Source organism: Sciurus vulgaris (assembly GCF_902686455.1).
Source record: "Sciurus vulgaris genome assembly, chromosome: 12".
NCBI classification, from domain to species: Eukaryota; Metazoa; Chordata; class Mammalia; order Rodentia; family Sciuridae; genus Sciurus; species Sciurus vulgaris.
The window spans coordinates 111,989,391-112,053,889 of record NC_136473.1 but is presented as its reverse complement, the minus strand read 5'-3'; the positions used below and the strand labels follow the sequence as shown (position 1 = coordinate 112,053,889).

General features: G+C 55.8%; 2 protein-coding genes and 2 long non-coding RNA genes across 6 annotated transcripts; 3 read left to right on the top strand and 1 right to left on the bottom strand.

The window, feature by feature from the left end:
- Nucleotides 1-9,166: 9,166 nt before the first annotated feature.
- GPA33 (glycoprotein A33) lies at nucleotides 9,167-34,952 on the bottom strand. The gene is made up of 7 exons (XM_079106596.1): nucleotides 34,769-34,952; nucleotides 24,093-24,247; nucleotides 20,080-20,296; nucleotides 16,205-16,360; nucleotides 11,804-11,923; nucleotides 11,063-11,195; nucleotides 9,167-10,656 (listed from the first exon to the last, which is right to left on the bottom strand). The coding sequence occupies exons 1-7, from the start codon at nucleotides 34,809-34,811 to the stop codon at nucleotides 10,521-10,523; spliced, it is 960 nt and encodes a 319-aa protein (XP_078962722.1). The 5' UTR covers nucleotides 34,812-34,952; the 3' UTR covers nucleotides 9,167-10,520.
- Nucleotides 15,064-18,937, top strand: LOC306641484. Of its 2 annotated transcripts, XR_013758167.1 has the most exons (4): nucleotides 15,064-15,537; nucleotides 15,688-15,787; nucleotides 16,996-17,554; nucleotides 17,814-18,937. It is a non-coding gene; the product is annotated as an uncharacterized lncRNA (long non-coding RNA). The 2 variants fall into 2 exon arrangements; XR_013758168.1 differs by having other exon boundaries at nucleotides 16,996-18,937.
- LOC306641485 lies at nucleotides 20,567-24,085 on the top strand. The gene is made up of 3 exons (XR_013758169.1): nucleotides 20,567-21,165; nucleotides 21,975-22,061; nucleotides 22,200-24,085. It is a non-coding gene; the product is annotated as an uncharacterized lncRNA (long non-coding RNA).
- A 1,574-nt stretch (nucleotides 34,953-36,526) lies between the features above and the next one.
- Nucleotides 36,527-63,497, top strand: STYXL2 (serine/threonine/tyrosine interacting like 2). Of its 2 annotated transcripts, XM_079106978.1 has the most exons (7): nucleotides 36,527-36,625; nucleotides 37,290-37,422; nucleotides 38,020-38,144; nucleotides 53,455-53,549; nucleotides 55,282-55,513; nucleotides 57,061-57,278; nucleotides 60,685-63,497. In XM_079106978.1, the coding sequence occupies exons 3-7, from the start codon at nucleotides 38,035-38,037 to the stop codon at nucleotides 63,492-63,494; spliced, it is 3,465 nt and encodes a 1,154-aa protein (XP_078963104.1). In that variant the 5' UTR covers nucleotides 36,527-36,625; nucleotides 37,290-37,422; nucleotides 38,020-38,034; the 3' UTR covers nucleotides 63,495-63,497. The 2 variants fall into 2 exon arrangements, with proteins under 2 accessions (XP_078963104.1, XP_078963103.1); XM_079106977.1 differs by lacking the exon at nucleotides 37,290-37,422 and having other exon boundaries at nucleotides 36,535-36,625.
- The last annotated feature ends 1,002 nt before the right edge of the window (nucleotides 63,498-64,499 follow it).

The window sequence follows — 64,499 nt, the reverse complement described above, 5'->3', positions numbered from 1 at the left end:
GAGGGTCGTGGAAGGCCGCCTCCTGGGTAGGCCTGCCGACGGGACCTCCCGTCGGGAGACTCCCCGCTGACTCGGGTGGAAGGCGGGGTGGCACTGGCGGGCTTGCTGAGTGCTGGAAAGCCAAGCACACTTCAAGTGCCCGTGGGCTCTGCTCCAGCGGCAGAGGCCGCCCCACCTCCTCCTGAGGACCCTCGGGGTGTCCTCAGAAGGCCCGGCCACTTCCTGGCCTCCCCTTGCTGCCCGAGGCCCACGCCTGCCACAGGCAGGCTCCAGGGCTGCTCCCCGCGGTCACGGTCCTCATGACCTCGAGCTTCCTAGCAACCATTGTAAGAGGAAAACACAAGTCACGCGTGCTTTGTGGTGTCCTTACACAGAAACTATGCACATGACGAATGCGTTGCTCATGAGTAACGTGACCTTCCTAGCAGGAGGACTTGAGAGAAGATTCTCTGGTGGAGTCAACAAATGTGAGCTGTGTCCTCAACATCCTGACAATAAACACAAAAGGGACAATACTGTTTTTAACAACTTCGTACAACAGCATCCAGTGGGATAAAAGAATCCCAGTGTCAAGACGCACGAACCACGTGTACGGCTCTGCACAGGTGGCCTGAGATGGGCTGAGGTCACTGGGTCACCACCTTTGTACGATTCTCTATTGTTTCTTTCGGTTGGTATCTTGGAACATATTGTTCAGCAGTGAATCCAAAGTTAGAACTGTCGGGGCTTCTGGGGTGCAGAGACTCTCTGTTGAGGTCAAGGTCAGATGCGCTGGCTTCGCGGCCAGCTGAGGGGAGGCCCCACTGGCTTCCTATCTGAGGCTGCAATGCCTCTTGTACACTTGCCTGTGCAGAGGCCGCCCGGCCTGGCTCTGCATGGAGCTCGCTAGAGGGCCACCAGTGAGAAGAAGCCACCTGAGGAGGGGACGCGGCAGCAGGTGGAGTCTGGGTGGAGGGCCAGAGGAGATAGAGAGGGGCATCCTCAGCCCTGGCCCCTGGTTGACCTGGAGGACTCCAGCCAGGAAGCGCAGTGGGGCCCTTTGCCCTTCCCCAGTTGCCCCGGCCATGTCGCATCCGTTCAGCCACCATGAGAAACGAGGGGCTGTGGAGGCCCACGGCCTCTGGAACTGGCTGCAGCACTGAGGCCTCAGCAGAGAAAATAACCAGAGAGGCCAGACTGGGCTGCTGCTGTACCCTGGAGACCCGACTGACAGGAGTCCTACAGAGGCCCCTGGGGCCTGGGCTCCTGGAGTCGGGGCCACTCGGAGGCTTGGCCTGGGACCAGAGCCTGGGCCAACACATGTGGTACCTAGGCCTCCTTCACTGGGACCTAACTTCAGTGCAGCCAGGAAGCACCGGTCAGCGCTCGGCCTGTGCACTGTGCAAGCACGCGCTGCAGTCTCTTTTCCTCTGGAGGATGCCACCCACCCACCAGGGGCACCGGGAAGCACAGGGAAGTGGAGCCCAGAAACAACCCTGTAAAAGGCAGTTACAAGGAACCCAGTTTTACAGATCTTAAATTGGCTTTTGCTGGCAGTTCTAGAATCTGGCAGCAACTCAGAAGATACCACTCTACCACGGGTGCAGGCTGTATTTATAGCCAGAGAGAGGACGCTACCACAGCAAACAGAAGTACCAGGCAGACACCTTTGCCTTATTTGAATGTGGCCTGGACAGAGGACACCTGCGCTCAACCGGCCAACGCTGGCCGTTCTGATTGGCCAAGACTGGCAGATTCCGAGTTGCTGGGCTTGCAGTGTGTTCTCTTCCGACTGAGGCTGAAGCTCCTCATGAAGAATGGGCCACATTTGGCTTTACAGCCCTTCCCCAGTAGAATCTGCACGGATGTCGTTGGCAGGCAAACACTGCAGCTGCTCACCCTCCAGTGGGACAACCCGAGGACCTGTCTCCTCAGCTTCCCAGAGTGGGTCTGGGCCCTCCTTGCCCACAGCGACAGCCAGTTCAGGAGCGCAGGCTTTTTGGACTCACTCCCCACTCTCTTGCTCCATCTTTTCTGCCTGCTGATACCACCTCCTTGGGCACCCGTCCCAGAGGAGCCCAGCCTAAGCCAGCCCATCCCAAGCTCAGTGGGTCAGAAATGGGGCAAGGACCTCTCCCACAGAGACCGGGAAGGAATGAGGTAATAGGAAATAACAAAGTATCGTGAGCCGCTGCTGGAGGAGGCTCAGGCATCTTGTCTCCAGCCTCTCACACTGGACAAAGTCAGGTCCCCCACCCCTGAGCTTCCTCGCCCCAATAGAGGCCTCAGGCAGGGGCACCAAAGGACCAGAGATTTTACAGGCCTTGTCCATGTTCTACCAGATCTTCTCTAGCCTCTCAGAGGAGCCCTGTGAGGTTCTTGTACCGAGCTCTGTTCTCCCGAGAGGAAAAACAGTGCGTATTTTATATACATACCATACATATACAATAATACATCTCATATAGTCCATACTACCATGTAATGTATAATACAAATCGTTAAAATGTTTGATATATAGTATATATGTGTGCTTAATACCTAGTATACATAATATATAGCATGTGTAACATATATAATATATAGTATATATATGAGTAATATTACATGGAAACAAACCCTCCATTTAAAAGAAAGAAATCATCAGAATGGATTTTAAAAGGAAACTCCATTTTAAATATAATATTTAAAATAATGAAATAAATTATTTTACTAAAATAATTCTAAAAGACATGAAGAAAATAAGCAAGGTTGTTATATTAATATTAGCCAATATAAACTTTGAGACAGCATTAACACTGATAAATAACAGCATTTCTTCCTACTGACAAAAAGGTTAAGTAGGAAGACAATCATTTTAAATGTGTGTGGTTAATAACAGAACTTCAAAATAAGCAAAACAGATGAAAAATCTAAAAACTAATTCCATTCATAATAGTATCAAAAAATCTAACAAATTTTAAATTTAACGAAATAACTGCATATCCTCTTACTGTAAATTACAAAATATCTGAAATTAGAGACCTAAATAATAAGAGAAATATACCTTGCTCATAATTGGAAGACTCAGATGTTAAGATGCCAATTTCTCCAACTTAATCTGTTAATTAAATGTAATACTAATCAAAATTACAAACATTTATTTTATAAACTTAAAATTAATTTTCAAATTCATGTAGAAAAGCGAGGGATCTAGAATAGTCAAAACAACCTTGAAGAAGAACTAAGTTAGAGGATTCTAGCTGATTTCAAGACTTACTATAGACAAGTGACCACAGCAGTGCAAGACTGGTGTGAGAATAGACAAATAGCTCGATGGAAAAGCATACAGTCCAGAAACACAGCCACGTGGACGGTGGGTTGGTTTTTGGGTTTTTGGGGTTTTTTTTTTTTTTTTTTTGGCAACAATACAGTAATGGTTAATTTGAGTTGTCAACTTGATTGGATTAAGAGATGATGATTAAGAGGCCTCTGGGCGTGTCCACGGGGGCGTGTCTAGGAATGATTGGCATGTGGGATAGGAACTGAAGTGGAGCCCCTCCCTAAGCGTGGGCAGCACCGCCCAATAGGATGGTGGCTTGGATGGAATAAAGGCTGGAAGATCAAGGAAGCAGATGCAGACGCAAGCTCGGCTCTTCTTGAACGGGTTCTTGATCGCTGCTTCCATCATCTGAGGATATCGGACTCTCGCTTCTTCACTCTTCCCAAGCGGACTCTGCCAGTGATTCTCCAGGGAGTTTCCAGAAGCCTTGGTCCTGGACTAGGGTAGCACTGTTGATCCTTCTTGTTCTGGAGCTTCCGCCTCTTGGACTGTGCAGCTGCTGGTTCCTCCAGCTCTCCAGCCGCAGACGGCTATTGTGGACTATCCAGGTTCTGGTCGTGTAAGCCCATCCAATAAATCCCCTTGTCATAATCACACTTCCTGTTGATGCTGTTCCTCTGGAGAGCCCTGATCAATACAGGTACCAAGGTTAGCCAAGGGGTGCGGGGAGAAAAGGCTTTTCTACGAAGGTGCTGGAACAGTTGGATCTACATAGAATTAAAAAATAGCACCAACCCTTAAGTTGAACCCCTTGCACCCAATCTTCAGTCCAAGGAAAGCCAGCCGTCTAAACGTGAAGCAGAAGCCACGTGGCTCCTAGAAGAGAAGTAGGGGTCCTTCCTCTAGTGGAAGTCAGAGCACCCTTAGCCTGGCCCACACAGCAGAGAGCCAGGGCAAGAAGGAGACCCTGGCCACCCAGCGGAACTGACTCGGTGTGTACATAAGCCAAGGAAAGGAGACCCAAGGCAGACGGAGCCAGTGGTGTGTTGGGGTGGAACCAAAGGCACGGCTGGGAGCTGATCATACAGAGGAATGTAGAAGTAAGTACAGAGATGGGAGTCGAGCGCCTCGGGCACTAGGTCTTTCCACTGCCCAGAGGGCCCGAGCCGCGGTGAGCACGCCTCCCTCTCAGACCGTGGCTTCTGCAGTCCACCTTCCACTACCCGAGGCTGATGGCTGATGTCGGGATGGGACAAAACGGGACACAAGGAGCCTAGAGAGGGGTGGCAGGAAGTGAGGAAGTGTGCGAGGAATAGGAAGGACCCCTCAGCGGTCAGAGAAGCCAGCTGGAAAGGGCTCCCACTCCAGCTCGGGGACAACTCGAGGATCAGAGTAATAGTAGCCATGGGTTAGAACCTGGCCGAAACTCGCGTCCTAAGAAGGTTTCATAGATCCACGAGTAAATGAAAGGTTGGGTGAGAACCGAGGGCTGTAGGAGTTCTCTAAGATCCTCCAGTACTTAGGATCTGCAGTGGGAAATGAGTAGCTTTGGCATGGAGAAGACTTGCAGACCCCACCTTAATCCAGGGGTCCAAAGTCACTGTCCCCAGTAACAGGAAACAAGAAATCCCGCAGACCCTGTGCGGCACGACCGCTGTGAGGAGAACAGCTTCGCCTCTGTGATGGTCTTGTCAGAGCCTGGGCTAATCAAGAGAAAGCGTCAAATGTCTCAGGTCGAGAGACGTTTTACCAAATACCTGGCTGTGTTCAGCAGGGTCAAAGTCACAGAGATCCAGGAAAGACACAGACTCGAGGCATGGAGTGGTTCTAAGCTAGACCTTCCTGCTCTCGTCGACATTGCTGAGAGACTGGTGGACAACCCCCAGGTGGGCTGGCAGCGGGGTGCCCGTGGGTTTTCATGGCTATGTAGTTGCACAGGAGAAATGCACACCCGAGCATTTGGGCGCGGTGGAGCATTATGTCAGCAGCTTACCCTCAAACAGGTAGGAAAGAGTTCGTATTATATTTATACATTTTTTTTTAAGTTTGAGGTTGTTTCAAGAAAAATAAGGGAAAGGGAAAGTGTAGGGGAGGGTGCCCACACAATCACCACCCCCCTGCACCTGTCCAACAGCCTCCCAGACTCCTGTGTGCACCTGTCAGGACAGACACCTGAGGCCTAACCCCCCTTCTCTGGAACTGGAAAACACTGCTTGTTCTTCAGGTGCTCAAAATAGGATGTGAGTGTTTCTGAAGGCCTTTTTTGGAACTTAGACTGCTTTAGTGACTTTTTAATGCATTTAGAAGGTGGGACCAGCCCTCCTCTCCCTCCCATAGGTGCACAGGTGGGGCAGGTGGGGCTGGAGAGCACCTGATAAACAGCACCCTCAGGGCTGCAGCGGAGAGCAGACGCCGGGTGCTTCATCCGCACCCTTCTCCCTCCTCTTCTTCCTTTTCTTCCCTGCTTTGCCGGCTGGTGAGCCCACAGAGGGTGTGGCCCGGCTCGCTGTCCACTGGCTTCCCTTGGCTTTAGCCAGGGGAGGTGGGAGGAGGACTGGCGTGGGGCTCTGCCATTCCAGGGGTGGGTGCTGCGGCCTTGGCAACGGCTCCCTCTCCTGTTGGAACTGCCTCCTGGGCCTCCCGCCTCCAGGCTGCACCCCTGGAACGGCTCCCTCGGCCTGGGGGGCAGTCCTGGTTTTCCCAGCCCAGGAATGTTTTCAGAACCCCCTTTCTCACAGTGAGAAACAAAGGCTAAGCCCTATGATGGCTTTTAGAAAAACGCTGCACGTTCCAACAGAGCCTTCCTTTCCTGAGAGCAGTGGGGCCGGAAGCTGTCAGCCTGCCTCATGGTCAGCTGTGGGTGGAGGAGCCAGGAAGCCACAGGAGAGGGGGTGCCTTCCACAGCTGCCTTGCCTCCCCGCGAGGGAGGCCCTGCCTGACTCCCGGCTCCGTCTGGGCCATGAAGAGGAGCAGAGGCCACCGGGTCTCCTGCTCACCTGAGGCTTCAAGGTCACCTTGTGGTCTTGCCACCTTTCTTTTCCCTCGGCCTGAGACCAGTGCCGTGTGGGAGTTAGGGTGATCTTCAGCCTGGGCCACAGAATGAGGAAGACCCAGAGCACAGCTGCGCCAACCCAGAGGTGCTACCCGAGCAAGAAAGAAGCCACCGGGAGTGTGTGAGGTCCCCACAGCATGACCTGGAACAAAGGCCTTTCCCTCGGTTACAAAAGAAGTTACGATAGAAAAGGGCCACACTCGACCACCTTTTAAACAGACGGACCCCTGGGCCACACCCGCCTTTCCCCACGACAGCAAGAGCAGGACCTGCCCACTCACTGGTAAGTAAGCTCAAGGCCAGAGACGAGCAGATGGCTAAAATTCAACGTGAAAGAAGTCTGCTTCTGGAAGACCCGTCTGCTCTAAATGGGACGCACCGTCTGGGTCACTTTCACCGCGGATGAGTCAGCGTCTTCAGCAGTGAGCGTCAGCTGGAGGCCGGTGGACTGAGAGCCGGGTGCGAATGGTCCATCAGCACCACTGCGTTTCCCCAGGATCAACAGCATCTTAACGTGATCTGGTGACAGACCCATTCATTTCTTCGGTCCCATTAGTTTCTCGTTTTGATGTAGCTGCCTCTAGTCTTAATTTTCCTGTGATTCCTATTATTTTTAGAGTGCGATTTTTGAAGAATGGAAAGGTTTTCGGAAACACATATGTGGTGTTGCCCTGGAATGTCTATTATAATGGTTCACAAGTGCCATGTACAACTTTAAAATGAAAACCCTGGCTGGGTCTCCACTCACACTTCCCCTGAGGACCCTGCCCATGGCTCAGGGCCAGAGGAAGTGTGAGCTAGTGGGAGGAGCTAGGGCTTGGGGCAGAGCCAGCCTCCCCCACCCGGCCACCTGCTGACTGATGAGGCCATTTCCTGAGCCTGGGGCCTCAGCTCTGAGGGGCAGGGTGGGTGGAGCTGAAACATGGCGGCTGTGGCCCATGGCTTTTCCTCCTGAGCAGCCTGTGTTGCCCTGCCCTGCCCTGTGGCTAGTGCTTGCCCAAGCAGAACGGACATGGTACCTCTGTAGCAGTTTAAGGAAGCTGCTGTGCTTCTGCCCTTGCACGCATGCTCCGCTGGCTGCTGGCAGATGGTCTCCAGCCCTGGGACATGTGAGACCCTATGGAGACAGGGGGGGACCTGAGTCTGGCTCCGAACCTGCTGGGCAGGTGAGAAAGGAACTGCTGTTCGACATCAGCCATCACACATATTCAGTCCGTGTTTTGTAGCAGTTTAGTTAATTAAGACAGAAATGCACTCAACAACACGGGAACCAGGGGTATGAGCTTGTCCTTGTGGAGATAAGCTTTCAAATCAGCACATCCTGGATCACAACAGAGATTTCAGTACCCTCTTAAGAAGACCTAACTGACCTCACTGGAGCTGGAGAAAATTTTGGAGTATGAATGGGAAAGAAGGGGGTAGCCAGGGTGGGCATGGTTGACTGAGGAGGTGCAGAAAAACAAGACAGGAAAAAGGTCCATCACAGACAGAAACCAGGGCCAGGGCTTTCTGGAAACAAGCCTGAGAACAGGTGATCTCACTACGCACACTCAGCAGCCAAGGGTCCCCAAGGAGGCTCCTCCCACAGGACCACACTTCCCAACAGAACCACTTCTGATGCCAGGGCCCAACCCAGAACAGCCAGAGGTGAAAACTAGCCTGGCAAACGCAGGCCCTGGGCTCATCCCTAGCTCCACCCAAATTCAAACAAAAGTTAGAGCATCGGGGATGGGGCTAAGGCCAGAGAATCTTCCAGAATCTGGCTATGCTACCACAGAGGATAAGGTTTCCTTGAAGGTAACCAACCTGTCCTGTTCTGATTCCATGACCAGTCAGCTGCTGAGGGCACAGTGCCCCTGGGTGAGAAGGGCCTGGGTTGGGTGGACAGAAAGAATCATCTGCTGGATGGATGTGAGCCGCAAGCTGACAGCTACATATGACCTTGTGGGGACCTCTCTATGCAGCCCAGGGCCTTCCTTAGGTGATACGTGCCCAGCTAACATTGTCATATGCCTTAATATATGAAACTGCAAGGAAGGACTATGTGACAACTGTCTCAAGAGCCAAATAAGAGCCAGTTGGGTTGCCCGTGACACTCTTCTGCAACACCCTGAGTCTCTGAACTGTCAGTGGTAACCATGAATCGGGAGCACATGCCTGTCAGCCCAAGGAGACCATATTGAGAGTAATTTTGACTGTATGAGAACCTACAGTGATCACTGAAATAAGTTCAGCAGGAAACTGTGGTGTTACTAACTGAGAGTGATATTAGACACCAAGTAACATTCTTCTGCTTTAAACCTCCATTGCGTTGAGGTATAGCCTGAAAGTTGCCTCCTCTTTGAAGCAACCCAGAATCCCTTGGGCTGCTTTCTGCCTCACCATGTCCCTGTGGCCCCTTCTCTCCCTCAGGTAATGGTGTTGCTGGGTCTGCTTTCTCCACTAGACCCTGGCTCCTTCAAAAAGGTGTCCTGGGGGCCACAGGGCCAGGCACATGGTAGGTGCCCACAAAATGTCTGCTGTTGAACTGACGTGATGGGTTCTGATTTCCCAGGTTCTCTTCCTTACACCTGGGATCAGGCAGGCAAGACTCAGAGCCCTCGGAGGGCAGAGAACAGTCAGGATGAACCAGAGAGGGAGTGGCCTGTCCCCCTGCCCCCCACCCCCAGAGCTTACAGAGGAACGTGCACCACCGGGGCTGGCCAGCACCTCACGGAAGCTGGAGGCCAGGAGGTGTCTGGGGAGGGACACTGTGACCCCAGCTCCCAGCTTACAGGCCTGGGTGGAGATGGGTGTGTGGGTCACCACAGTGCTGCGAGTCCAGGTGGGGCAGGAGGGTGTGTGGGCACCAAGAGGGAGGACCTTAAAAGCCTCAGGGGAGGGTCAGCGTCAGAGCCGGGAGCAGCTGTGAAGCTGAGCTGTCTGGGGAAACAGGTGCAGAGGCAGGCACCATCTCGGCAGCATGCAGGATGATGGTCGCCCCTGCTCTCAGGAGGGGCACAATTGGGCCCCCAGCAGGAGTGTCCCTATGTCCCCTGGAAGTGGGCACCCGGCACCCAGGCCTGCCAGGTTTTCCTGACACCACACGCTCCTGGGAGACGCCCCAACACCACTCTGTTCCGTCCGCAGCCAACACAGAGCGGGACCCTCCTCGAGGACTCTCGACTCCATCGGCTAACCTCTCCTGAGAAGAGGCTGCAGGAGTGGATGCAGACCCTGCTGAATGCATCAAGGATGCAGCCAAGAATTTAACAAAACATAATTCACGTGTAAGAAAGTCACAAAGGGACGACAGAGTTATGCATTTGCTGTTCTGGTCATCCAGATAAGACATCCATATTTGTTTAGTAGTAAACTGAGTTTGGATTATAACAGCCACTGGGCAGCGAGACAGGCAGCCAGGCAGGGCAGTGGGCTGGGAGGGCCGAGGCTGAGGCATTGGCAGGAGCTGCATGTGGGCTGGGAGGCAGACGTGGACTCACCGCTCCCGGGAGCCACCAAGGGAGGAGCCACCAAGACATAGGCCCCTGTACCAACTGTGAGCTTGTGTGTGTTCATTTTAGATCAGTCAGTCAACTTGCCAACAAGTGGGCGGGGGAGTCATCCCTGGGCACATGGTGCCATCAGGCCAGAGAGGGAAGTGCACCCTTCCAAAGCAGGTTCTGAGTTAAGCTGCAGGGGCTCCAGGGAGGGGCAGTGTGTGAGGCCTGGGCCGCCGTCCACACTCCTACTCCGGTGCAACAGGAGGCAGACGTGCAGCCCCAGCTGAGGATGGGGTAGCTGGAGGCCGATGGCCCGGTTGGTGTGAGGCCCGGGCAAGCAGTGGGCTGTGGAGCCAAGTAAATGGAGTCCTTCATGTGCACATTTATTTTTTCATTCTTTCAGCAAAAATGTGCCAAGTGCAACCCTGTGCCAGATGCTCCCCTAGGTGCTGGGCACCCTTGCAGGGCCGGCCCACAGGAGCTCTGCCAGCCTCAGTGGGTGGAGGCTGCGGTCTGGTCCAGGTCTAGGGGCAGACCCTGAACTAGGTGTGGCAGTGAGCAGGGTCACTTTTTAGGGTTGGTCACAGGGGATTCCTTCTGCCAGGCCTGCTGGGCCCCCACAGCAGGCCTTGGGAGGAAGCACTTCCACGCTGCCTGGGCTGGAGGATAGAGACGGGCCTGGAGAGACGGCGGCCAGGAAGCAGGAGGCTGTGCCTGACCCTTCCTGCACCCCAGTTAAGGCAGCACATCACTGGCCAGCATGGTCAGGGGACTCGCGCCCTGAGCTCCTCTGGTCTTCACGCCTGGGATCGTCGTCTTCATCTTCCCTGTCTCTGGAAAGCTCTCTCCGTTGCTCTGGTGGCTCCTGGTAAGCCGCCCGGTTCCTGCAAGGCAATGAGGACAGAGGGGAAAAGCTCACCCTCACGTGGCCCCCAGGGAAGCTGGGCCTGGTGCAGACTACAGGAAGGGCAGCCTTCACACCGCCCCCTGCACTGCACGCCGTGCAGGGACCCTGCACAGGAGGGCCAGGCTGAGGGAGGGCAGGACAGTCCACAGACGTGTTCCACTCCTGATCTCAGGTGCCAGGGAGCAGCACGGGTCCTGCCCAGGCCCGGCCCCAGCCAGCCCACAGGGGAAGCCCTGGGACCGCAGGGCACACCGTGGTGGGCAGGTTACTCCTCTCTCAGTTGCAAAATCGGGGTGACAAAGCAGTCGCTGCCCCAGGGGTGGCGCACGTGTCTGTGAGGAGTGGGGTGCCCAGGCCCTCCGCGGCTGCTGCCACACACTCACGGCCTCGGGTCCTCCTTGTCCACCTCTTCGCCCTTCCCCCGGCAGCAGCAGCAGTACACGATGATGCCAATGATGATGAGGGCGGCCACCACGCCTCCAGCGATGCCCGCATACAGCGCCACGTTCATGGAGGCTGCAAAGGACAGCAGCTCGCCTCTCCAGCCCCCGACTCAGGCCCCGGGGGCAGTGGGCCGTGCAGGATGCTGGAGCAGGTCCCTGCCCGCATCTGGGCTCAGTGGGCAGCACTACCGGCTTTTAGCGACACCCCTCAAAAGGTATAAGGTATAGTCTCCAGGACTGGGATCAGTCGCCGGGGACACTCCTCCGGTTAGAGAAGGGACCGGCAGCCCCCTGTGCCTCAACACCCTGGGCCACCCAGCTCTGGGACCTCAGGTGTCAGCCCCACCAGCTCCTAGCTCAGGCCAGAGCTGGACATGGTGTTCTGCCCCAAAAGGATGGGCCCAGGCTGTGGCAGCCGGCTCTGGGCACAACCCCATGCTCACTGAGTGGCCCAGGGGGCAGCAGGACTTGGGGTCTCCCGAAGTCAGTCCCAGGCTCCACTTCCAAGGAACCGGAGGAACTGGACTGGCCCCAGCAAGGCGAGGGCATGCCTGGGGCAGGAGGCATCTTGCCCAGGTCCCCAAGCTGCCCTGCAAGTGAGTGGCCCTGAGGGGCCCCCAGTCACCTCCTCGGGGCTCGTCTGAGGGGCCCACGCCAGCCATCCCTCCCCGCCGCGCTAACCGGGTCTGACAGCCAGGGTGATGTTGCAGGCCTCCGTCCCCACCTCGTTGCTGGAGGTGCAGATGTAGTAGCCCGACATGTCCGTGGAGATGTTCTTCAGAAGGATGGTCTGGCCTGAGACTGAGGGACACAGCGGGGTGAGGCGGGCGCAGGCTGGGAGCACCAGGGGCCAGGCAGGCAGCTGCCCTCGCTCAACGCGGGGAATCTCAGCCCCCACAGCCCAAGCCCCAGCCCATGGTGGGCGGCTCGTTAGCCCTGCCTCTTGAGAGGGCTCATGGCTCCCGTGGGCCTGTTTCTCCATCTGTGGTCAGAGCTGGTCGCACCTGCCCCAGCTCGTGGGCGTGCCTGAGGGGCTGCTGGTGAATGCGGCTGGTGTGTACCCAGGCCTCGGGGAGCAACGGGTGGACGGCCTCGTGGCCACCCACACGACCTTCAGACACAGAACCCGGCTCGGGAGACCAAGCACTGACTGCTGGGTTTCTGCCACGGAGGGTGTGCACTCGTGCTGTGCGTGTGTGATGTGGCATGGGTGTGTGGATGTGTGGCGTGTGTGTGTGTGTATGTGTGTGGCATTGGGCAGGCTCTGGCTGGAGCCGGGGGCGCCTCTGGCCTCTGCTGGGAAGCAGGAGGAAACCCACCCTCGGCGCAGGGAGCGCCAGCAGCTCCGAGTTCTCCGCGCCCAGGAGAGCTTCATGCACAGACATGCGCCAGGGTCCCCTCAACATTGCGCTGTGCTCCTCAGAGGAGCTGGGGATCGGCCTCCTTGCTGACTGAGAGCCAGCCTCCACACCCTGCTGTCACGCTCCCTCCTAGGCCTTCCTCCTGCCCCTGCTGTTTCAGAGGCCGCCCCTCGTCTTCAAGTCTAGCTCTTCTCCTGGTGACAGGTGACTGTCTGGCCTGGCCATCCTGCTGGCTTAATCTCTTGCCCCTTCCCCAGGGAGAAGCCCTGCCTGGCTCCCTCCAGTCTCTCTCCAAAGTGTCTCCAGCAGACTTTCCTGGTCCGAATGCGCCACGCAGGGCATGGAACCCTCCATGTGCTCTCAGCCCTCCAAGCGACCTTGTGTGGAGGGTGGGAAAATTAAGAAATGGCAAGGCAGGGACAAAAATCCTGTTTTCAGTCTAGAACAGCCCAGAGCACTCACGACCGTCCTTTAGAAGTCCACATTATAAAAGTGACGCATGCCCTTATGGGAATGTGCATGTGACACAAAGCCCTCACTCCAGCTGGACCCCTCTGGAGGCTGCAGGCTGACCACAGCTGCGAAGCAGCCAAGAGGCCCCCTGTGCTCTTAGCCTGTTCAGTCTACAGAGGAGGGGACAGGACAAAATCCCAACGGTGGTGTTGGGGCTCAGAGCCAGAGGGTTAACCTGGTCAGAGGCAGCCTCTGCGGGGGGCGAGCACAACAGAGCCCCATGATCTCAACACCTAGGAACATCAGCACATGGTTTGGGGTTATTTTCATTTAATCTTTTCACAAATGCAGTCCTTTCTTCTAATTCCTCCCTGGAAACCCAGCCAACTGCTCTCTAGATTCTCTCAGAAGCTGCCCTTTCTGTCCTGGAATCCCACCCGCGTCTTCTGGAATACTCTTCTGGTCCTGGCAAGGGGGTCTGTGACCAAAGCAAGCGTGGCCGTCTGAGTGAGGGTAAATGCGCTCTTTGAGGGCACAGCTCTCCACGTTCCCACACGTGGCCAGCGCTGGGAACCTGACACGGGTCTGTGGCACTGGTGGTCCCGTTTTCTAAGTGAACTGGATCTTGTTAAGAGGCATCTTGGAGGAGGTGCTCCCAGACCCTGGGGGTGCCTGGGAGACCGGAGGCTTCACCAGTGGGGTCAGCACCGTCTTCCCCAGCTCCTTGCCACAGACTGGACCCCACAGCAGCTCTGCAAAGAGCTGGGCACTGAGTCTGGCTTTGTGAATGATCTGGGCTCCAAGACCCCCTTTTAAAGGGACTATCGGTTCTGAAATCCAGGGGATACCCTGTTTCTGCTGCAGTGGTGACACCTTGTGGCTAAGGGGTGCACAAGGGGCAGCCACTGCCTCCCGCCTTCACCTGGTTGCTGCTGTGAGAAGTCGCCCTCCCAGAAGCCCTGGGCTCCCCTCCCTGTCCTCCACAACCTCTTTCCCCAGATTGTCCGGCCTCCAGGATTACCCCTCCCTCCTTCCTTGATATTCGAATTCCTATTCCTTCCAGCCTGTGACTGGGACAGGTTATGGCGTGTGTTCAGAGGTCCCGTGGGCGATGGCCTCTAAGCCTCCTCATAGCCTCCCAGGAAGGTGATATGTGGACCCTCCTGGTTCTGCTGCTTTCCAGATGATGGTACCACGGCTGAGAGGCTGTGGAGAAACAGGCCCCAAGCTCTGTTCTGTCCGCTGCTAGCGGCTCCACTGAGTGCTAACTCAGGAGCCATCTCCACGCCGGACACTCTGCCTTTGAATGCAGGTCGAAGGGGCCATGCCACCACCGTGGCTGCAGCGTTGTAAAAGTCAGAAGAGGTTTTGGGCCGACACATGGAAGAGGAAGTGACAGGCTTCTAGATCCAAGGCAGGTGGGCGCCAGGCTTGAGAGCCTCTCCTCGGCCCCTGGACGTCCTCCACAGTCTCCGGCCACCCCCAGGTCCCGGTTCTGACTGAGCGAATCTGACGCAGGCAGGATGAAGGGGACAGGCAGTCTCCCTTCACCTCTGGCCTTGCGCTCAGGGCCTCCCGGTGGATCGCCCCAGAACTGAGCTTTGGCTCCTGACCACCGAAAAGTCCTCTCCCAGGGAGCCAGAGCTGGGACCAGGTGCCATTGCGAAGCTACCAGAGGGGTGCGGAGGCCCATGGAGCAGAGGCCAGCCTCCTGGTCTGGCACAGGCCCTTTGTGGTCTCTCATGGTGTCTTTTCCTATCGACTGTGCCTCTCGTCATGGCTGCCCCCACATGCACTGGCCCTGTGCCTCACTGGATGGCACCGTCCCCAGGGCAGTGTCCCCCACCGCAAGGACACCTGGGGTGAGCTGAGCCCTCAGTGCCTACCAGGCAAGGCTCAGGGTCTTGCCTCCACTTTGACTCAACCTCCGCAACCTTGTGGAGTGAAAAAGGCCCATTTCAAGGACGTACGAACTAGGACCCAGAGGCCGAGTGACCTGTCAAGGTCAGATGGCTGTGGAGCAGAAGAGCCAGGACGCAGGCCCACGCCCTACAGCCAACCAATGCCCCTCCTGGGGAGCGTCGTGATCCCTGAGGGCATCTGCTGTGGGACACCACTGCGTGTCCGGAAGGAAACATCCCTGTGACCTTCAGTTCTGGATCCTGGGACGCGTGGCTGCAAGAAAGGTCGGGCACAACCAGAGTCCATGGCAGACCTGCCAGGACATCACTGGAGCCATGGTCTCCCCCAAGCCAGAGATCAGAGGCCACAGGGTCCAAGGACAGCTGCCAGGTGGTCTCAACAAAAATTCCAGACACATCAGGAAACACTGGCCAAGCAGGAAGAGTCAGAGGACTGGAAGCTTGTCCAAGTCCACACTACAGCTTCCGCCAGGCGGCAGGGTGAGTGAGCTCCACTAAAGCGCTTCACTTTTAAGAGGCTCTTGTTTTGTCCCCCCGAGTGAAAGACAGAGTGACCCAATCCACCCTAGGGTGACAGAACTCCAAGCTGCATTCACCTGGAGGGCCACCCAGGACCCCACCGCCCATTTCCCCTCCAGCTTCCTTCTCAGCCCCACAGAACTAAAAGGCCTCCTAGCAGGTAGGCCCGAGGGATCCAGCAGGCCTCGTCATCCCTTCAGGAGCACTGGGTACAGCGGCGGGGGACTGGTGGGCTCCTGCAGGACTTTCCACTTGGGTTGGTGCCAGAAGATGGCAGTACAGTATTTGCATAACGCTTTTTCCCTTCCAGTTTCGTTCCTGACTGAAAGGTCAAACACCAGCTGCCCAGCATGACACTGTCTCCTGGCAACAGTAGCTGAACTCCAAGGATGGGGACCCTTACGGCCAAGGTGGTGAAGCTGGGGGCAGGGCCATGAAAGGGAGGTATTTTGCAGAGGTCGGGGCAGGGAGCCTGGGTGACTGGGTGGGATACAGAGAGGATGTGGGACTAGGAAATTGCCCACTTTGGGGTGGAGCCCCAGGGCTGGACTTGGAGCCTCAAACATACCCCAAGGTCATACTTAAAATCCCACCAGTGCCTCTGCACAGTGGCCATTGGTTTGCGCTCACACAGCAGGACAGTGGGATGGGGCACGAGGAGACTGGGCTAAGTGCTTCCTGGAGTCACAGTGCATTTCTCACAACCACCTGCCACGGAGTACTGGAGAAACCAGCACTTGGAGGGAAGGCCCCAGACATCACAAGCAGGGCATCTGATTGGTCAGCGCCCTGTCCCCCGGCCCGAGCCTCCCCTGCTGCCCCTTCACCTGGTGGGACCAGTGGCCGCTCCTGGTTCTGGGTGTCGTAGCTCTTCCAGCTGTACTGCGGGGCTGGGGAGCCCTCTGCTGACTGGCAGGTCAGCTGGATGTTGTTCCCAATCACTGTCTCTCCCTCGATGCTGCAGTCCGGCTTGGAGGGTGGCACTGTGGAGGAGGGGGCACATTGGATGGGGTAGGACCTGGATCTGCCACACACACACACACACACACACACACACACACACACACACGCAGATGCTCTGGTCACTCACAGGCAGAGGAATCCACAGCTCCGTGGTGAGAGGTAGCACTTGAAAATCAAGTGACTTCAAATGTCTCTGCTCCTGGCCTATGGCCCAGCATGGCACCTGGCAGTGGTGTCCCCAGCAGGGTTTCCTGTGAGCTCTGGTTCAGAGTCACTCCAACATGGCCCAGAGGGGACACCTGCTCACAGGTGCTGGCGAACAGGGGCAGCAGCAGCTCTCCTAAGGGCAGACCCCGTGCCCACTGCATACCCCCCACCACGTGAGGGACTCTCACTCCCTCGGGTCCCCCACCTTCCTATCTGTAGAATCAGGGGGTGACAAACCCTCTCTGGGAAGGGCCAGATGGTGATGTCCTTAGGTCTCTGGACTATGTGATGTCTCTGTGCTTTTTAAACAGTGCTGAGACATGGAGACAGGCTGTGGCCTGGCCTGGTGCTTCGTCCACCCTGGTCAAAGGCTCCTGGGAGCCCGTCAGCTTCTCAGTGATGTTCTCTGGCTTTGCTTTACCCTCTTCTCACGCTTTGCTTTGCTTAGAAAATGCATCTCGACACTGGCTGGATGGTAGGATGACCCCAGAGCTCGTTGGGCACCATGATGCCTGACAGTGCTGAACCCTGCGTCCAGGAACCCCGGGGCAAGAGACAGGCAATCCGGCTGCCACAGGGCAGATGACCAGGCCCACTCGCCTCGTTGGCTGGGCCGTGGGAGAGTGAGAGTGGATGACGCCCATGGTGGAGGAGGGGGTGGACTGGAGGAGAGGGGGGGACACTCCAGGCAGAGCCCGCGATGTGTGCTAGGGCTGGAGCTTGCTGCAGACTGCAGGCAGCAGCTTAAGGGTGTGTGCGGGAGAGCACAGTGGTGAGGGTTGCTGCTGAACCTCTGGGGTAGGCCTGTCCCTTCTGCTTCTTTCTTCACATGTCCCCTTGGATGGCTTGCTGCCTGGTAAACAATACCACCACTTCTGCTATCCAGGTGCACAGTCACTGAGCACTGATGGTCGTTCCAATCTGGGCCCCACCTGGAAGCTGCAGGGAGCAGCTGGCCAGGACACACTCCCTGCCCTGGCGGCAGCTGCAGTACTCTCTGAAAACAGGTGTGTTGTTGTTGGGTGTGTCCGACATCCTGGCTGCCAGGGAGCCAGCCAGGTGTGGGGAGGGTGGGTAACAAATCAGAGGCCCTTACTCATTGCCACTCCCAGCAGGACAGTCCCTAACCCTGAGGGGCCCAGGGACCAAGTCTGGGCCGCCTATATGCCGGCCCAGGTCGCCAGGAGTGCAGCAACGTGGGATCAGAGAGGCTGCTACCTAAAGACCACTAACCAGCTGCCTTCTTGCCTGCTCTGGGGACGAGAGGTCTCTGGGGACAAGAGGAAGTGACAGTCCCAAGAAGCCGCTCCAGGACAGGCCCGCTGCACCACATTTTCTCTCTTGAGCTCTACAGAGGCCCAGAACGGGGCTCTGCCACCCCGACCTTTCACCCTTGACCCCCCACGCACCTGTACCAGGAGGAGCAACCTTTAGGCCACAGGTGGAGCTGGCCGGAAACACCCAAGCCCTGGAGGAGCCCCACATCGCCCAGGGTCCCACCAAGTGTGCAGACAGCTCCCAGGGCCCTGCTGGGCCAGGTTTCTTTGTGATACGGGACAAAGGGCAAAGAGAGTCACCGAGGCCAACTGGCATCTCCAAAAGCATAAAAAGGAATTCTGGAGCTTTCGGAGACCAGCCTTGCTCATCCCGCTGCTCGCAGGGGGTGCAGGGGGAGCGAATCCCAAACTCCAAGAGGCAGAGCTGAGACGAAGGCTCGCAAGGAGTGGCCAACCCCAGGACGCAGGCCGCCCTGCCTTGCCTGGGCTCCCACCAGAGGCAGTGCGACCTCCACTGGGCAGCACGTGCGGCTGGTGGCCAGTTCCGCCTGCCAGGACTCCGTGCTCCTGAGCATCCCTGGGAAGCGGGCCGCCTGCGCCCCGCTGCATGACGCCAGGGGCGCCAGAGGCCGCTGCGGGCGACCTGCAGTGGCCGAGCTGGCGGCCTGCGCACCTGCTGCGGCGCCGCGGCCCAGCGGCCTCGCCTCCACCTGCGGAACAGAACTCCCAAGAAACCGTCCTCGGTTTCGTATCTTGCAGGACCCAAAACGATGTCTTTCTTTTTAAAAGCAAAACACCGGTTTCACCGAGTGGCGTGACCTCAGATTAAACTTGTGTCCTTCACCCTGCAGGCTGGCGTGTCCCTCCGGAAAGGCAGCGGGCCCTTGACCGGAGCGGGCGGCAGGACCCGGGCTGTGCGCAGGGACCGGCATTTACATACGTAGACTCCTGCGTCCTGAGGGTCCGAGGTCGTCTCGTGGCGCTGCTCCCGCGGGGGTGGCAGCCGCCTGGAGGTCCTCCGCAGCACGCAGCGGCATCGTCCGTCCCGCGGGCGGCGCGGCGCGCGCGGTCCTCGCCACCTCTCGCCGATCTGGAGCTGTGCGCCCGGCACCGTGGAGTCGCAGGTCGCAGCGTGCGCCCTACGCTACTGTCCGATTTCAGGGAAGCCCGGGCCGGGTGCAAGACCCGCTCGCCTTGCACACCCAGGGGCGGAAGGGGGTGGTCTTGGGGGTGTTCCGTGCGGCACCAGTTTGTATGGCTGCGCAGTCTGACTCGCCACAGGGCTTCCGACAGTCCAGAACCCCTTATGCAACTAGAATAAGACCAGGTGCTGAGAGGGGAGAAGGGCCGGAGGAACGACCACTGCTCGGCCTGAAGAGTGGCCGCCCGGCGGGGCTGTTCCCACGCCGCAAGTGTTTCCGGTGTGGCCTTGAGCCGTGGCTCTCTTCCCTGTCTCCTCTTCAATGCGAGGAGATTGAACAGAGGCTCTTTTGGGCCCTTCCAAAACCATTCGTTCCAGTAAGTGCCTGAAGGAGTGTCGTCTCGGGACATCTTCAGCGTTGGCAGAGCCCGGCTGGGGCTGCGGCCCAGCCGCAGAGCCCTGGCCTGCACGTGCAAGGCCCTGGGTTGGTCCCCAGCGCGGAGAAAACAAAGCGAAGGCAGGATCCTTCTCTGGGAGCTGCGTTGTGCAGGGAGAGGCACCTGCCTGAGTCACAGTGGCCCCGAGTGTCCCGAATTGAGGCACAACAGGAGTCTCTGCAAAAGGAGCTGTGGTTTCCCTTTTTGTTCTCTTTCGTGAGTTTGTCATGAGAAGAGGAGGGTTGGTGTGGGTGGAGAGCGCTGGGAAGAGCGAGGGACGCTGGAGTCCTCCTCCTCTGACCTGGGAGCAGCCTGCCTTTGTGGAGAACTCAGAAGGGCTGCATTTCAAGGGAGGAGCCCTGGGACAGACTGACAAGGGGAGGAGCCTCAGTACCCTGCAAGCCTCTGCTGCCTCTGTGAATTGGGTACCTTTCCACAAGTATGGTGCCTTATCACTGGTGACTTACCCCCAAGTACCTTACCACAGGGACCTTACCACCAAATACCTTGCCTTTTCACTGGGTAACTTACCCCCAGTACCTTACCACCAGGGACCTTACCACCAAGTACCAACACCCTGCCTTATCGTCATTTATCTTACCATAAGTACCTCACCACCAGGTGCTTTTCCTGGCCCCAGTCTCTTCCCATGACTTGGGAGAGAGGCAGACACTCACCGAGGACCAGCAGGCGGACGCGGGACTTGGAGGTGCCCTCCAGGTCTGACATCAGCGAGACGGAGCACTCGTAGGTGCCGTTGTCATCCATGGTCAGCTGGGCGATGGTGATGGAGGCGTCTGACTGCCCGGCACTGCCCGAAATGTTGACGCGGTTCTCATAAAGCTTGCCATAGACGTAGTCTTGAGTCACAAACTTCCAGATGACCACTCTTTCCTGAGAGGAACAAGAAAGGCCACTGGTCCTCACCCCAGCCCTGGCCTGGGCCTATCCTTGGCGGCCCTCATCTGCCACCCCCAGAGCCCAGAGACACACCACCGCCAAGGCAGGTGCCCACTGGTGGATGCCTTTTATGGCTGATCGCTCTAGATATTTTTAAAAATTTAAGTGGAAAAACTGGAATACTGAAGGGCCAGGGCGGATCAGACCCCAGGAGCACACGTGTGCACTGGCTTTCCTGGGTCCCAGTCTCACCTGCTCCCTCTGGCCTCTCTTGCTGATGGCACACCAGCCGCTTGTCTGTCCTGGTTCATGCAGGCGGCCAGCGCTTATGCGCACCTGCCGCTGCAATTGAACCCAGCGGCACTCAACCACTGAGCCACAGCCCCAGTCCTTGTTATTGAGAGACAGTCTCGCTGAGTTGCTCAGAGCCTTGTTAAATAACTGAGGCTGGCTTTGAACTCACCATCCTCCTGCCTCGGCCTCCAAGCCTCTGGGGTTCCAGAAGCACAGTGCCACACTGGCTCACCCTGTTCTCGACTCCTGCCTTTGGAATTTACTTACTGATGACTGATTGTTGACCAAACAGCACATGGCAGGAGCTAAACCCAGATGTTCCAACCAGGTTGCCTCTCTTCTAATCCCAGTTCTGCCACTTACTACTCGGATGACCTTGAGCAAAGCACTTGACCTCTCTGTTTCCTCTTCTACAAAATGGAGACCGTCATAATAATGCCGGCTTCAAAGGGCTGCAGCGAGGAGTGCAGCAGATAACACACGCCGCAGTCAGGCCGGCCTGTGTGGGAGTTTGGGCTGTGCGGGCCACTGGCCTTGCTGAGCATCTGCTTGGCACCTGGCACTCAGGGGTGAATAACTCAGGGGCTCCTCCCGAGAGTAACGGGGCGGTGGCAGCCCCGTGTGGCAACATCTAGGCTACCTCTGGATTGCAGGAGACAGGCATCACTTCTAGACTTGGGTTGGGGTCCTAGGGGAGGTGACAGTTGCCTCGAATCCTGAAAAATAACGGAGAAATAGCCGGCAGAGGGCGGGGGAGGCTGCGCCTCAGAGGAGAGCTGATGTTCCAGCTGTGGACCTTTCAGGCAAAGGGACCAGCGGCTCAGTGTGAAGGGGTGTGAGGGGATGGTGAGAGGGCAGCAGGGGAGGCCACAGCATCCGTGGTGGCTGCTGTCCATCAGGGCCGGCCACGCACCGCCTACACCCCCAGCACTTGGCACGTGTCATCTCACACCCCAGGTGGTGGTTCTTAGAGTCCATCTGCACCACAAGGTTGAGCCTCTTCTCTGGTCCTGTGGCCAGTAGCAGCAGGGCTGGGACTCCAGCTGGGCGCCCTGGCTCTGGAGCCGGGCTCTGGGGACTCTGCCAAGCCAGACCCGAGGGGCTGCCCGTGTGGGACTAGAGTTTGCATCTCGTCTTGAAGGCACAGAGAAGGCCGGGCCTTAGGAAGCTGGCCCTTAAGATGGGTGCAGAAGGAGTTGGAAGGGGAAGGGGGATCCACTCAGGAGCCAGTCACGCAACTCAGGTGGAAGATGCTGGGCCACCAGACCAGGTGGTGGCGGTACAGACAGACGGGTCCCCGGGGGTGGAGAGGCGTTCGTGTACAGACGAGGGAGTGCCAGGCCGTCAGGGCGTGACGTGTGGCCACTGTCCCTTCCAGAAGAGGAAACGTGAAGGAAGAGAATGCTGCAGGAAAAGTCGCTGTGCTCAGTGTCCACAGGGCCGCCTGGCGCATCGGGAGGAGCAGGTCAATAGCAGCCGATGGGGCGGCTGAGCGCAACTGGGTGAAAGCTTGGGGGTCAGAGACAGCGGACATGCACGGGCCAGATGAAGCCACCCCAGGGAAGGAGTGGAGAAATGGCAAGCCCAGTGATGTCACTCTCAGGGTCCCGGAGAGCTCGGAGAGACGAGAGGTGCCTGGGCAGGACTGCCAGATGCTGGGGGCCTCCGGGGTGCCACAGAGCCGCGAGTGAAATGCTGGCGGCCTGGGTCGACTGGGAGGGTGACGACCACGAGGGGCAGGGGGCACCTGGAGACGGCGCCACCGTGCCAGTGTTTCACGCAGCCTGGGTCAGGGCACCTGCTTGGCCCGGTCAGCGGGACACAACCTGCCAGCCCCGGCAAGGCAGGCGGCCCTGGCAGGGAGCTCGCAGAGACAGGGGAGAGAAGAAGGCTGGGACGCACAGAGGCCTCACGCAGGGGTCAGTGTGCAGACGCTCGTCTGTCCCAGCTCAGTCCTTTCCTGACCCTGACCAGCTCTGCCCCGGACTCTCGGCGCCCAACCCTCTCTCTGTCCCTGGATCTCCCCCGGCCTCACCCCTGCGAGGACCCGTCATAATCATCTTAAGGGACGGGTTCGATTCTTTTCTCTGCGCTCTCGCTCTCCTTCTGAAGCAGGAGAGCCCTCAGCCGGTAAAAAACATGAGTGCCCATCTCAGCTCCCAGGAAATGCCAGCCACAGACCTCACACCTGGCTTGCCAGGTACCCCTGAGGGCGAAGCCAGTTCCTTCAGTTCCTGCGAGCCAGCAGCAGAGTGGGGTTCCCCCCGGGCCTCAGGGAGCAGACGGGTCGCATGTCTGTGGCCGTGGGGCTCCTGGTGCATTGGAGCAAGACCAGCTCCCCTTCCCATCTGCCTGCTGCGCTGGGACCTGAGTGCCCTGGGCCATTCCTTCTTTTCTTTCAGGGAAAAAGCCCAATTCTTTCACTCCAAGTGGTTGCGGACTAACACTTACCTCTGCCAGGAAGGTTAACATTTTTAAGGCAGATCCTGCTTTTAAACTTATGAATAGATGCTCCACCTCTTATAATCAAAGAAACATGAATTGATCACAAATGGAGATTTTTTTCTCTATCAAATTTGCAAATGCCCAACAGTTCGAAAATATTCTGTGTTGGAGAAATGGGCACATTCACTGCTATTTGTAAATATGATGATTGATAAGACTTCTAAGGAGGGAGATTTGACATGATTTATCAGAAATACCCTTTGACCCAGAAGTTCCACTTTTAATAAAGTAGCATGTGTATTTATGTGTGTATATGTAAATATGCAAATATTTAAAGAATGAGACATGGGCTGGTGACATAGCTGAGTGGCAAGACCCGTGTTCACACATGCAAGGTCCTGAATTTCATCGCCACAGCCAAAACAGAGAGGGAGATATAAATACACAGAGACACAGAACCCAAGACGTAGCATGAAGAGTGAAACAAAGTTGTGTGCCAACAGTTTGCACCTCGTGTATGTAAACACATGCTCACCTGTATGTGCATATCCAGCACATGCTCGCATGTGCCCTGCCTGGGTGGAGGACGGTGGGGACCAGGGTGTGGAGTGGTGTGGACGGGGCAGAGGTAAGATGGGGCCAGTTCTCAATGGACACGTTTTATGATGTTCTGGGTTTTGGACCATGGGTTTATATTATCTATTCAAAAATCGGAGGAGAAAATAAAGCAGAACTCCTCCAAACACTGCAAAAGAAGCAAAGGCAGCAGGAGGACTCCAGCAGATATGCTCAGCCTTGGAGTGAGGAGTGTGTCAATCAAAAGGAGCACCGACTCAGGTCAACGGAGAGACTTCAGGGCAGGTGGCTTTTCCACAATGCAGACGATGTGCCCAGCTGTCCTGGGTCCCACGCTCCCTGCTGCCGCCCTCCCCTCCCAGATGCAGTTGATTCCACTGGTGTTATTGGAAGACTTCCTGGTGCTGGCCTTCCAAGCGGTCACAGTCCGCTGATAACCATCGCCATGATGCCCCAGCCTGTCCCTGAGCCTTACCGAATGAGTCCGTAGGAGCTTGTCCCACTGGATAAACCCGTCTCTGTCAGGGGCAGAAGTGTGGTAGGTGCAGGGAAGTGTGGCGCTCTTTCCCCGGGCCGCCCGGACAATATCCTGCGGGGTTTCCACATAGATGGCATCGATGGTCACCCAGACTGGAAGGAAAGTGGGAAATGCCATGCAGAGGTAAATGACGTGGAGAGGCCCACGCACCGTCCCTGGCCTCTGCCTGTCCCTGTGTCCACGGCTCTAGCTGCCAGGACAGCAGTCATGGCCACAGGCCTCAGCTGGCCTCCAGGGCTGGGAGACAGATGCCTGGGCAAGTCCACGTGTCTCCACCCCTTAGCATCACAAAAAGCTCAGGTGCAGCTGAGTCCACAGGCCTGGCTTCCACTCAGCCACACCTCCTAGCTCTGCGGATTGTCTAAGCCTCGGTTTTCTCATCAGTAAAATACGAGTCCTCATACTTACTGCCCAGAGTTTTGGGGGAACTGAGAAAAGCTACTATGCATCCATATTTTTCTTAATGCCTGGCTCACGGGAAGACCCCAATAAACATTATTGGCCATGTTATGATGATTTCTCCACCTACCTAACTGACATTTACAGAACACTTGCGTGTGGTTAAGAGTTTTGTTATTATGACTAATCAAGATGAAGAAGTAGAGGGTATTCCCAGAGGCAGCTGGCGGGTATTGCCATTCTTTCTCCCATTTTCCTTGGTGGAGAGATCTGTTACCCCATGGAAAGGGGAAGTCGGGGAAGCCAGACGATGTGCTCTGCTTAGCCACGACAGCCAACACCCGCCAGCAGGCAGCCCGGGAGGGCGGGTACCCCGGAATCCACCTCCTGCCACAGAAACTTCACATGCCTTCTGCAGTGCCCCGTCAAATGGTTAATATGTGCCTCTGGTGGAGAACCCCTCCCCTTCCCCGTCCAGGGGCATAAGACAGAAGCCTGTGTGGCCATCTCACTGGGCAGTCTGTGGACATGCACTGAACTCACACGCACGGATAATTCCCCAACCACACTCCAAGGACCACGTTTTCTCTCAGAAGGGAAACCAAGAAGCAGCAGGGCTGGGCACTGCTGGCCTGGCCCAAAGCGCCCACCACTGACCACACCCCTCTGCTCTCCAGACTCCACACACCTCGCAGAGGGGTCACCTCCAGATGGAGCAGGACACACAGGGCTGGGGAAGTTGGCGTCACCTCCCAGCAGGGCAGTGCACAGCACCCGCCCGCCAGCCACCTGCTCCTCCCCACCCTCCCTCTGCTAAAGCGCCCCTTTGACCTGGTGTCCCCAAGTCTGCGCCCACTATGCTTATGGCCAACTGCTCCCTGACCACTTGGGAAGTAGCACAGTAGAGAGCCTGAGTGCACCGGTTCTGGGTCTGTAGCGCCTCTGCGAGATTCCAGATCCTCCTCTGTTCAAGGCACAACCTCGGGCAGCTGGCATGAGCTCTCTGTCCCACAGGGCCTGCCCTAGGGAAGGGATTGCGTGGGGAATGAGGGACATGAAATGCGGACTTCCTTACTGGTTCCTAACTCAAAATGGGTGCTCGACAAAGGACAGCTGCTGTCCCACACCACACGCCACTCCCGCCAAGCCCTTCTGCTTTCCCAGCTGGGGCGGCTGCGGTGGTAGAAACCAGTCACAGAGAACAGCCACCCACCACCACCCCAGGTGAGCTCTGGCAAGGAATGGCGATGGCCAGTGATGGCGATGGAGAGCAGATGGACGCTGATACCACAGGAGCAGCGAGGTAAGATCTCCTTATGCCGCTAGGTTTGCAGGACAGAGGGAGAGGGAGGGAAGGAGCTCGTGAAGGACCGGCACACCTCGCGGGCCGTCCTGTGCTACCTGTGGACCTGCAGGACCCGGAAGACAGATCTCGAGCCCTGGGGCACGTGCCCGCCACAGGCCAGGAGGGGAGTCGCTCCTGCCGAGGAACCTTGCCCAAAGCCATCTGGCCATCGCCACATGGAGCTCGGCCCCTCCTGGTGCCGCTGCCGCTGGCGGTGACCCACCTGACTGACAACGATCGCGATCCCGCTCCTCTCCCTGCTTCCCACGGCCTCGTGGCCACCAGCCCTGCCAGCCCTCACTTTCTCTTCCATGGGACCTTTTGGTCGGGGACCAAAGGCACCAGGCAGTCCATGACTGGAAAACTGGGAAGGGGGGAGGATCTTTCTAGAAGCTTCCAACTGCCCCCTTTCTGCTGTCTTGCAGGGCGTGCTGGATGCCCAGGACCAGCCCCCTCCCCGAGGGAGGAAAAGTAAACGCTTGACGAGGGCTGCTTGAGGCTTCCACAGCACTCGAGGAGGCCCTGGGGAACAGGGCTGCGAGGCCTCCACTTAGGAAGATCCATTCCAGCCCCCTCCTCCCGGTGCTGCTTGGACCTGGGCCCCTCCTGCTCCAGGAGTCTCCTCCTTCCCTCTGCTCCCCTACCTCCCGTCTCAAGGCCAAGCTGAGTTGCCTGGGTGTCCATGACCAGCCCTGTGCTTTCACCCTCCAGCCAGGGCGCGAGCTCTGCCTGCGGCAGCCCTTGGCGGTCGAGGCCAGCGTCCTCCACAGGAGGCAGCCTCGCTCTCCCACAGCGTCCTCTGTCCTGTTCCTGGCTGTGCTGCTGACAGCCTCATTACCTTCTCTGTGCCTCAGTTTCCTCTAACTCAGGACTGCTGCAGGGCTGGGCTGCAGCTGGGCAGCAGAGTGCTTGCCTAGCCGGTGCCAGGCCCTGGGTGCCCTCCCAGCACCAGGAAAGGAAAGATGGAGGACGGACGCTCTGAGGGTCTCGCCAGCTAACATTACAAGTGGGGTGCGGGTCCTTTGTCCTGGCACAAAAGCTGGCGCTCTCAGCTGGCACACTGACTGCGCCTCACCTCGCGGGGGCTCAGCACAGGGCCTGACGTGCAGGAGGAGCAGCCACCAGTGCCCTCACGGCAGAGGACAGAGGCGGGAGCTAAGCAGAAGGAAGGGTGGAGCTGCCCCGAGAAGCAGGTGGAAGAGCCGGCGGAGCGTTAGACATCACCCGGATAAAACCAAGGAGCCCGAGCTGGGAAGCGAGTGTGCCAGGTGCCCCAGCAGAAAGGAGAGGCCAGCTGACCACCTGGAGGAGGCGGGTGTGGAGGCCCAGCTGAGGCCTCCACGATTGCTCGTAAATAATTAAGAAGATAATAAACTGTCTCTCGAGAGCCAAGCAGAAAGTAATCCCTGCGAGGAAAAGTAAACGCTTGACGAGCGGGCTGCTTGAGGCGTCCGCAGCACTCAAGGAGGCCCTGGGGAACCCGGCAGCGAGGCCTCCACTTAGGAAGATCCATTTGCTCAGAGAAGCACATCCTTGGTTAGGGAGGAGAGGCTGGAGGCCAGAAGGCACCCGGCCAGCCCCATAGCTGGATGGCACGCCCTGGCGTTGAGAAAGAGCTGCTCTCCAGGGGGAAGAGGCCAGGCACGGGCAGGGGGTCTGTCCTGGGTCCCCAGGTGGAACAGTCTCTGCAGGCTCCCACACTGGCAGCTGAGGGGCAGTGAGAGAGGCAGGGATCCGTGGCTTCGAACAAGCCTGTGGAGTTGTTTGATCAACACGGATCTTTAGGAATCCACAAATCCAGGTCAATTTGGTGGATTTCTTCTCAGTTCCTCGCTTTGTGACCCCGCCCAGGAAGCCCGCTGGACCTCTCAGCCCTCACTGCCACCCACATTTCGGGCAGCACGCATGCCACATGTGTGTGACCCTCACGTCGTGTGGGTTTGAGTGTGCAGGCCGCTCCCCACCCCAGAGGACATGCCCCTGTGCGCTGGCTCCGGGCCCCAGACTTCCCTTGGACCTGCACATGCTGGCTCAACCCCACGTTGTCCATGCAGAGCTGGTGAGCCAGTGGCCTGTGGCACAGCCCTGCCGGGGAAGCCATCAGAGGGCACCATCGGCAGCATCCTAGCGGAGCCGGCAGAGGCTCTGCCGAGTGTGTGCGTGTGATCCGCACACAGGTTCCCAGAGAGGCTGTAGGAGGCTCAGCGCCCCTGCTGACCCGGTGCACGTGAGGGAAGGGAGCAGGTGCAGAGCGGGCTGTGCAACACCACCAACCCATCTGATCACAGAGAATAGCTCTGGAAGGAAGTGCACCAAGACCCAGTATCCATAGCAGTTGCCCTTGGACCTGGGCCCTGGGCACCCGGGCTCTCCTGGAGCACTTCTCTTTCCCACGGTCTCGGTAGTAAACACCGGCACTGTCATGCCTTCAGCGCCAGGTAAGGTGAGGAACAGGGGACGGGATTGCCTCTGGGCTCAAGGAGCTCGTTGACCCGGGAGGTGACAAAGCTGAAGCCAGGGGCTGCAAGGGGCCTTGGGGTCCTTCAGTCCCCAGACCAATCTGGAGAACCTCGGCGGCCTGGGGTCACAGGGAAGGAGCCCCCAGCAGGGATGAGATGCCCATGGAGGAGCCAGTGGGCAAGGCTTGGACGGAGGACAGGCCTTCGGCAGGCGTGACCCTCCCTGGGTACGGGTGGAGCTGGGGCAGGTGGGAGGCAGCCAGCAGTGCCCACCCACAGCACCCACGCCTCTCCCAGTGAACTTTGTGACCATCCTAATCGGGAGCGCCCATCTGAAGCCACCAGGAGTTTATGGCTCCCCAGGGAGAAAGAGGAAGCAGCCCAAAGGTCGCTGGGCGCAGAGGGTAGGGAGGCGCCTCAGGAAGAGGCGCGCTGCAGGAGTGGCCGTGGGTGCCCTGGGCAGAGAGGGCCACTCCAGGGACCCAGCGAGAGCCCAGCCAGCAGAGCAGCAGAGAGAAGGCCACCAGCCCAAAGCCCAGTGCCCCCCACGGGCTGGTCCCAGAGCCTCTGAACATCCACCACGTCCACTCCAAGCCCAAGGCGCCCTCCACACACCGCTGTCCCCATGCGGGAACCCCCACGTGGAGTGGGGTGCTGGCTCCTGCTGGAGCAGGGGTCCTGTCTGGAGGGAGGGGCACAGAGCAGGGCATCCTCAACCCACAGAGTCTGTCCCCACTGTGCCCCTCCCGTCCATCAAAGCCTGAAAAAGATGGGAGGGAGGCATGGGGAGAAGCAAGTGTCCTAGGAACGTGACGCTCAGAGAGAGGGAAGGTGGGGCCAGCAGCGGGGAGGCAGGGGTAGCCAGCCGCCAGCTGCCCAGGGTCAGAGGGAAGTGCTCTTCCGTCCTCACCCAGCCAGCAAAGGGTGCGGGGCACCAGGGTCCAGGCTCCCTGCCAGACGTGGGAGACAGACACGGTTCTGCTCCAGGGGGGTTCAGCCCTCCGGTGAGTCAGACAGCAATAAATAAGTAGTCACAGTGTAAATGTGAAGCCACGTGGTAACAAGGGTCACCCACTAGACAGAGGACGGAGCTGGAGACTTGGGAGGAGGACGGGCCCGTCCACCTGGGGTTAGAGGAGGGCGCTGAGCCATGAGAAAACAGGAGAGAGGGGACGTGGGAGAGAAGGGCCTCGTGCAGCGGTCACAGAAAAGGTGCTGCCAGAGAGGCCATCAGGCCGCGGCCGAGCCGCGTTGCCCAGGGCGTGGTGGGTCCAGCCCCGGGCCACCGTCTTCTGCCCCCTTTCTTCAAGCAGATTAACAAAAAGTGGCAGACCCGCTCCCTCCGGGCAGCTCAGGGCAAATCCCGCCCTGTCAGCCGGGGGCATGCTGCCTCCCCAGACCCTCCTACAAAGGGGCTCCAGGGTCACACCACTGCCAGGCGGTCCACTAATGTGGGCAGAGGCCAAGCCCAGGAGGCAGGGGCAGCAACGGGAGCAGCAGACTGGAGAGGGGAGAGCTGAGGTCATCCAGCACAGGCAGGATTTGGATTTGTTGCTGAGGGAGAGAAGGATCCTGGGTGACAAGGCCATGTTAAAAGCTCATCCAAGATCCTTTGAAACTCTTACCATGAGGAGGCAGGGCTAGGCCCCTTCTCTGGAGCGGGTCTGTGACTGACCAGTAGAATATGGAAAGGTTCACTGCCTCCGGCAGATTCCAGCAGAAAACGGCAGGTCCGTTTCTGGGCCCAGGCCTTGGGCAACGGCAGCTCTCGCGTGTTTCTTTTGGGGTTTGCTCGTGGGCTCCAGCCCAGCCACCGAGTGCACCAGCTCCGAAGGGGGTTTTCCACCTCAGTGAAGTCACCCTGGCTGGAACTGCCAAGCCCCATCCCAATTGTTGCGAATTTGTGACCAAAAGAAAAGATTAGCGTTGTTTTCGGCTGCCAAATTTGGGGCGACTTTGTAATAGGAATAGAAAACGTTTGTTTTGTTTGCGCAATAGAAAAATCTAGCCGAGGAGAGCTAGACCCCTGCCCCCACTCCGGGATGGATCGGGTGACACCGATGGACAGGGATCACTGGGAACCAGCCAGGTTTGGGGGCCTAGGTCATGATTTGGTTTTTGCTTGCGGGTTCGAAGTGTCTTGGGACCCCAGGTGAAGATGTCCCTTGGACTGCTGGACTCCTGAGACTGCAGCCCAGGAGCAGTGGGGTTTGCAGGCACCCGTGAGTCGGCTGGGACGGGTGGCAGCTGGAGCTCCGGATGTGGACGTGGACACAGGCTGGAAGGCCTGAGCACCAGGAGCTCTGCCACCGTGGCGGGGAGACGGGGTGGAGGAGTGCAGCAAGCAGGGAGCGTGTCCCACGAAGGAGGAGGAGGCTGGCTGGCGAACAGCTGCTGCCCTCATCACAGTGAGCAGCGTGGCTGGGTCACCAGGAGCCCTGGGCTGCAGTCCCAAGGGTGAAAGCAAGATGCGATCACACCACGTCCCTGAGCTGCTCCTGCCCCCAGCCTCGCTTCTCAGCCGTGGTCCCTGCACCCCGACTTCGTCCCCAGGAGCTGGTTAGAAAGGCAAACACTCAGCCCCTGCCCCGGGCCTCCGGCAGCAGCCTGCGTTTTAACAAGATCTCCAGGCAACTCTGCGCACAGTGAAGTCTGAGAACACACGCAACTGCACTCCTGAGTCGAGGCACCAACTAGAAGTTGGACAGAAACTCAGGGAGGCAGCAGGAAAACTGAGCTTAGAGGCACAGGCAGAGCATCAGAGCTACCGATTGTCAAACTCACCTCTCAGGCTCCAGAAGCAGCTCTAAACCCAGACCACGCATCAGTGTCACATGGGAAACTTCTAAAAAATCAGGGAGAAGTCCCAATCCTCCCACTCGGGATTCTGAGTCAGAGGCACCGGGAGGCCGGCTCCTGTATTTTCACTCCCAGGTGATTCTGATGGGAAACCAGAGTTGATAGACCCTCCCTAAATGGCCACTCCTCCCCACTTGTACACACGCCCCTCTTAGACTGACTATCCTTATGTCCTCTCCCCTTTGGGGCTGGGACTGGACAGGTGGGGATGGACTGGGACATTCGCCTCCTGAATGCACCCCTGACAGACAGAGTGGGCCTCATCTGTGAGTGATGGCATCTGACCTGTGTCAGGTGCCAGCAGCTGGTGCCCAGTCCCCGGGGTAGGCAGGGGGCTGGAGTGGCCACAGGACACAGGCCGTGGCTGAATGGAGGACTGGCTGCCTGTCCTGCAGTTGCACTGGCAGCTGGACACTGACAGACTCTGGCCAAGCCCCACCCGAGGGGGCCAAGATTCACTGGTCACAAGGACACTAGCTTGTCTGAGATGAGCCCGTGGACGGCCTAACCTGGGCCAGGCCACTGCTCGGAGCTCAGACACATCTGGGGGAGCTCCCCAAGCCAGCACAGCGAACGAGAACAGGGTGCTTCAGAGTGGGCGCAGAAGACAGCATGAAAACCACCCTCTTGGAATTGTGCCTCTCACAGAGGCCCAGGAAGGAGGCTGATGTGGAAACTTCATTCTCATCAAAGACCCATCCAGGTCAAGCACCATGGGATGATTGAAGCTTTTCTCATGGAAGGAGGAAAAAAGGCCTTTTTTTTTTTTTTCTCTTCTGATACATTTTGCAACGATCTATTCCTTTATTTCTCTGCATAAAGCAGCACTTTCCTAAATTGTTCTAATTAACTTGGAAAGACAAGGAAGCTTCCTGCAGTTGTGGGAAGGTGGTTGTGTGTGTGTGTGTGCGTGCACGTGTGTGTGCGTGCACGCTGGGGTCGGGCCTTCAAAGGCTCCCTGGCTCTGGACAGAGATGACCAGTGACAGTCCCCGGGATCCTCCCTGCGGAATCTACGTGCAGCTCTCTGGAGCATCCCTACCTTCAGTCACAACAGATCTTTTCTCGTGGAGTCTGGTGGCTGAAAAAGTCCGTGAGTGAAAGGGCCTCGCTTTTGTGCATGAGTTGGAGTGTTTCCCTAGCAGGCTTTGGGAGCTTCAGGCACAGAATGGCCTTCTGGGTGACAACGTAGGGCTCATCCACAGTGACCTCTGACTCCATTTCCTGCATGCATTGGCCAGAGCAGGGCTCTGAGACGGTCGGTCACTAGAGACTCACCAACCTCCTGTGACTACACTTGCCACACGAATAACAGAGCAGTGGTGACGACGCACCCTACGGAGTGCTGATTACATGCCGGGCACCATTCTAAGCTTTTACACGTGGGGTCCCAGTCAACAGCTGCCGCAGCCTGTGGGAGGGACCACGGGCATCTTACACGCTGCAAATTGCCCTCTCCATTTCACAGATGAGCAGCCGCGGTCCAGCAAGGTGAGGTTGTGTTGCCTCGCTAGAGTCAGCTTGTCAGCTGAGGGCAGGGGCCGGCCAGCCCCCGGGCCTGGGTGGCAGGGTGTGTGTGCAGCAGGAGCAGGACTCTGCTTGGGGTCATCAGCTGAGCTGGCTTTATCGAGTGTGAAGTTTCCTAGTGCACCAGCCCTTTCTACCTCCGTACAGCCTTGAGTGATACCTCTGCTCCCTAGAGCCCACTGACCCCAGCCTATCTCCCCAGCCACCAGCTGGGTCATTGGTGGGCACAGTCCGATGTAGAGAGGAAGAGGGAACAGGTCCTCCAGGGCCCAGCTTGAGCTCTGCCTCCTCCAGCAGGGCTCCCCACTTCCTGCTCCTTCTTGGACCTCCCCTATGTGCCAGGTGGGAGGGGTGGGAGTGGTACTCTCTTCAGAGGGGGGTGGGGACAGCTGCCCAGTGCTTCCAGGTGGCAACAGGCTTTCCTTGCTCCGCGGGTGATGGCAATGGCCATTCACCACCAAATGATTGCACTTGGAAAATCTATCCATTTGCCCTGAGTTGGCCAAAATGCCCATTTCCTCTGCCCCAGTGCCCTGGTCCCTTGTCCCTGGAGTAGGTTTCGGGGAAGAAGAGGTGGTGGGCAGGTGATCCTGAGCCGAGCTGGCTGGCAAGGTGAGGGAAGGGGTGAGGGCAGAAGACACTTTATCGGGGTGTTGGAAAACATGCCCAGAACTGGTTCTGCTGGTGAGTTCACCAGGGGTCACGTGCCTTCCCCCAGGAGGAGACCAAATGTCCCACTCCCGGCAACTCAGAGTTAAGGCCACTTATTCCAACCTGGGAGGGCAGCTGGGAGGATGGTCAGGCCTCCCTCCCTGGAGCCTGGAAGCATTCTCCTGTCTGGAACTGAAGGCTGAGGCTAACCACCAGACTCCTGGGCCTGGAGCACCTGCATAGTGCTGTGCTCAGTGGACTCATTTGCTGAGGAACGGACCAACCAGGCCCTCTTGCTGAGCTTGAGCTAGCTCATCTTTTCTGGGTCTACTTCCCCTGCACCAGCGGGCCCTCTGCTCAAAGGCCCTGGCTGGCTTTTGAGAGATAGGGCAGGAAAGGGAGACAGGAGGCCTGGGAGAGCTGTGGTGGGAGTAGCCCAGGTGGTCCTGGGCTAGCCTGTGAGTGCTGAAAGGGGGCTTTGTATGGAAGCCTTCTGGGCTCACTTCCCTGGGGTGGGGGCTTCCTGGTAAGGCTGCCACTTCTCCCCATGATCACCGGGTCCTGGAAGCCTGCCACAGTTCCTGAACTGCAAGCTGATGACTAAACACACTGAACTAAAGAACTCCTAAAATTTCCCCAACTCCCTCCTCTCGACTTCCTCTCTCCATTCTACTTCCTTCCCAGCCTAGGCCCCCACTGCCAAGCCCTCCTCTGACCCATACTGCTCCGTGGATCCTCCACAATGACTTCACTATTCGCTCTTGATTTGGACACAAGCACCAACCCATAAATGTCTGATTTCTACTGGGGGGTCTCTTCAGAGTTTTCGATGCCCAGAGCACCAGGAGCACTCGCCTCTGGGAGGAGCCCTCTAGTTCGCTATTGCTCTTAGCACGACCTTGGTTAAATGGCATCGTCCTCTGCCTCGGCTTCTCTCTGTGACAGAGTGGTGAGCACTCTTACCCTTGCCTCTTTCTCTGGTTTCAAGGCGGCAGTTAAAATCCTAGGTAGTGAATGAGTCTAGATTCACATCCTGGATTTTCCAGGGCAACCCTGATGGCAGAGGCTCTGTCCCCCTGGTCAGACCTTGGTCTGAACCTAAGACCTGCCTGGGGCATAATCACAGGAGGTCCTGTGCGCACTTTGGGTTCCTCACTCCAGCGGGCTGGGGTTTTGTTTGCTCAGATGCAAAGAGAGCCTTTCTGGTCTCGGCGCTGGTCTGGAAATGCTGCCCCAAACCAGCGTGGGCAGTTCTGCCCAGCAGAGCGCAGCAGTGCTGCGGGAGGCCTCCTGGGGGCTCTGGGGAAGCCTCTCCCTTGGCCTCAGCCCGGCTCTCACCCACCCCTGGGTACTGGTCACTGAGGGGCCACTCACCAGCATAGAGTGTCAACAGCATGGGCCGCAGCTTGCCCACCATGGTCTTGCTCCTGGTCTGCCCGAGCCTGGCCTGGCCCTGGTAGCACCAAACCAGTCCAGCTGACTGGCTCAGTTACAGCAGCCTTGGCCCAGCCCAAGGTCGCTGCTGTTCTCCCTCTTCCTGCCCACCTCCGCCTGGCCTGGCCCCACACCACGCCCTCAGCTGGATGGTCAGGTGAGCTCACCTGTGGGTTGGGCTCATGCTGTACCTCTTACCAAAGGGACCAAGAACACACTTCCCTCCCCTCTGCCCAACAGTTACCTACCCTGCCTTCCCCCGTTCAGCAGGTGTACAAAGTCCTGGTCCTCTCTAAGGCGTGGGTCTCTTTTATAACTGACAGGAAGCTGTTCCCTGGTAATAAAAGGGAAAATGGTCTCAGATAGGATTCTGATCGAGTAAAAGAAGGGCGTTGCCCGCATGTGCTGAAACACTTCGAGATCCGATGTGGTCTTTCCCCGTGCTTCCCTGTTCTTCCACGGTGCCCACACACCGGGACCGTCGGGGAGGAGACAGGAAGTCCCTGCCCTCAGAGCTTGTAGTCTGGTCTGGAAAGTAGCAGATACACAAGTCAAGAAAGAAGATAATCTTGGAGACAAGTGTCCACTTGTCCCAGTTTTCCTGGGACTGTCCTGGTTTTTAACCCACGAGTCCCTTGTCTTAGAAATTTCTTCAGTTGCAAGCAAATTGAGATGTTGGTCACCCTCCTAGAGGGATGGGGGTGGCGGCAGCCCCTTAGGAACATCCACTTCTTCCATAGGTATGCTAGATGCATGATAGAATGTGCACAAATCATGGTATGTCACATCCTCTGTTCTGCAGAGAAGTTTGCTTTTTTATATTTTGCTTAACAAAATACATTAGAGTTTTCTGTATCCATACATATAGCACCATCAACTTCTGTTTAATAGGTCATAACATTCCACTGTGTGAAATTTCCTTTTCTGAAGCTAAGTAGTCCATTTCCCCATGTTTCTATTAGGTTGTTGATTTCTAGAAGCTCTTTGTATATTAAGGAAACTAGCTTTTGATGATAAGTATTGCAGATTCTTTTGCTAGTATTTGTTTGTATTTTGAATTCTGAATTTCCTACATAAATTGTTTTATTAATCTTTTATGACTGGTAGGGTTGATTGACTTACAAAACTTACTTGATTTATTAAATTTTACTTGGTCCCCTTATTGAATTCTCTTATTATATGTAATAATTCTTCAGGCCCAACGTTTCGTAGTATCATTGCCTACTTAGTCCTAACACACAGACCTTAGGTTGTCACTTCTCTGCTTAGGTCCTATCACTGACTGCAGAACCTGACAAATGAAATCTAGCTCTTTACATTGCTTTTAAGCTGTTCTAGCATTTGTTCCCCCCAAAATTATCTTCCAGAATATGTCACTTTTGCTTTGAGCAAGTAAGACATCGCACCCAGAACTCAGTCTCTCCTACCACAGAACTTTGTCCATACCATCCCTCCATAATTCCTTCCCCCTACCTATCAGCTGTCACAACTTCACTTTTCCTTAAAGAGCCAGCCCGACTATTACCACTTCTCCTAGGAAGCCTTTCTCTAGCCTTTGAACTTGCCTAACTCTGGGTCTCTCCTGGGACCCTGGGACACTAACTGTGTTCTGTCTTATGCTTGAGTTATTTTTGGTCTGTGTTTCATTCCTCCTAATAAACCGTGAGCTCATTCATTCATTTGGCCAGTTTCTAATGATACTACATGCGGGGCACTGTTCCATCCAGAGAGGAAGAACAGCCACTTCGAGCTGGGTCTCACTAACTGTGGTCTAGTGCCGTGCCTGATTCATAGCAGGTAACTAGCGAATATTTAAATGGGCAGAAAAATGGATGGATGAACAAAGGGGAAGAGAGGAGAGTGGGGAGAGCGGGGTGAGCCATGGGGCTCTGGGAATGTGGCCACAGTGAGGAGGTCTCTAGCAAGGGGGGGTTATGTGCGCATTTGAAGTTGATGAAGCTCATGCAATTTTTATATCACCAAGGCTGACGACTGGCCTTCCCCAGGGGCTGGAGTGTGGGGGGGGTTGGGGGGGGAAGCACAACTGTCGTCTCTGTTAGAAGGAGGCCATCTGGCCACGAGCAGTGGCCTCTCTCCAGTTGCAGTGTGCTGCTCTCCCATGCCTAAGACTCTCGGCTGCCGTGGGACTGAACTAAGACTTTTATTCTTCTAGATCTGTTGATTTAGACTATTTTGGGGAAGGGCTTTGAATTGACAGCCCCAGGCTGAGGGTACGAGAGGGAGCCCAGGGGAAGTGCCTCTCCAGCCCTCTCCATGCACCGTGAACTTCTTCCCATTTCACTGCTAAAGGTGGGCGTCTGGAGAATCAGCCAGGAGGGGAAGGGTTAAGAAAGCCTGCTCTGGGGACTGGCCCCAGCCTGCATTCCTTCCTCCCGGAGATCTGCCATTCCGTGGGGCCACAGGCTAAATTTAGAGGGTGGCTAAGGTTTCTTGCTAACAGCTGTCCTGCCCCTGGAGAAGTCAGAGAAGCCACACAAGAGAGGAGAGAGCTTGGCCCCTCTCTCACTGGACGCTGTTTCTGGCCATTTCGTCTGGATCCTGGGCCCTCGTGTGGACATCCAGGCCTGCTGGAGGTAAGTGCTTCTCCCTGGTTCTGCCCTGGTGAGCCCGACTTCAAGCAAAGGGGCAGCAGCTCTGCCCACGTGTCTGGGGCCAGCCGCCATGTTGGGACCAGCTTCTGGGGCCCTTGTGTGTCTCAGAGGCTGTGGGAGGCGCCTCGGCCAAGACCAGACTCCAGCGGCCTCATAGGTCTCCCGGACAGAGGCCGCCGCACCTCTCCCCGTGCAGGCAACAGGTGTGTGCGTGAGCTCGCATGTGTGTGCGCATGCGTGCCGAGGCTGGTGCCACGTGCACACGCAGAACACCGTGCACTCAGCAGAAAATCTAGTGTGGCACTGGGCTGTTCTTCGGCCTGTGTGACTAAGGTCAAGGTGAAGGTTGGTTCCCCTCCCTGCCCCGGCTGGCCCACCCTCAGCTCCGGGTCTGAAGGTGGTGGTGAACACGGCCCTGTGCTTCCTGGAGTCCTGGTGGAGTCCCCAGGCAGCTCCACCACTGGTGTAAGGCAGTGCCCTTCCCATTCCCAGGCCCCCAAGGTGACATTGCTGGCACTCCCCCCACTGCCCAAAGCCTTGGGACCTGATTCCCTAACCACCCTTTTCCTGGCCTGACAGGGGCTGACGGCTGACATGGCGTCCGGCGGGGACCCAGAGGAGGAGCAGGTGGTCCCAGATGAGGAGGATGGAGCCAGCGTGCGGGCGGTGCAGGCCCACTACCTCCGCAGTCCCTCCCCCAGCCAGTAAGTGCGCCTGCTCCACAGCCATGGCGGCCAGGGAGGGCCAGGGGCCAGTGCGAGGAAGCGGGGGTGTGGGAGCACAGGGCCTCCACCCAGGCTGGTGCAGTCAGGCAACAGCCAGGGCTCCATGCGTCTTCCCTGGAGAAGGACGCAGGTGTACAGGCCAGCTGACCGCAGCATGGCATGTAGGGCCAGGTGGCAGTGTCTCTAGGGCACAGGGCGTAGTGGGCAGGGAAAGGGACACCATGGTCTTTGAAGGGAGTGGAGGCTTCCTGAAGAGGCTCTGCTGGCCCAGACGGTGCAGGTGGTAGGGACTGGTCCGGTCTGCCTTGTGTGCTTGATTCGGTGGGGCTGGGGCTGGCTGTGAGGCTGACAGAGGGAGCAGGAGGCCAGAGGCCACCCTAAAATAGCTCTGCATCCGCCATCAGCCTTTCCAACTGGGAGATAAGTGTGCCGGGGCCAAGTGGCAGGGCGCCAGGCTGATAAGCACGCCCCTTCCTGGCAAGCCCTCCTCGCTTTAGACAAGTGATTTAAAGCTTTCTTTCCCACTAAAAGCATCAAGGATACGTGAGGATGTAGAATGACAAATTTGCATAAAATTTAAGAAAAACCATGAGAGTAAAGAAATGCCATGCTTCGCGTCTGCTAAGACAGTGGTGTGTGCGCCGGTCCATCCTCTTCCGCCACAACTGATGGCAGACCTGACTCCTGGTCACGGCGCTGACACCGTTCAAACTGAAGCTCCCTCAGGGTCCCGAGCCCGCCTCTCCTTGTCTCTGGAAAGGAAGGGAAGCCGGCTAGAGGACCTGGAGGGACGCCTGCTTCCGAGGTCTGATTCTGCTCGACTTCAGGTCCCTGGTTCTCCTGGGGTCTTGCTGGCCCCGTGTCCAGTGGCTTCCCTGCTGAGCAGGGGGAGCAGGGCAGGTGCTCGCGCTGACGGGCCGAGGCTCTTTGCCCAAGTGGAGCTTGCAGGCTTCTCCGGCGGATGCAGATGCTCCCACTGAGAGAAACCATCAGGATGGGGAGGTTTCAAGCACCCCCTCCCATCTCATGGGCCCATAGAGTGGAGCAGCTGTGTGGCCGGGCGAGATGCTCTGTGGGTTCCGTGGTCAACGCTAGCCTTCCTAGCCAAAGGACATTTCCTTCTCACACGAGTAAGTTCAAACTCAGGTGCCTGAGAGTCAGGAACTGAGACTCCTTCTGCCTTGTGGGTCTGCTGTTTTGAAGCCTGTCTTCTAAGGTCACTGTGCACACCCACATCACAAGACGAGAGAGCACGGAGACTGTCCCCGGTGGGTTGTATGGGCCAGGTCTGAAAATGATCAGCCATGTCGCTTCCCGGTGTATATTCCATCAGCCAGGCCCCCCTCCCTTTTTGTAAGTGGGGGGATGGGAAGTGAGTCCCACGGGCCCAGGAACAGAGGGAAGGAGTTGGCTGATCCACAGAGGTCTCCACTCGGCCGCAGCACCCCTCCCCTCTGGAAAGCTGTCTATATTGCTCCCCTGCTCAGGACAACAACCCCTGAAGGGTGACATCCCGGGGTCCTAGTAGGACTGCTGCATGTCTCCTCCAAAGGCTGCTTCTCCAGCAGGTGGCCATCTTCCTCAGGCCTGAGCGCAGCACCCTGTGGTCTGACCAGGTTAACTGCAAAGAAGCTCCCATCTTATCAGAGGTGGAACACAGCAGCCCCGTGACTGGTGGGCACGCCTGTCTGGTGGGACGTCTCCTAGTGCAGCCACCATGTGGCTTTCTGGGGACTCTCCTGCCATCATTCTCTCTGGCCACAGCTCCGTCTCCTGGTTGGTCATGCTGCAGGGTCAGAGCTGAAGCAGGGTGGGGGCACAGCTTCCTGGAGGCAGAACGGCCTTTGCAGACTCTGCCTGCTGGTGGAAGTCCAGGGCTCGCTGCTGCTTTCAGGCTTTTTCTGCCTCAAGCCTTTTAAAGCTCATGGTTTCTTTGAAAGCATGATCACTTCTGGAACAGAATAGGTTTCTGAGTCTGCAGGCCAGACTGTTAGCAGCACACCCAAAGGTGTTTCCTGAATACAGCTCTCAACCCTTTCTTCCTGGTCTCAGTTACAGCAGCTTTCTTGAAAGGTACCCGAAGCTGTAGATTTGAATGAAAATCCAGGGCGCACATCGCAATATCCCACGTGACTGCTGGAGAGCTTTGCAGCAGGTGTGTAACTAGCACTAGTAGGGAGACAGTGGCCGAAAGGAGGAAAGAAAGGAGGCCAAGAGCACAGAAAAATCATGACAGATAATAAGCAAAAGGGGGACGGTGGATTTGGACCCAAATACGTAAGAGGTGGCATCACACTTACGTGGACTAAATACCCGATCAGCAGACAAGGTGGCTGGGCTCATTCTTTTATAAAAGCCCACACGCTGCTTATAAGAGTCATGCCTTAAAGAAACACAAAGTTTCATGAGGAAAGGAAGCCTACGCTGCACTGCTTCATCTCTGGCTGTGACTCCACGTTTCAGTGGTAGAAAACAACCGGAGCTCACAGTCACCATTAGGCCCCAGACAAGGCCAGCAGGTCGGCTCGTCTCTGCCTGGGTTGTGAGGCCTCGACTGGGAAGATTTCAAGGATGAATTCGGTGACCCGACAGCTGGGGGCGGAACACAGAGGCCTCTTTAGACGTCTGGCAGTTTGTGCTGTGACTCACCTGGACTGTCGGCCAGAATACCTGGGATGGCCTTTCCACGCGGGCCGCTCTGGGCTTCCTCAGAGCACAGTTGCTGGTTCCAAGGGCCGCAGCCTAAAAGGCTGGTGCTAGCTTGCATGGTCTAGACGCGGGGGTCACACAGAGTCACTTCTGCTGGGCTCTTCCAGATAGGTCCGCACAGTTCCACGGGGAGGTAACACAGACGCCACCCTGCCACCTGTCGGAGGAGGTGCCAGGTGACATTGTAGAGAACAGTGCAATGGGTGTATCACGGCCATCGCCGAAAACCACAAGCTGCCTCGATTGTAATCACCTGTGAAGGCCAGCCAGCGAGGCTGCGTCGGCAGCAGACGGGGCAGATTTCAAGACAAGCATCACTGGACGCGGAGGGGACTTTTCACAGTGATGGAAGACACGATCATTTTAGATATCAGTGATCTAACAACATACCTCAAAATAGGTAAAGTGAAAGATTGGCAGAACTTAGGAAAAAATTAAAGTCTACACTTTTAGTTAAATGTAGTTTTTAAAAATCCTAAAGAATATGGAAGGGTGGCCAACACCTGTGAGTGCCTCCAGAGGCTGAGAGAGGAGGGTCACGCGCTCAAGCCCAGCGACCAGGGAGGACCTGTCTCACAGGGATAAATAGAGAAAGTCTGAACAAAACCGTAAATGACACTAACCTGACGCCCCGATAGAGTATCACCCAACAACGGATCAGGAGCATATGGAACATTTACCAAAGCAGATCATGTACTGGGCGATACGAAGATCAACAAATTTCTCTGATAATGGGAAAATTAAGGTGGAAATCAATAAAAACAGAAAAAAAATAACTTAAAAAATTAAGTGTAAACCACGATTCAGTGCCACTTTATGCTACCAGCATACCCAAAATTAAAGACGGTGTGAAATGAGAGTGTGAGTGATGTGAACCCCGAGTCCCTGCCCGGAGAGTGGCCGACCATCCTGTGGGAACTCTTTCATGTTCCTGTGGCAGCTGAGCACAGGGCTCAACTCAGGCCCTGCAGGTTCACTTGGGTGGGCACTGAGCAGAAGTCTTGCTGTGTGCCCCAGAAGGGAAGCAACCCGCCCTCGCCAAGGATGTGGGGGTCTAACAACATGGCGGCTGCCCACAGACATAGGCCAGAGGAAGATGAACGCAGTGGTGTAGGGTTTTAAATAACTCCCTGGGGAATATGCATGCTACGAGCTGCCTGTCACTGGTGTGACCAGCTCCTGGGAGCATTGGCTGGGAAGGCCAATGGTGAATGCACACCAGGGGAGTCACTGAGGGGAGGTGGGAGGCCGGGAGCAGTGTGCTGATTGCACAGCCTCACACAAGGTCACCCTACCCTGGACAGGAGCACTTGTATGTGGGGATGTTCCGATGGCACTGGATCAGCCCTTCTAGCTATGGCTTCCCTTCCTAGTCAGGAGCAGGCCCAGCCCCAAAGACTCATGCAGTGCATGGAAGGGGCTGAGCTGCATTGAGGCATGTCCTGCGTCCAGGAGGACTTGATGACCCTTCTGTGCGTCTGCCCCCACAGTGTTGTTATAAGGGCCTAGGTATCAATATTATGGCTGCACAGACTTTTTTTTCCCCCCTACCTCTGAGTCACATCCTCAGCCCTTTTTGTTTCTCATTTTGAGACAGTGTCTCATTAAGTTGCTGAGGCTGCTTGAACACGGGATCCTCCTGCCTCGGCCTCCTGAGTGGCTGGGATCACAGGTGTGGGCACTGTGCAGGCTTCTGAGCCTGTCAATCAGCACCACTCCCTTACACAGAGGCCAACCCAAACTGACCCCTCAGGGCTGGATCCACAGTGTTTAAAATGAGAAGACAACCCTCAGACTGGAGAAAATATTTGTAAATACCTGATAAAGAACTTGTATTCCAGAGTTTTTTTTTTTTTAATCAGATATCAAAACCAAATAAGAAAACAACAATTTAAAAATGGATAAAACATTTGAACACATTCTTCACTGAAGAGGATATGTGGATAGCACACAGCCACCTGTAAAAGATGCTCAAAATCCTTAGTCATTAGAGAAATGCAGATCAAAGCCACAATTGCCATTATATATCAATTAGAATATCTAAAGTTAAGTTAAAAATTAAAAAGACTGAGAAGTGGAGTAGCTGAAATAATGCCACATTGCTGTTGGGAAGATAAGATGGTGCCACTGTCTTACAAACGGTCAGCTACAAAGTCAAACTGCGCCTGCCTGCAAATACGCTGCACCTAGTGCGCCTGCCTGCAAATACGCTGCACCTAGTGCACCTGCCTGCAAATACGCTGCACCTAGGAGGCCTTGCTCACAGGACTTGTGCATTCACAGCAGCTGTGTCTGTAGCTGCCAAGACCTAGGATGCCCGTCAGCCAGGAAATGGGTGGGCACATGGTGGCATCTGTCTACAGGAAAGAGAACAGAGCTGCAAGAGGCCACAGCGCGGCTTCAGCGGCAGCGGTGCATCCTAGAGCGATCGTGCCGAGTGAACAAGCAGGAAGGCCGTGTGCATCATTCTGCTCACATACAACACTAGGATGGGCAAGCTCACCCCTCCAGTGACAGCAGATCGCAGTCACCTGGGGAGAAACCAGCAGGCAGGGGAAGGTGCCCAGGGGCATGAGATAGCACCATGGGTCTACGGATCAGTCGCAGCTTAGATTTGGTGACATTCCACGGGTGGTTATGTGTGTCAAAACTCAACAGCCAGAACGTTTAAAATTAGTGCAGTTTATTTATCAATTATACCACAAAGCTGTTTTTCTCAAAAGTCATGAAAACAATTGGTGAAACCCTCTTGGATCAGGCAGCAGAGTGTGGGAGGAACTTCATGGTGTAACTGAGACCAAGACTGAGGTCAGATCTGCTCTTGGGCTCACTGGCCACCAGAGCACTGTGGCTGATTGAACCACATCCTCAGAATACCAGCTCTACCCAGGGACAGAGATTAAACCATGCAGAGGTACAAAGGCAGCTTAGGTATTTGACAGAGGGTGCTTCTCTCCCTTGTCCTTCCCACAAAGGCTGTCTGATGACCAGTCACTCTCAGGGACTCGCAATGTAGAGGCATTTTTATTCAAACAGTCCCACATGCGATCGCTAATCTGTTGTGTTTCTAATTCTGCCAAAGCAAATACTGTATTCTCAGCAACACATCCACGTATTGTCCTGGTCCCACCCGAAGAGTCCTCCCTGCGGTTGGAAGTGCCTGAAATCCCATCCTCTTGCTCTATCTCTTTAGCAAGAGGTTTGAATCTGTGGAAACTTAAGTTACACACCAACGCAAGCGCCTCTTCTCCAGACATCACCACAAAGTAGGTGGCTTAAAAACATCCTCAGTTATTCTCTCATGGTCTGGGAGGCCAAAAGCTCACGTGCCCTCTGAAGGCCCCAGGGGCTAGCCTCCTCGTCTCTGCCCAGCTGGCGTTGGCCATGGGCGGTATTCCGGTCTCTTTCCCCACCTCCTTCTCCGTCTTCTCCCCTTTTCTTATAAGGACACTTGACTTTGGAACCTATCCAAATCTAGGATGAGCTCATCGCAGGATTTTCACTTAATCACATCAGCAACGACCCTTTAAAGTAAAATTGCATTGCAGGCCCAGAAAGATGTGCCACTTTGGAGGCCCCTGCAGCCGAGCTCCAGCCGCCCGCAGACCTACTGTGAGCCTCCCGTAGAGGAGGACAGAGCCTTGCGAAACTTCACCAAGTGTTCCAGGAGCTGAGTAAACCAGTCGGGGATGGAGCCTGCTTGCTGTCCTGGCCCCAGCTGTAAATCTCATCCTAGGGTGAATGGAAATCTGGGCAGTGTGTGGTCAGTGGCCAGGACTGTCAGACTTGGTGACTGCCTGCTCTGGGCACTGGCCTCAAGAACCCCAGGCCCTGAGAGTCGAACCCTGCAGCTGGGAGTTTTCCACCTCCCTGCTGGGCAATTTCCCCAGGTAGATCAGGAGATAACCTTAAATGCAGACCCTGTGCCCCATGGGGCAGCTTGGCGGGGCTGTCCCTCGCCCATCACCTGCAGCAGATCTGCCCAGCCCCCAGACAGACGGTCTGAGCATGGTGTGCCCCTGGCCTGCCTCCTCCTCCGTGGTGATTACCAGGCTCCTTTTCCTTTCTAAATCAAGGGGCAAAGGTCTCTTTCTCCTCTTATTTCTGATCTGAACGATTCTTTTTCTGTGTCTCTTTGGACCTCTGGAGAGCCTTTGGATTCCCTTCCTGAATTTTCCAGGCCTTTGCTGTCTGGGGCACTCCCTGGAGATCTGGCCAGGCTCCTCCTGGGGCAGCATTGTTCCTGACTGTGTGGCTGTCCTTCCCCGGCGTCCAGCTGCTGTGGTGGGATTGGGGGACAGGAAGTGAAATTTCAGGGTGTCCACACTGCTTCCTTGGGCAATGGCTCCTCCTATCTCCGCTCTTAACATTGTTTCCTGTGAAGATTTTTCCACCTCATCCTGTTCACTGAACTTGCTGGAAACTATTTGTTAAAAATTAGTTTTCTTTAGTTCACTAACTCCTTTCCTTCCTGAGCTTTGCCCATGTGTGGTCACTTTCTCCTAAGTACCTGGACACTTGGAAATTAGAAGAAGCTCAGAAATTTGGTTCTTTTCCACAAAAGCCAAATCAGAAAAGATGTCCCCTCTCAGGCCTCTGTCTCCATTCAGGTCCAGGACTGCTTGACAGGAAGTGATCAGCAGTAGGGTATCTGGTAAAGGACCCCAGTTCCATGCCATTCTGTTTCTGCACAGCCTGGCTAGTGGTTTAAAGTAGGGGCTTTCAAACTTTGCTGACTGTTCTGCAGTAGGACAAACCATTTATATCTAACTTGGAGTGAGTGGATGTACATGAATGCACACGTTTTTAAAATTTTTTTTAGTTGTTAATGGACCTTTATTTTTTTTTAAATGTTTTTTTCTTAGTTGTAGAGGGACACAATACCTTTGTTTTATTTATTTATTTTTATGTGGTGCTGAGGTTCGAACCCAGCACCTCACGCATGCCAGGCGAGTGCTCCACCACTGAGCCTCGACCCAGCTGCTGCGCACATTTTTGAGTCCCACAGAACGAAACTTATGCCTGCCGTGAACGGTGCCCCATCTCCTTTCTCTCTCTTCTTCCTCCCTTCCTCCCACCCTTCTTCCTTTCCCAAGCAGAGGCACAACCCCTTGAATGGGTTCTATTATGCCGAGGGGGCCCAGCCTGGGGCTCCAAGCAGCACAGGTGTGAAGAGGGCCGCACCCCCTGCCTGGCCTGGGGAGCCCGGCGTGCTCCCCCTCACGGCTGCTGTGGCAGTGCACCCTCCGGTGTTTTAGCTGGGGCTCCCCTATCCTGTGAGGAGGCGTATATTGATCCTACACCGCTCTGCCTCCTGCGGCTTGAACAGGGGCTTGAACAGTGGCCCTGCTGCCTTTGCAGCAGCCCAAGTGTCCGTCTCATGCGTGGCTGGGGCATAGAAGTGGTCATAAATCGAAACCTCTAGGACTGCCATCTCACTGAGCTTGCAGATGCCAACAGGCACGGCAGCTCGGGGCTCTCCTCCTTCCTCCCTTCTTTTTCTGCAATCCTGCTTCTCTGCGGAAAACAGGGTTCTTGGGGGTCCCGCTGGCCTGGCCCTCTTTATTAGACTTAATACGCTGTGTCTGTGGCTGAACAATTCATGACTGTTAGGTTTACATCTCCCCTCGTGGCAGTTGGCTCCTGAAAATATTTGAAATCCACGCCCCGCAGTCCACACTAGATAACGTGGGGCAGCCCAGGACACAGACCAGTGGCTGGGGGGAGATCTGCTTGTCATCCGCATTCTCAACGACAAAGCCACCAACTTCCACACGTGCACCAGGGGGGTCTGTGCTTTCTGAGATTCACGAAGTTCAGTCTCTCCACCCGTGAGATGGGAAATGTTTCTCAGTCATTCCTGTGTGCACATTTTAATTTCAAATTCTCTCCTATCAAACCCACAGCCTCAGGGATTAGGTATATTTTGCAAAAAATCTCAGTCCCAAGTATTTTCACTTAAAACCAAATCTTCACAATTTGAAGTTGTCGGTGTGTTTCGGGAGGTGGACTAGGTGATGCCAAACCGGGAGCCTCCCCGCGGGGCCGTCACGCACACCTGACGGTGAGGGCGCCTCCCGTGCCCCTGGACCACTGCTTGGCTCCCGAGAAAGCCTTTTCCGAGTGCAGGGTCCTGGAGGCCCACAGAGGCACGAAAGAGGCTGCCACCGCAGGAGCCACTGGCCAAGCCCCCGCCCCAGTCCCAGAGCAGCGCTGAGGTTCTCAGCGTGGATTTCTGTTGTTTTATTTTGCCTCGAACTTCGATTTACACGATCTGACCCTTAGTAAGTGCAAGGATTCGTATTTTATTAATAGAAATGTAAGCAATGTAAACATAAAATTTAAAAATCCCTCAGTAAATATTGTTGACGTGGAAATACGGCTCACAATATCACAAACCGCAAGCTGCTGCCCAGGCCATGGGCGTGGCTGCTCGAAAGCCCTGGAGCAGGCTGGGTACCCGGGCCACAGGGCCAGGCTCTGCTCACCACGTTGGCATTGTCTTGTGGTGACTTCCCTCCACAGCAGACCAGCTGGCCAGCGCTGATGCTGGGGCTCTGTCATTCTTGGGTAGGAGAACGCCTCAGCACCTGGAATAGCGCGCTCCCCTGATTTACTGGGACTTAATGAATCATCCCAAAACTTAGCGACTAAAGATCGTCTACCTATTTTCTCCCTTTTGTGGACAGTGCTTACCTGGGCAGCTTATCTCTGATTCATGTGGCATCAGGTGGCTGGAAAGCCTGGCGGCTCCCCCTGAGAGGCTTCTCGAAGGGCTGACTGTGGCGGGGAGGCCAGTCCAGCTTTGCCCCAGATGGGTTGGGAGTGGACTTCAGGGACAGTGCCAAGAGCCAGGCGGGGAACCTGAGCTCAGGGAACCCAAGGTGGCCGCCATGAGGTCTGGGCACGCTACCTCCCAAAACAGGATGAAAACCCAAGAATAAACAGCTACCCTTGGGCTAGAATATTTGGGGGAGAACATTGGCATGCAGTGTGGACAGAATAGGGAAACTGTGGAACATGGAGACTCCAGATGGTCTAGGAGAAAGGGGACAAGGTGCCCTGTGGAAACCACATGTGTCCCAGCCAGGACCAGATTGAACCAAAGCAAGACCTTCAACGACAGGGAAAAAGTAAGCAGGGGGCCGCAGCCACCCACACGGGCACCTGCAGGGGATCCTGCAGCCCTCGTGGCCCTGAGCCCACGCGGGAGCAGTCACAGAGTGCACGCCACTGCAGTGTGCCAGGAGGGGACCCACTCACGCCACACCTCCCTGCCACAGCTGCTGCTGCTGTGGTCCAGTTGCCATCCGGGCTGCGGCCATGGCTTCACCTACCCCTGGCGTGTAGGGCCCGACAGGCATGTGCTGCCACATCACACAGGCACGTCAAGGGATCCCACCTCCATGCAGCCAGCAGAGACTCACAGGTATGTGCCACCACCAGGTCCCTGCCCCCTGAAGTAGCGGCAGTGGCTCCACCTCCACACGGCCTCCAGAGGCTGACCGGTGCCCCCTGCACCACACGGGCTGCATGCGAGCTGCACCACACCTGGCAGAGGTGGCGGGAGCCCCACCCTGCACAGCCTGCCAACCTGGGCCGCAGCACACCTGTCCAGGCTTACTCCAGTGGTCTCGGGCCCACATGGCCCCCAAAGGTTGACCGTCACACCACTGCTGCCATGCATCTGCCTGAACCCACAGGGTGGACACAAAGAGGGCACTGCTGTATTGCCACCCTTGTGTGGCCTGCAGAAATGGGTAGGCTCTCCAACCCTGCTGCCACATGCACCACGTCCAGAGCCATCCGTCACAGCGGAGGAAGCCACACGGAGACCAACGAAGCCTGCCAACTGACCCCCAAGACACCAAGACACCCCCAAGAGTCTTTTACTATGAAATCCACCCTAAAAATTGATAGAGACAACAGATCTACCAGATTTGCAAACATGAGCACAGGGTCACAGGAAGTGCAGAAAACAAGATCACAGGGCAGCTCTGTCGGAGCACTAACCCTAACAGTAGACCCAGGGGAAGAGGAATCGGTGAGGTGCTTGAATACGAATCCGAAAGAATCATTCTGAGGAACTCAGTGAGATACTAGAGGGCACAGACAGACAATTCAACAACTGGGAAACAATCCTCAACATGCATGAGAGATCACAGAAAAGAAGCTAACAGTTCACCTCACCGAAGACCTCAGGGAGCCAAGTAAGAGACACAGCGAGGTCCTTGGCAGCAGATTAGATGGAGCAAAAGGAATTTCTAAACTCAGAATCAAAACAATAAGAGGGGGGAGACATTGAGTCTTACAGGACACTTTTAAACAAACATGAGAATTATGCTGTTTGAAAGAGAAGGGGAAAGGCATAGGAAACTTATTCAGTGAGATAAAAGCTGAAGAATTCCCAAACTGTGGGAAAGATATGGACATTCAGGGAACTCTGAAAACAGCCAAAGCAAAGCTGGTCACATCAGGGAACCACCATGACACTGACAGCAGTTTTCTCAGCAGAAAACTTATAGGCCAAGAGGAAATGGGATGCAATATTTGAAGTTCTGGGAAAAAAATCTGCCAAACAAGAGTACTACCTCCAGACCAGCCATTCTTTAGAAAAGAAGAGGAAATAAAGACTTTCTAAGACGAGCAAAAACTGAGGAAATGCATGGCCTCCAGACTGGCCTTATCAAAGATGTTGAAGGCAGTCTGGAAGATCCCTACCATCGTGAAGCATACCAAAGTGCAAAACCCACTGGAAAAGCAGACGAACAAAAGAGAAAAAGAACCAAACCTTATCAATACAGAAAACCACTGCACCACAAAGACATAGAGAGAAAGGAAGGAAGGAAATTCAAAACGACCAAAGGAAAACTAACAAGCAACGGGAATATATCTTTACATATCAATAATCACCTGTAATGCCAGTGGTTGAATTCTTCAATTAAAAATCAGACTGCTTGGATGGATTTAAAAAAAAAAAGACCTAATCACAGGCTGCTTCCCAGTTGTCCACTTCACCAGTGGACACCTGCACAGAGTGAAAGTGGAGGAATGGAAGGCACGCCACAGGAAGGGAGGCCAGGAGCGTGCCCACGATGCCCACACCAGACTCCAAGCCAACACCGGAGAGAGAAAGGAGCTGCATGGCACTTGCGAGATCAATTCAATGAGAGGAAATAAGAAATGTAAACGTACAAGCACTTAATGCCGAAGCACCCGATTTCATAAAGCAAGAGATCCAGAGGGAGAGATGTGCTGCAGTACAGGACTTCAGCACTCCCTCCCACCAGACAGATCATCCAGACCAAAATTCAACACAGAGACATCTAGCTGAACTGTACCATAGAGCAAATGGACCCCAGAGCGCATCACAGAGCCTTTCATCCGACAGCAGCAGAACACACTTCCCGTGAGCACACGGAACACAGTCTAGGATAGACCACCGTCTAGGATAGACCACCTCGGGTCACAAGGCTCATCAGACCCAACAAGCATGAAAGCACCTCGGTCATCTTCTCTGAGCACCTTGGACTAACCAGAAATCAACAAGAGGAACGTTAGAAATTGTTCAAATTCATGGAAACTAGACAACATGCCATTGAGCAAACACTAGATCACCAAAAACCTCAAAGAGAAAGTTAAAGAATTCTTGAAACAAATGAAAATGAAAACACAATATATCAAAACCTATGGGATATAAAAAGTACTAAGAGGGAAGTTTCTAGCAATAAAGAGCCTACATTAAAAAAAAACCAGAAACCTAATGATGCAGCTCACAGAACTAGAAAAGCAAGAACAAATCAAACTTAAAATTAATAGAAGGAAAGGAATAACAAAGATAAGAGTATAAATAAATGAAGTAGAGACAGAAAATACAAAAGATCAACAAAAGGAAGGGTTGGTTTGTCAAAAACATAAAATCAACCAACCCTTATTTAGACTAACCTAGAAAAGAAGAGACAGCATCTGGGATGAGAAAGGAGACCCTACAACAGGGAACAGGGACACAAGGGTCACCAGGGATCATTGTGAGCAAACACGTCCACAGAGTGGAAAGTCCAGAGGAAGGGGATCCATCTCTGGACTAATACAACCTACCACAATTGAACCTCAAGGGCAGAAAGCCCGAACAGACTCATAAGGAGGAATGATATTGAATCAGTCATAAAAAGTCTCCCCACAAAGACAAGCCTGGGATCTGCAGCTTCATTGCTTAGTTCTACCAAACTTTCAAAGAAGAACTAACGTGAGTTCTTCCCAAACTATTGCAAAAAACTGAAAGGGAGGGAGTCCTTCCAAACTCACTCTTCCCAGTCCAGCCTTACCCTGATACCAAAACCAGACCTGGACACAGCAACAACCAAGAAAACTAAAGACTACTGACGAACAGCCATGCAAATGTGCTCAAGAAAATACCAGCAAATTGAATCCAACAGTGCATGAAAGGATCATACACCCTGATCGAGAATGATGTATCCTAGGGATTCCAAGATGGATAGACATACACAAATCAATAAATAAAATGCATTACGGCAAAAGAATGAAGGACAGAGTGCAAATGATCTTCTCAATAGATACAGAAATGCATTTAATAAAATTCAATGGCTCTTTATGATGAAGAACTCTGAATTAGGCAGAGAAGGAATGAACCGCAACGGAACAAAGGCTGTGTGTGACAAACCCACAGCATCCTCAGATGGAGCAGACAAAGCTGTGAACATTTCCTCTCAGACCTGGAGGAAGACAAGGGTGCTCATTTCCATGACTTGGCTTCAGCAGGGTCCTGGAAGTCTTAGCCAGAGCAATTAGGCAAGAACAAGAAACAAAAGAATTCAAATAGGATGGAGGAAGTCAACTTACCCCTGTATGCAGGTGGCATGATTCTACACACAGAAAAACCTACAGACTCCGCCTGAACTATTAGAACTGCTAAATGCATTCAGTAAGGTTTCAGTACACAAAATTAACATGCAAAAATTGATAGCATTTCTATGTTCCAAAAATATGAACTTGCTGAAAAGAAATCAAGGGAGCAATCCCATACATACTAAAGAGGCTGTCCTTTCTCCTATGCATTTTACTGGCACCTTTGTTGGGATTCAGTTGGCAGCAGATTTATTCATGTGGATTTATTTCTATGTCCTCCATTTTGTTCTGTTGGTCTGTGTTGGATTTTACACAAGTATCACGCAGTATTGGCTACTTTGGATGATAAGGTCACATTGTACTGTCCCTCAGGCTGCATGGGCAGGTCTGGCCACATCCTGGGGAGAATCACAGGCTGCTGCTCTCTCCTGGCAAGGGCACTTTCTTTCTCCTCGGCCTTGCAGAGGCCAAGCACACTGACCTCCCGTGGGTGGACTCTAGTGTTGCAGGAGTTACTTCAAGACAACCGTTCTGCCCATTGGTTCACTTTAATTCCATTCTGGTTCATCTTAGCCCAAGTCGACTTTGTTCAGTTAGACTCAACTTGACTCGACCTCACTGAGCTCCATCAGCCCATCCACGCTCTCAACAAGTTTTTCTGAAGTACTCTTCTGTCTGGGCATCTATATCAGGCCTCGGGGATTGGGTGGCTTCCACCCATGGCCTCACTTCTCTGTTCTGACCTGAGTGGTATCAGGGCATTGTGGTGAAGAGACTTACAGCAAGACTTAGAGCAGGGCTGCCCATGTCTGCTACTGACACTGCCCAACCTGGGTGAGTCACTGTTTCTTCATCTGTAAAACAGGAATAACGTAATGCCTACTATGTGGGAAATTTGTCAGGATTAAATTTATAGACGGCACTCAGAAATGGTATCCATTAAATCTTCCCACTTCTCTGGTCCTAAGGAAAGATTAAGAAACACACACGTGCGTGTACACACACACACACACACACACACACACACACACACACACACACACACAAGCTGATTCAAAACACAGGAAGCAGAGCCCACTAGGAAGGCGTCCACGGGGACACACGTAGGGGCCTAACCCTTGTCTCTTCCCATGCTTCTTAAGGGTCCCTTTGGAGGCCGCCACTGAAGTTCTTTTGGAAAACAGCCTTGACCTTGCTCCAGGTCACTGGATGGCATCCCTGGGCTCAGTCTGGCACTTGGCATTCCCCTGAGCCCTGTGCTCATTGTTAGTCCATCCCCATAGGAGCAGGAAGAAGACCGGGAAGAGAGGGGATGGCCGAAAGCTGCCCAGCCCACCAATCCAGCAGAACCCAGAGGAGGCACTGTTAAGGTCACCCCGCACTGTTGGTAGCAGAGGAACGGACCCGCACTGTTGGTAGCGGAGGCAAGAGCCACTGGACCTCTAGGAAGGGGAGGCCACGTCAGGGCAGGTCCCCCAACCCCAGGATACAGCCTCCCCCACAACCCAGCCTGGCACGTCATCTAAGATCAGCTCACCCGGGCAGCTCGCTCTGACAGGCTCCCAGGGTCAGGTCCCTGCGGTGCTGCGTCCCTGCAGCTCCCGAGGCCCGGTAGGCCTTCCTCCGGCTCACGCCAGGTCTAGGCTGCGCTCGGACAAGGGCGCTTGCCCTCGGGCTGCGCAGGGTCACTCACCTGCACGTCCTCCTCTTTCAGGTTCTCAGTGGTCTCGGACGCAGAGACGGAGAGCATTTTCATGGAGCCCATTCACCTCTCCTCAGCTGTGGCGGCCAAACAGATCATCAGCGAAGGTGACGCTGACGTGGCGGGCCCTGGGTGGGTGGAGGGTCCCACCCTGGGAGGCCCTGGCCTGTGCTCCCAGCACCGCCGGTCCATTCAGGAGAGCTGTGTGAAGGGCAGAGCTGCCAAGCCGCCGTGGCTTCCCGACGGAAGGCAGCCCAAGCTGCCCCAGGCCCCCTGTTCAGCTGTTTCAGCTGACTTCAAGGGTCATGGGCAGGGTTAGGGTTAGGGTTAGGGTTAAGGAAAGAGCCAGGAGGAGGCCTGTGGGCTTCGTGTTCTTGTGAAGCCTCAGATAATTTGGAAAATTGCTCAGGCAGGGAGGTGTACTCTAACCGAGGTGAGGTGTGGGCCAGAGGCCCAGGGAAAGCAGGAGGGCCAGGTGAGGGACTGGGACATTTGTAAACTGGAAAGGGAGGAAATCAAAACAAGGCTGCTTACATAGCCCAGGAAGACAGTGCTGCGTCTTCTCCTGAGGCCTGAGACTGGGCGAGCTCTCTCCTCTGCTACTTTACCTTTGCATTTGTATGAGGCCCCAGGGAGCCAAGGGAGAAACCCCAGGCTGGGGGCATTGGGCCACTTGTCTGCTTTAAGCAACGCAGAGCTCTGGCGGGAGAGTCTTCTTCCCGCTTTTGAAACAGAGATCAGAGAACGTGTAGAGCCAGGGCCAGCTGGAGCTGCACAGGGTGGGCACCACACACTTCAGACAGAAGCAGAATCCTCCACGCGGGGCGCAGGCGGAGCCGGACTCCCTGGACTCCCAGGCCTGGAATAGCGGCCCACTTCAGACACCGGCCAAAGGAGGCTGCTCATCCTGTGCCGGCTGCTGGAGGCCACCCCCCAGGGAGGAAGTGGTGCAGGCCAGTGGTGTCCAACACGGGACCCGCCTCTCTTCTTTCTTCCTCTCTCCTCCAGTCATGTGGCTGCCCAGAGAGGAATAGGTTCCCCTATTCCTGCCTACCTTCTTAGAGAAGGACAGCATCTTGCTTGGTGGCTGCCCACCCATTTGCTAGATTGTGAGCTAATGTACTGTTAGGAGATAAGGTCAGCTCAGAAGGTGAGTCAGATCTGAGCTGGCTTGGAATTTGAGCTTTTCTGACCTGGTGTCAGAAATACACTGGGTCCTGGTTTGAGATTGCCACGGGAGCTCATGGCAAACTTGGGCCACCTGTCTGGGGTCTGGACAGCTGAGGACCTGTGCTCAGGCTACAGCACGGGGAGACGGATACTAACCGCAATAAGTTAAAAGGAACACTATCAGATAGCGCTGTGGTCGTGACTCCTGAAAGCTTTACTCTCCCAGGGTTATTTGCATTCCACGTGTAAGGGCATCCAACTAGCAGAGGAAACCGAGTTAGGGAAGAAATCGTTCATTCATTTGGTAAATAATTCCCAACACCCACCTCATGCTGGGCACCTTAGGAGACAATAGTGTGGATCAGACAGACCCTAGTTCTCAGGGATCTGGTCTACACTGTTAGCAGCCAGCTTTAGAGAAACCAAGGAGAGAATAAGGGACCCAGCTTGCTTCCTGTCACCCATGCCCACCTGCAGCTGACCCTGACCAAGTGTCCAGCCGCTAGAGAGAGCCACCGGGGCCTTACTAAGTCCATCCTGGCAGATCTCACTGGCATTCAGCTCACGCCCACAGTCCTGAGCAAGCTGGCCAAGAACAAGTTCTCCCAAGGAACAGGGAGCGCTGTGGTGTCCCCACTCCCTGATGCCAATGCCACCTGTCCCCTCTAGAGCTCAAGCCTCGGGGGCTCAGAGCAGGTGCAGAGTGTCCGGGCATGCTGGAGTCTGCAGAGCAGCTGCTGGTGGAGGACCTGTACAACCGGGTCAGGGAGAAGATGGATGACACCAGCCTCTACAACACGCCCTGCGTGCTGGACCTGCAGCGGGCCCTGGCCCAGGACCGCCAGGAGGCCCCCTGGAACGAGGTGGACGAGGTCTGGCCCAATGTCTTCATAGCTGAGAAGTAAGTGCGACCGATGGGGGACACGACCCTGTGACCTCCCCTCTGCTAGTGTCTGGGAGAGAGGACATTCCTTCAGCTCCCCCCAGGTCCCCGTGCTCGCCCACGGAGGCTGCCTGACCACGTGCCCTGCCCCAGCCATGGAAGACTCCCCACCACCCACACGCAGATCCCAGACTCCCCGTTCTAGCTTTGTACCTCCGGTGCCTCCTCGGGGCCTCCATTCCTGACAGACACCACCTCCACCATCTCTTGACATCCAGGACCTCCATCTGACAGAACAGCAGGAGTCCTGGACAGTGCTGGTCTGCACACGTGTGTGCCAACACTTGAGAAAGTGTGAGCCACAGTGAGAGGGAAACTGGGTTACAAGAGAGTGCCGGGTGCTCTTGAGTAAGGTAGAGGGGTGTGTGTGCGCACACGCATGTGCGACATAAACGACAGGCTAGAAAGAAAAGTGATAGCGTGTTAACAATGTGTCTCTCTGGGAAGTGGTTTTACAAGGGGCTTTAGTTTTCTTATCTAGGTTCCTTATGTGTTTTACAAGTTTCCTAGACATTGATTGTCTTTATAATCAGAAAAATGTTATTTTTAAAAAGATTAGTGGTTTCCAAAACAAAAACAAAAACAACTCATTGACATTCTATCCCTCCAGGGTCTTGCCGGTGCATAATTGGTACCAGCAGGTTAATTTGTGAAACTAGTTTTTGCTGATCCGCTGCCTACTTAACGGATGTGCTCCCAACGTAATTGCCGAATATCCACAAGCATAGAGGGCCCTGGGCCCTGGAGGGCGGTGGGGGAGAGCTTTGAACAGGAGGTCCGAAACTCCTTCCCGCAGTGCCTGGTGCCTGGAGCCTGATGCCCAGGGCGCATGCGATCCTCCCTGCTCTAAACAGACCCGCACATCCAGAAGTGCTTGCCTGTGGCCACCAGGCATCTCCAGCTGCCCCAGTTGAAGGCCCTGCTCCCCCACAGGCAGGCCTGTGCTCAGGGGTCTTCAATCAAACCCCTCAAATTCAGCTGCAGCACAAAGAGCTCGAAGACACGGGGTCCTGTTCTGTCTTTTTCCTCTTTCACAGTCTTGGGTGGTTGTTCATTTTTATAACCTTCAACTGAGAGTTAAAATCGCCGTCCTTAAGGTTACTGTAAGGAGAAATAAGATAATGCACGTGAAGGGATCTGGGAACACAGCGTGTGTTATCACGCACAACACACCTCACGCTTTGTCTGCCGATTTTGTGCTTTGGTGAACGTGCGTCCCAAGGCGCGGGATTTGTAACCAGAGAACCCTGGACCACCCTAAAGGCTCCTCGCACCCCACCTGCTCTCCTCATCCCACCCTTCCCCGTCCGGCTCCATCTCTTCTCTCTCTTGTGCTGCAGCCAGGTCATGACCTTTAAATAGGGGTGCTCATAGTGAGCCCCAGACCTCCAGGGGACAGGTGGGGGCACTCACCCGCTGCTCCCCAGCCCAGAGGCAGGCTGCCATCTTGGTGGTAGCACAGCTCTCCAGTTCGCCTCCAGCAAACATGCCTGCGCTCCCCGCAGGAGCGTGGCTGTGAACAAGGGGAGGCTGAAGAGGCTGGGCATCACCCACATCCTGAACGCGGCGCACGGCACCGGCGTCTACACTGGCCCTGAATTCTACACTGGGCTGGAGATCCAGTACCTGGGCGTGGAGGTGGACGACTTCCCCGAGGTGGACATCTCCCAGCACTTCCGGAAGGCTGCGGAGTTCCTCGATGAGGCACTGCTGACCTACAGAGGTGAGGGGCTCAGCTGGCTCCAGCTGCTGGCACCCCAGGGGCAGCAGGTGGGGACTGCTAGGAGGCAGCCTGGCTGTCCAGGGGAGTCCGTCAACACGGACGCTTCTCCAGGAAGTGCAGGAGGGACAGGATGACCATTGTAATCCTCGAGGGCCTAACACGTGCAGGTGCTGTTCTAGGCGCTGCAGCAACAGAGGGGCAAGCTAACACCTTAGCAACGGGACAGGAAGCGACGCGGGAGGGTGGGAAATGTCCGGTGGTGGCGAGTGCAAGGCAGTGACTCTCTGGTGACATGCTCCTGGGCTGACCGCCTCCTTGGAGAGGCCATCTGAGAGGTCTTTCTGAGGGCCTTTAACCCAAGTGCTACTGCCCTGGTCCCTGCAGGAAGTGACATGGGAGAAGCCACAGAATCTATGTGTCTATGTGTCTCCAGGAGGACAGGCTAGGGACAGGGCAGTGCGCCACAGCATGCAACCAGAGCGCAGGGTTGTGGCCCAGACCCTGAGTCTGAGTCCAAGACTTGTTAGGCTTTTACCACCTGAACTGGGGCTATTTTCCTTATCATGGGGAACCCCAGTTTTCTTAAACATAGAACAAAGGTCAAAACATTTAATTCTAACGTTGCCATGAGGAAAAACAATCTTTAATACTAGGGTTTACTTAGCACAACACCCAGCACTCGGTAAGTGCCTAAAAAGTCATACCATTATTATAATCAACAACATGTTGATGTTTCTGTCACCACCAACAGCAAGGACAGGTCACGTCTAACTGGACGTGCACACAAACAATGTGTGTGCGTGTGTAAATACACACACATGCACGTGCATGTACACACACCCACCCGCACACACACACACACAATCCCCTGTTTTTAAAAACGCGGGCCTTTGACCCACTGGGATTGGATGCGTGTGTCCAGGGTCTGTGGAAGGGGCCTGTTCCTTCCCTTGGACCTGGACAACAAGGCTGACCTCCCTGTGGAGTGGGAGCCAAGAGCAGCAGACACAGGGCGGGCGGCAGGTCCTGCAGCATCCCAGGGTGAATGAGGCTGGAACTCTTCCCAGAGCCACAGGAGAGCGGTGGAGAGGGCAGGAGGGAGGGAAGCGGCGTGGGGGCAGGAGCTGCGCTCCAGCAGGAAGCTCCCTGCTGGTGTTCATGAGGGGCCAGTGGCATGCCCCAGCCTGCTACTAGGGGGCCTCTCCTCTCCCTCCAGCCGCGGGCAGGATAGGGACGGCCCCACTCTGGCTGCTGCCTTTGGGGGCCATCTCCGTGGTGAACGCCCCACCCTAGAGCCTCTGCTCTGCAGCGTCCTCTGCTCGCACCAGTTGCTAACAAGGAGGAGGGCAGAGGGCACCCTGACCCCTCAGGGCAGTCCTGTTATTTACTTCAACAGTCCTGGGAGCTGAGGCCCAGGCGCCTGGTGACTTGGCCAGAGTGTAGCAATCGAGATTCCCTCGGTTGCTAGTCGGCAGAAAACCACCTCGAGCTCCTTCACAGCAGCAGAGGCAGCCAATGCAAGGCCACAGCAAGGAACCCAGAGCCAACAGGGGAGTGGCACGCAGGTGGCCAGGAGCAAGGACGGACCAGCACTCTTGGCTCCCATCCTTTCTCGCTTCCCCGGGTAGCAAACAAAGGCCTGGCAGTAGCCGGTTTCTGTGGGTTTCTACTCGCAAGCCGTCCCTCAGGCTACTCAGGCTCCTCAGAGGACCAGATGACTGACAGGAGGACAAGGGGGCCCCGAGGTGGGGGGAGGAGTGAGACAGGGCATAGGTAGGCTGTGGCCTTTACCACTTGGATTCTGCCCTCCTGTGTCCCTCAGTGGTCACTGGATTTTGGAAGAGGACCCTTCAGCATTGCTGAGCCTCAGCGCCCCCATCTCGGTCTCTGACCCCATGAAAAAGACACCACCGTCACTGGCACAGATAGAATAAGACTCACCTTCCACCTCACTCAATCAGATAGGACTCCTAGCCGGTCGTTAAACATCCCCGAAGACTGGTGGCAAATAGACTGGTGACAGCCAGGGAGAAGGTCTCTGGGGCTCCAGTCTGCATTATAAGCAAGCATTAGAGGGCAGCTGTAGAGGCGAGTCCATTAGTTACAACAGAGGCAGAGCAGGAGGGCAGGCAGCAGATGACTGATGTGCTGCATGGCGGGTCAAGACCTGCAAGAGCTCCGCAGGCTGCAGGATCGGGTTACAGCCACAGCCCTGGCAGGGATGGGCAAGGTGCTCGGGAAGGGAGGTGGACTTAGTCACCTTGTTTAAGTGTCACTGATTCCAGCTGATACAAAAGAAGACTCGAGCTCCTTGTGGGGCGTATCCACCCGCACTGCAAGCTTGGGATGGGGGCTGTGGTTTAGACATGGTCCGAGTGTCCCCCAGCACTTCATGTCCTGGAATTGAGTCCCCTTGTGAGGAATTAAGAGGGTGGAGACTTAATCAGACTGTGATGTCTAGGACCTCTGGGGGGTGATTAGGGATAAATGCAGCCATTAGGGTGGGGCCCTCACAATTGAGCCCTGGGAACTTTAGGAAGGGGAAGAGATGAAGACAGACATGAATGCATGCTCCCGGTCACTTGCCCTGTGATGCTCTGCACTGCCTTGGGCCTCTACCAGCAGGAAGCCCATCACCAGATGAAGCCCCTAGGTGTAGCACTTCCAGAACCATAAGCCCAAATAAAGTATTTTTCTTTATAAAGAAGCCTGCCTCTGGTATTTCATAATAGTAGTGAACAGCTGGCTAATACAGAATGCATGAACGGAGGCCATGCGACTAGAGTAAGGTGGTGAGGGTCACACCTACTCTATGCCATTCGGTCCAAACCTGACATGCCTCACACCATCCTAGACCCAAACTCCTCAGAGGGAAACTGATCCATTCAGCTCTCTACCAAGAGAAGAGTGGCTAGAATAGCACAGAAATATGAGAAAAAAGTTTGAATAAGACACAGAATAGCTAGAAAAAAATCTTTAGGGAAGAATATGATAGCCGTCTTCTTAAGGATTTTGCACATAAGGTTTGGAGCATATAGATGTAGTCATTATTGCATCCAGAATGTCAGAATAGGAGCGCTATTCTCCAGCACTCCTAATCTGACATTCTGGACGCCTGTTGCACTATTATGCTTTGCCTTAGCATATGAAATAATTTCCAAAACTCACGTGACCCAGCATGAAGGGAGGTGTGTGCCTGTGAGTCAGAGAGCTCCGGATGGCAGGAAGCATCCTGCAGAGGCTGGATGATGGCCAGGGCGATCCCAAGCTTGGACTGACAGGTGGCGCTCCTCAGCCCTGAGATCTACCCTGATTCAGGGACTCAGGGGTGGACCACACCGTACATCAGCCAAGCAGGCCCAGGGAGCCACCATCACCTCATGCCTCTCGTGTGTTCTGTTTGCAGGGAAAGTCCTGGTCAGCAGCGAAATGGGCATCAGCCGGTCAGCAGTGCTGGTGGTGGCCTACCTGATGATCTTCCACAACATGGCCATCCTGGAGGCCTTGATGACTGTGCGCAAGAAGCGGGCCATCTATCCCAATGATGGCTTCCTGAAGCAGCTGCGGGAGCTCAACGAGCAGCTGATGGAGGAGAGGGAGGAGGACGGTGGCCCGGAGCGAGCTGGCGAGGACTCGGGGAGCACACTCGGGGCGCGCGGGCCCGCGCTGACGGTGGAGGAAGAGGATGATGCCGCCAGCCACCTCAGCGGTTGCTCCCTGGGGAAGGCCAGCCAGGCCTCCAAGCCCCTCACCCTCATTGACGAAGAGGAGGAGGAGCAGCTGTACGAAGAGTGGAAGAGGGGCCAGGGCCTGGCAGCTGGCAGGGCGGCCGGGGCTGGACAGCGCCAGCGCTCGGCTTCCTGGCGCCAGAGCGGCCAGGAGCAGGAGCAGGAGCTCGGGGACCAGGGCGTGGAGAGGCTTGTCCAGGAGTGGCAGAGCCGGAACGAGCGGTACCACGCACAGGGCCACCAGCGGTGGGCTCTGGAGGAGCAGGAGGAGGAGGAGGAGAGCAACTGCGGGCGACGGCGCAGGCGCACCCTGAGCCAGAGCAGCTTCTCGGAGAGCGAGAGCGCTCTCAGCCGCGAAGCGCGCGTCCTGCGGCAGGTGGAGCTCAGCTGCCCAAGCCCAGGGGCCCGGCGCCGCTCGGACTCTGTGTCCACTGAGAGCACCTGGGACGTGTGGAACGAGAGGCTGCTGGAGATCGAGAGGGAGGCCGCCCAGAGGTTCCGCTCCAGGAGCCGGAGGGAGGAGGCGGACACGGGCTCGGAGCCCGGGAGCAGGGTGCCTGAGGACGACCAGGAGAGCGTGGCCTCCGAGGCCAGCTCCTTCTACAACTTCTGCAGCAGGAACAAGGACAAGCTCACTGCCCTGGAGAGGTGGAAGATCAAGAGAATCCAGTTCGGGTTTCACAAGAAAGACCTGGAGGCAGGAGATGGCGGCAGTGAGCAGGGCGCGGAGGCTGCTGCGGCCGAGAGGAACCCCTCCGACGTCAATCTGACGGCCTACCAGGCCTGGAAGCTGAAACACCAGAAGAAGGTGGGCAGCGAAAACAAGGAGGAGGTGGTGGAGATGAGCAAGGGAGAGGACGTGGTCTTGGCCAAGAAGAGACAGCGGAGGCTGGAGTTGCTGGAGAGAAGCCGGCAGACGCTGGAGGAGAGCCAGTCCCTGGGGAGCTGGGAGGCGGATGGCTCGGTGGCCTGCGGGAGCATCCCCCTGTCTGCTCTCTGCTCCGCAGCCTCCTCCGTCAGTGCTAATGGGGACACGGCGTCCGTATTCAGCACCCAGAGCCACCAGTCCCGCCCATCCCAGGCTGCAAGCAGCGTAGGGGGATACTCGGCCGCCAACCCCAGCACACCCCTGCCTAGCCTGCCAGTGGGGCCTGGGGACACCATTTCCATCGCCAGCATCCAGAACTGGATTGCCAACGTGGTCAGTGAGACCCTGGCTCAGAAGCAAAGTGAACTGCTGCTGCTGTCTCGCTCACCATCCATTGCAAGCATGAAGGCAGCGCCTGCGGCCAGCTGCCTGGGGGACGACCAAGTCTCCATGCTCAGTGGACAGAGCGGCTCCTTCCCGGGTGACCGCCTGCTGTCTCAGAGCCAGGCAAGACCTAGCTGCGACACACAGTCCGTGCTGTCCTCCGGCAGCTCACTGAGCTCAAGGGCTGAAGGCATGGGGAGCAGAGCGAGGGGGGCCAGCAAGCCCATCTACAGCCTCTTTGCTGACAGCGTGGACCTGAAGGCGCTTGGCCGGAAGGAGAGGGAGATGCAGGTGGAGCTGAGGGAGAAGATGTCCGGGTATAAAATGGAGAAGCTGGCCTCGGACAACAAACGCAGCTCCCTTTTCAAGAAGAAGAAGGTCAAGGAAGGTGAGGATGATGGCGTGGGTGACAAGGATGGGGACACAGACAGTGCCATAGGGAGCTTCCGAAACTCTTCCCGCAGTGACTCCCAGAAGCCTGACACGGACACCGCCTCCTCCTTGGTGGTCTCTAATTGTCCAGGGAGTGGCAGCAGAGCTGGCAAGGACGCGGACAGCAGCATCAGTAAGTGGCTCAGTGGCCTCAGGGCAGAGGAAGACTCTCCTCCCCAGAGTGACTGGTCGGGAAGCTCCAGGGGGAGGTACACCAGATCTTCCCTGCACCGGGAAACTGAGTCCAAATCCTCCAGTTACAAGTTCTCCAAGTCCCGGTCAGAGGAGCAGGACACCTCCTCCTACCACGGCGCGGACGGCAGCTCTGTAAGGAGCACGTCTCGCTTCTCCTCGTCCTCCGCCAGGGAGGGCAGGGAGACACACGAGTTCTCCAGGTCCACCTTCAGTGAGACCTCCAGCTCCCGAGAGGAGAGCCCAGAGCCCTACTTCTTCCGCCGGACCCCGGAGCCCTCTGAGGGGGAGGAGTCCCCAGAGCCACGGCGCTCAAACTGGGCGAGGCCCAGGGACTGGGAGGATGTGGAAGAGTCCGCCAAGTTGGACTTCTCTGAGTTTGGAGCCAAGAGGAAATTCACCCAGAGCTTCACGAGGTCTGAAGAAGAGGGCGAGAAAGAGAGGACAGAAAACAGAGAGGAGGGGAGGTTCGCATCTGGGCGGCGGACCCAGTATCGGAGAAGCACAGACAGGGAGGAAGAGGAGGAGATGGACGATGAAGCCATCATTGCTGCTTGGCGACGCCGGCAAGAGGAAACTAGGACTAAGCTGCAGAGGAGGAGGGAGGACTGAGCTGCTCGGCTCAGGCTCAGGGCTCACACTGCCATCACCCACCACGGGGTGAGGATGCAGAGAGGACCTGCCCACAGCAGAGCCGAAAGTGCCCAAGTGGAAGGATACGGAGGTGCGTTGGTGGGAGGAGAGGAGCCAGGGAGGCGAGCTCCATGCTGGACTAGCTCAGGCCATTTCTGGTGGTCCAAGGCCCTCTATGCTTTGGTGCCTCACTTACGACGTATTTGATAGTTTTCATCCTGGTCTGGAGAGGTGGGCTTGACAAGGAACGTACGTCCAGGAAGGTAATGAGCACAGGACTTGGTTCTGTTCCTCTGTCCTGAAGCAAGTCTGACCTCTTTTGGCAATGCTCAGCCTGGTTGTTCCTTTTTAATGTCTTGATCTCCATTAAATTGGTATGTTGTCAATCTTTCTTCTTCATTCTATTCGCTTTAGCTCTTTAGATGTTAGGGGAAACTCCCTTCAGAAATCACAAGTGGGTTTTTAATGGACCAGCCCCACCTTGTTCCACAAGAGCTATGACTCCGGACAATGCCACCATCATCTTGTTACTAAATAATAATGGAAGATTCAGTCCAGGATGCAGTGCAGCTGAGAGACGTCCCAGGACCCTCCCGGGAGCAACAGAAGGAAGCAGGGAAAGAGTGAGTTTTGTTGTGTGAGTGGCAAGGTCTCAGGTAGAGAAGGTCCCTGTGGAATGTCAGGAACACAGAAATGGAGTCAGAGGGTGACAGGAAAAGCCCAACACAACCAGACGAGGGGAGTGTTCACAAAACCTCATGGCCACCTTGCTCAGGTTTCTTGAAGGATCACTGGATAATGACCGTGTGCTTGGTCCTTCCACACCTGTGGATGGGCTAAGTTGGTGAGGAGTCTTTACCCTCTTCCCCAAGGCACTTCTGCCCCTAAAACAGGTTGGCTTGCTGAAGCGAGCAGACTCTGAAAGCCTTGGAGCCACCCTGGTGGGCTGAGTTCTGCAGTTCTGTCCAGCTGCAGTGCCTTGCA

Bases quoted from the DNA above. Each gene is read 5' to 3' on its own strand.
- GPA33 (XM_079106596.1), bottom strand. From the start codon at position 34,811: ATGGTGGGCAAGCTGCGGCCCATGCTGTTGACACTCTATGCTG. The intron at 11,924-16,204 runs GTGAAGGGGCAG...TGTGTCCCTCAG, and splicing joins GCGGCCACTGGTCCCACCAG to TCTCAGGCCAGACCATCCTT. The intron at 11,196-11,803 runs GTTAGCGCGGCG...TGTCCTTTGCAG, and splicing joins CACCCTGGCTGTCAGACCCG to CCTCCATGAACGTGGCGCTG.
- STYXL2 (XM_079106978.1), top strand. From the start codon at position 38,035: ATGGCGTCCGGCGGGGACCCAGAGGAGGAGCAGGTGGTCCCAGATGAG. The intron at 55,514-57,060 runs GTAAGTGCGACC...CGCTCCCCGCAG, and splicing joins AATGTCTTCATAGCTGAGAA to GAGCGTGGCTGTGAACAAGG. The intron at 57,279-60,684 runs GTGAGGGGCTCA...TTCTGTTTGCAG, and splicing joins GGCACTGCTGACCTACAGAG to GGAAAGTCCTGGTCAGCAGC.